This window comes from Camelus bactrianus, chromosome 36 (genome assembly GCF_048773025.1).
Source record: "Camelus bactrianus isolate YW-2024 breed Bactrian camel chromosome 36, ASM4877302v1, whole genome shotgun sequence".
Taxonomy (NCBI): domain Eukaryota; kingdom Metazoa; phylum Chordata; class Mammalia; order Artiodactyla; family Camelidae; genus Camelus; species Camelus bactrianus.
In genome coordinates, this window is record NC_133574.1 from 11,461,553 (window position 1) to 11,533,641 (window position 72,089).

General features: G+C 39.2%; 1 protein-coding gene and 1 long non-coding RNA gene across 7 annotated transcripts; both read left to right on the forward strand.

Moving 5' to 3' along the window:
• The first annotated feature begins 24,542 nt into the window (after positions 1 to 24,542).
• On the forward strand, positions 24,543 to 46,207 carry LOC141576193 (uncharacterized). Of its 6 annotated transcripts, none has more exons than XM_074358656.1 (12): positions 24,543 to 25,701; positions 27,176 to 27,661; positions 27,767 to 27,848; positions 29,149 to 29,214; positions 30,016 to 30,079; positions 31,420 to 31,487; positions 33,451 to 33,582; positions 34,924 to 35,031; positions 36,901 to 37,015; positions 37,396 to 37,458; positions 39,689 to 39,773; positions 40,278 to 46,207. In XM_074358656.1, exons 1-2 carry the CDS (start codon positions 24,694 to 24,696, stop codon positions 27,182 to 27,184), a joined length of 1,017 nt encoding a protein of 338 aa, XP_074214757.1. In that variant the 5' UTR covers positions 24,543 to 24,693; the 3' UTR covers positions 27,185 to 27,661; positions 27,767 to 27,848; positions 29,149 to 29,214; positions 30,016 to 30,079; positions 31,420 to 31,487; positions 33,451 to 33,582; positions 34,924 to 35,031; positions 36,901 to 37,015; positions 37,396 to 37,458; positions 39,689 to 39,773; positions 40,278 to 46,207. The 6 variants fall into 6 exon arrangements, with proteins under 6 accessions (XP_074214757.1, XP_074214759.1, XP_074214756.1 ...); XM_074358658.1 differs by having other exon boundaries at positions 45,927 to 46,207; XM_074358655.1 differs by having other exon boundaries at positions 27,176 to 27,261; positions 27,546 to 27,661; positions 39,689 to 46,207.
• A 4,290-nt stretch (positions 46,208 to 50,497) lies between these two features.
• LOC141576154 (uncharacterized) lies at positions 50,498 to 59,352 on the forward strand. Its single transcript, XR_012504383.1, has 3 exons — positions 50,498 to 50,778; positions 58,200 to 58,352; positions 59,110 to 59,352. It is a non-coding gene; the product is annotated as an uncharacterized LOC141576154 (long non-coding RNA).
• The last annotated feature ends 12,737 nt before the right edge of the window (positions 59,353 to 72,089 follow it).

Below are 72,089 nucleotides of genomic sequence, written 5' to 3' on the forward strand. Positions count from 1 at the left end.
AGCATTTTAACATGCTAAGAATCTCTGGTCCTAAAAGTAATTATTTAAAACACCAAATTATTAATTAGAAAATTATTTCCATAACATGTATTCTACTGAATGTGTGCTGGCCTCACTAAAAAAAGAATAAATGACTTGTTGTTGGTAGATAAAAACAGCAAAGGGATCATTCTTAGAAAGTTACTTTATTCTTTGTTTATGGTTCCGGGCTTTTAGTGTGCCAGTTATTCTGGCAAACAAACAAGCAGCCCTTAAATATTGTTACAACACAGAAAACATGCTTAGGAAAAGATAAAGGCTATATTAGAGAGGATTTAAAATACTTGGAAATATTGCATGTGCAAAACAGATAGAGGAGTTGCAGAAAATGCTACATTTTTACTTGTCTTGATTGGCATAGGTAGGGGAATGTAAATTGCTTGGGGTCCATCAAAACATGGCAGGTGACTCAAAATGCCCCATGTGACATTGTACAAGCTAGACAATTTGTCTCTAGAAACCTCTTTTCATTTTTGGGTTTGTCTTTGTTTGGAATCATATTGTTGAGTTATCACATTTTATAGTGCATTCAGTATGCATTTATGTAAAAAATAAACATTATTCTGCAAAAAATGTTTTCTGAGAAGAGATAAAAAATGTTTAAGAGCTTTGTAGCAGGAAAGCATAAACTGAACAGTCCTATGTCAGGGAGGTCTACAACCTTCTCCTGGTTTTACCTTCTTTTCTTCTTTATCAAAGTCTCTGCCTTTTCTTTTCATTTTTTACCCCCATGCGGAAATGTCTGTCTCTTTATCAAGGTCAAATTTAAATGTCAGCACATTGTGAGGCTGGTCTCACCTCCAGTTCTGTCTTTCTTTTATCAATCTCTTCCTTTTCTGCAATTCTGAATCCTTCACATTTACTTCCTTTATAGTAGTTTAGAAAGATCAGTCCTGCAGTGTTGATAGGATTAGAGTAATGAGATGAGGAGGCAGGAACACTAGTTAAAAATCTGATTGCATAATCCAAGTAAGAATTGATGCTGACCTGATATAAAATAATGTGGTGGAGATGAACGGAAAACAATAAGACAGGTATTAGGAAATATAAAATAAAAATATGAAATTAAACAAAGTAAAGCACAAAACCAAAAAACAAAATAAAAGCAAAAACAGAAAACCAGATGAAATAAACTAATAAAAAAAAAAAAACCCTTGATTCATCAGACTAAAGAAAAACAGTAGAATAATTTGGGTGAATATATAATTTATCATCTGAATCAGGAAAGAGTTTAGGGTGAAAATGAGCACTATTGATAATTAAATCAAACAAGAAACTTCTAACTAAAGCAGGCTGTGAAAACCTGGGCATCTGGTCACCCTGAGGATAATGGAATCATTACTGAATTATACATTGAAATGTATTTAAATCCTAATCTTAATTAATCACTACTTTTCTGGGAAAATTTTTGAAAATTAGGTAAATGATTTGATGGTTAGTTTTATCTTGCCAAAATTGGTCTAGATGTACTGAAAATTGTGGGTGAAAAGGACTGAAATCTAAGCATCTAGCTATTTTTCTAAGATTGTATGAATACAAAGAGGATAAAAGCTCTCCTTCCTCTCCCTTCCTTCCCCACCCATCCTCCAACTCCTGAACACAAATAAGCAAACCAGACCTCCTCTGAAGAAGCCAGGTGCTTACCATGGTCACATTGTCAACCCATAGGAAGATGTTACTCCTTGGTAACCAAACACACTCTTTAATCAAATCATTAATTTCCAAACTTCAACACCATGTTTTTACTGATGCTTTCAAAATGCGTATCTCCAATCTCAATATCTCTAATGAATGGAAGACAATATATTTAATGGGGTACTCACCTCAAATCTTCGAAAACTAGCATGTATTTTACACTTAAAAGATATCCCAATTCAGATACTAGATTTTCATCAATTACTTGATCTGTATTTGGATTTTATAAAATTTGCAATTCAGAAAGTAGAGTCACAAGCTAAGCTGATCCAAATACAAGGAAAATTTTTCAGTGAGTTGAGTAGCAGCTTTAAATTTAAGTTTAACTTCAGTAGATTAAATAAAATGTAAAATTTGGTCTCTGCTAAGTACCAGAGGCTACCATATAAAACAATGTAGGAAAAACAGGTGTCTCAAAGTTACAGATTCACAAATTGCATGTTTACCCTACCCTCAAATCTGCTTCTCTCCTAGGCTTCCCGACTACAGTACCTGGCACTGTCATTTGTCTGTGGACTAAGGTCAAAAATCTTGAAGTCAGACTTAACTCTAGGCTATTTCCACCCCTCATATCCAGTGTCCAGGAAATTCTGATACAAATGTAAAAAAAAAAAAAAAAAAAAAACTGACCACCATTCACCACCTCTGCTGTTAAAGCTCAAATATTTATTGATTCTTCTTCTTTCACTTTTAGTGCCTATATGGTATTTCCCAGGCTAACTAATCCTTTTCATTTGAATGTGCTACTTAGTTGCTCAGAGTTCCTCAAAATATTTTCATTACTCATAAAAAACATACTGCAATCAAAAGTCTGACATGATCTGGTCATTTCTCGCTCTGTTGACTCATCCGCCATCTGCAGATCATCCAAGGTGTTTTCTTGATTATGCCCTGACCACAGGAAGCACATCCCACAGTAAGGCTTTACCTTTGCAGACCCCTTTGAAGTTCCTTCGCATCTAGTTACTTGGCTAACTCCCTTATCTTCTCATTGAGGCTCTCCTATTATTTTTTTATTTTATTTCATTTTTTTAATTGAAGTATAGTCAGTTAGAATGTATCAGTTTCTGGTGTACAGCATCATGTCCCAGTCATGCATATATACATACCTATATTCATTTTCATATTGTTTTCCATTAAAGGTTATTGCAAAATATTGACTATAGTTCCTTGTGCTATATAGAAGAAATTTGTTTTTAATCTATCTTTATATATAATTGTTAACATTTGCAAGTCTCAAACTTCCAAATATATCCCTTCCTAACCGATTTCCCCCAGTAATCATAAGATGGTTTACTATGTCTGAGAATCTGTTTCTGTTTTGTAGATGAGTCCATTAGTGCCCTCTTTTTCTTTTCTTTTCTTTTCTTTTTTTTTTTTTTAGATTCCTCATATGAGTAATATCATATGGTATTTTTCTTTCTCTTTCTGGCTTACTTCACTTAGAATGACAACCTCCAGATCCATCCATGTTGCTGCAAATGGTATTATTTTATTCTTTTTTTTTTAATCACTGAGTAGCATTCCATTGTGTAAATATACCACAACTTCTTTATCTAGTCATCTATCAATGGACATTTAGGTTGCTTCCATGTCTTGGCTGTTGTATATATTGCTGCTATGTACATTGGGGTGCATGTATCTATTTCCTTAACTAAAAATTCTCTCATCTTTCACACATTCATGCAATTTTCTCTTAACAAGTTACACTCTAATTTGTTTTCAGAACTCTTCTTACATGGAGAACTGTCATAGCATAGTGATTAAGAGTACAGATTTTGGAGCCATATTTCCTCGGTTTTACTTCTTAGTAGTTATGTGACCTTGAGCAATTTTACCTACCACTCTATGCTCTGGTTTCCATAACCCTAAAAATGAGGCTAATAATAGTACCTTGATAGTGATAATATTACTTTATCTAAGGGGCTAAAAACAGTGCCTGGCACATGGAAAATACCCAATGTTAGGTTATATATTTATTTGTTATTATTTATTTCTCACATTAGAGTGAAAGATACATGAGAAGGGGCAATTTGTCAGTTTATTTACACAATCTTCCTAGATCCTAGAAAAAATGCCTGGCCTATACATGAATAGAAAGACCAGAGTTAAAAAATATACATACAGATGTAAGAAGATATCAACAAATAATTATAATTAAATAAGATAATGCCCAGAAGAAATATTCAAACAGGGAATTGGGAGAAGAGAGGATTAAAAAGAAAATCTATCTGTACTCTTTTGAATTAAATTAAATTGTTCTTTTAGCTTCACTCTTGTTAGCTCATTTCTGCATCCATCCTTCATTTAATATTTTACATAGGTAAGGCTAACTTGCCTTGGTTTATCAACAGGGCAAATCATGTGACATCCAAGATGCTCCATTTGAAAGCATGCCATGTAATGCAATTAAGAGAGGACCATGTCAGTAAATAGGAACCTGGATTCATTTCTTGACTATACCACAAGAAGGGATTGATACTGCTTTGTGTCTCTCATCTTAGTTTTATCATGAATGGAACTGGATTAAGTAGTTACTATTAACCTTCTAGCTTTCTAATTTGTTGCATTTTTGTGGTATGCTCTGACTTTTTCCTGAATGTATTCTATCTTTGCCTCTCTCTGTCCTCAATTGGATATCATGGTAAACAGAGCATAATTGCAAAGATAAACATAAGGCACAAAATTATATGCTATACATGTGTACTCACTGATAGTTGAATGTTATGCTATTTGGATTAGCATGGGTAATAATTTCTTATCTTGCCCAACCAAATATGGTAATATGAATTGATGTCAATTGATAGGATAAAGCACATGAAAATGAAGCAGTAAAAGTAAGTGAAATAGAGAAAAGAAGGGTACCAGATAAAATTACAAGTGGACAAAATGAGGGCAAGCAGATTCTATAGCCATCATAATTTATATATTTCCTATGGCTTCAAATTCTTTCTGGTTTCACAAATTAACCAAAACTGCTTCCTAGTGGAATAAGAGAATGGAGAAAATCAACAAATATGTGTAATCCTGAATCTGATTTCCAAGTGGGCATCTGATTCAGTGAGGATGTGTTGTCTTCAAGTTGCAGAAAATCTGAACAATTTTGGCTTCTACTGTAGGCACTTGTGTGCTTTCCTTTAATAGAAATTCTAGAAAAAGAGAATATCAAAAACGGTGTTCCAGTGATGGAATGATGGTATCCTTTTCAAGCATTCTGCTGAGTATTCGGGCTACTCCCCCATTCATTAGATGGTGCTGGGGTTTCAGTATCACTTCCTCAGTTAACAACATCTGAAAGCAGCAAGGAAGAAGTGTGTGGAGGAGATCTTTCTTACTACTCTCCCTTTTCATCAGGAAGAAATAATGTTCCCTGAAACACCAAGTATTTTCTCTTATGTTCTCTTTGAAGACAATCCCTGACAAACTAAGCCAATTGGGCTGAATATTGGTCATTTCCTGAGTTTAATGTGTCATCTGAAAACACTGATAACCTTATTAAGTTTATTTGTGGTTTTTAACAGAGAAGTGGGAAGGAAAGACAGGCTTTTGGGATCAAAGGGTGTTTGTTTATCTGTAGTTGTTCTTGCTTTTCACACGTCCTTTAATAGGTAATAGTTCTAAACAAGGTCTATATTATTTTTGGCCTTGTATAAGGTTGTGCTCCATTTCTTTACCTTTTATTTTAATATGATTGGCCCCTCAGGCTGAATATCCCCACCGCCTTCCCAGGAGCAGGAGGTGAAAAGATGGAGTCCTTCTTTGGAGTTTTGCTGTAGGCTTTTGTATAAGTAAAGCTGACAAACACACATGGGAACATTCCTGGACCTACTATGTGGTGGTGCACTTAATGCTTTTTAGATTTGTAAGTATCATAACTGCTGACTTCCATTGATCTTCACAAAATGAAAAATAGAAATAAGTTGTGAACAAATCACTCATAAACTCTTTAGCCACAGTTGAATCAGTCATTTCCTTGTGATGGCATTTTGGGAAGAGAGGGTTACCAATAAAGCAAAGTCCCGACTGGGAGAGTTTCAACCACCAAAACAACAAAACAAGTGTTAGATATGACACTTCCTTCTTAAGAAGGTGCCCTTAACATTGGCCAGTATATGATTTTTGTGTGTTAGTGCCAGTGTATGTGTGTCTGCATGTGTGTGTATGGACTAAATTATTAAATATCAGGGCTGTTGTTAATTCTTAGAATTATTTGTATTACTAGGAATAAAGAAGTATTCCATAAGGGCAAAGCATTTGCCATAATTTTTTGTGTCCTTTATTATAGTATTTTAATAATTTGTCAGAAAACTATATACCTATATATTTTTATTAATTATATAATTTATTGTAACTTCATAAACAGTAACTATATAATTTATTACAATAATATTTATAATAACATTAGAACAGTTTAAGGTGCTCAAATGTTTTATTATTTTGATATATAAGAGAAATATGTGAGAAATTATCATTTAATATATTAAAAAATCAAATAAGGATAAAAATTAAAATAAATTCTTAAATGCTAAGTAGTACACACATTTCATGTTGTCATGGCAACCTAAATATCAGCGATCAACTGGAGCATCAGGCAGAATGGCAGACAGTTTTAATGCATTTGTTTTAGAATCTTTGCCTCCTGTAGTGATAGTTTATGCATTTAACTACAATTTCATTCATGTATTATCATCTAATGAGTAGTATAAATGACTGTCAATGAACCAGATATGTTACTGTAGAAAATATATTTTTAAAAGACATGAAATCAAAGTGAATATTGTACAAGTACCATAAATGCAGACTTCCTTCTCATCACACATTAATTACAATATTATTAAAATTCTCTCAGTACAATGATTTTCAAACAGAATAACATATATTCAGCTCTTAAAATCATCTTTATATGAGTGTCCTGTTTTCCTGTGGAGTTTCAAGTTAAGTGACCATTTCTTCCTCTTTTGCTGTTGTCAATCAGCCGCATATTCAAAACATAGAGCTTACACAGTCATTGTCAAATGAAGGGCCAATCCGAAGGAAAATAAAGAAAAATAATTATCACGGACATCCTTTGAAAGCAGAATCTAAATAACCAAAACTAATGCCAAGTAAATGCAAGGGTTTTTTTTTTTTAATATTTTTCTCTCTCTCATTACTGCTGTGTTTCCTCTGAGAGTAAAATTCTTTTTAAAACTGCTATATAATTTTAGTTTTATTGAAAAGTCTTCAATTGATTCTAAATACATGAGAATTTACATCAACCTATCTGAGACTGGCCTTTGGGGGCAGGAAAATGGATATTTCAGCCTCTTGAGGTCTTCAGGGTTTTTACGAGTGACAAGATGACAAATGCTAATGTCATTGTCCTGGATGAGCATATCAGTGATTTGATATATGACATTCTGTTTTGAACCACTTGTTTGGGATATTGAGATTGAATGCTATTGCATCTATGTGATTGAAATTTTATTAAAATTTATTCTCCACCCCCCATATTCACAATCAAATAACAGGGGAAATATTAAATCCGTGGTTATAGACTATTTCATTATGTTTCATTGATGGATTTCAGACAAACACATAATCCTGATACTTATCACAATTAAGTCTCGATAAATGCTCTATCCTTGGTCACACTTTGGGGAAAAAATATCAAAACATTGTGAGAGAAGTCCTTAGTGTTTATGAATACTAGCTTTACAATTGGTAGCCTCCACTCCAGTGTTTGTGTTTTGGTGCCATTCTAGCAGTTGTACATTCTTAAATAATGTCCTAGGATTTAAATTTCCTAATGTCCAAAATTACTAATTTTTTGGCTTCAATCACCAAATATGTACTGATGCATCTCTCATCTTTATTTCCAGATTAAAGAATCTTTGCATTCATCTTAATTTAATGTTAAAATAAATAGCAAGGTGAGTTTTTAGATTTACCAAATTCTCTGTAACTTACAGGTTATTATTTTAGTGGGTCATTTTAGGATAAAGAATAAGAGACTTTGTTCCATTCTAAAGAATGTGTTACTAACCCTTTAAAATAATAGAAAAATTTCAGTCTTTTCTCTTTAGAGCTTGAACTGAATGTAGGCATTAAGAAATAAAGAAATTGTGGTAACAATAGAAGTTACATATAGAAAAGTAAAGAAAATGATCACTTTTAATTCCTAATTTTAATGACTTTGATAATGATAATAACATAAAACTATAGTATAAAAGTCTAGATGTTCTAATAATTTAATGTATTTTATCCTTTAAAGCCTCCCTGATAATTCCATGAGCTAGGTTTCATTATTAATCCAATTTTACAATCAAGAAAACAGATATTAAGAATTTAAGTTACTTGTCCAAGATCACACTACTTAGAAATGACAAACTTAGTATTAGAGCCAAAGGAGACCCAGCTTTTTACACTAGGTTGATACTTCTTCCTCATAAATTTCAGACATCTTTGGTGTCCAAACATCACAAATTTCTCTCTGCTTCTTCTTAGTCTATACATTGCTTTTATCCTGCTACCTTTTGAATATATATGAACCAGAGTTTAGTTCTAAGATTTTATATTCTCACCTTGTACCTAGTTAACTTGTTAATGTAACTAGAGTAATTTACTTCACAAGGAAGCAATCATTTGGAGATTAAGACATTTTTACTCCATATTATTCAGTGGCTGCTGGAGGCATATTGCCAATGATATTAAATCTTAAATGCGATTGAGCTCTGCAGTCATCACATAAGGTAATACAGGCAGACTTCCAAGTTTTCATGCTGTTGTGTGTAAGCCTCCTGGGAACCATGAGATATCTCTGCCCTGTTTGCCATCAAGTAGAATCTCATACAAATCAAACCCTTCTTGCATTTCATCCAAGAAAATTTGCAAAGACTTGTATACAAAAATTCTTCCCTTTAATGCATCAAGCTTGTAAATATCTTGTGAACTTGTTTGATGGCAAGTTGTTTTCCAAGGCAGGGCAAACTTCTTCAATGAGGAAAATTCATTTTTCAAAAAAAAAAAAAAAGCATAAAGCAATAAAAAAGATCAACTTATATCACCTTTAACAAATGGAACTAGGGGACTTAAAGTTTTTCCTGAATGTTTTTCCTTTGATGAATGTGGTTAAATTGTATGTCACATATCTAAGGACAAAATGATGAGTTTTCATTCTTTGATTTACAAAGGCCTCTCATCTACTTCTGCTCTTCAACACACATGCCACTTTCCCCTTCATAGGACAGTAGGGAAGAGAGTTCTGGATTTAGAAATAAGAGATCATGGAGTAATAGTCCTATTTAAAAAAAAGATCAACAATCGCTTAGGCTGCTACATATGGATATGTGTAATGCAGTCTTTCTTATACGCATAATGTGTTTTAAAAATAAGATACCAAGTGCATAGTTCACACATAAAAAAGGAAGTCCTCTATATAAGTTTACAAATATATATAATGGATATTTTGTATGTTTGCTTGTGGGTGTGTGGATGTGAAACTAAGTAAATGTATTCATATACATATATATATATATACACATACATATATATACACATATACATATATATATTTATATACACACATATACATATATATATTCAGTGCTGTTCCAGAAGGTAGATTTTTACCTACATTTTTCAGACATACTGGAGGTACAAATACACTAATAAACATTTTTCAAAGACATTAATCCATGCATAAAGTCTCTACCAGTTTAGCTATTTGCTTAGTTTCATCATTTATATTATAGTGGGCCTCATGATGTTAGATATGAATGCAATATGGTCTATTATGTCAGGCCCCAGGTTGTTAAACACTCCCAGTGAGCTGGTAACCTTTTCAGAAAATTGCATTGTCATTATACTTGTCAACCACAAGCAAATATTAAGAACTTACTTCTTCATTGTGCATTGCTAATTGCAGGACAATTAATTGAAGGGTTTTGTGACTTACAGAAGCAAAGTCCGTGATCTCTCTGGTATCATAGACACAGTTACATAACAGCCTTAGGAAATAGAGATAGGAAATGTTAATTAAAAATGAATATTTGGATAAGTACTAGAAAAATATAAAACAGACATCCAGGAAGCTTTTCATATAGAAACACCAGAGAAGAATGCCATAGAGGTTTGAAAGATTTGGAAAAAATTTGTAAAGTGAGCTGGAAATTAGACATATGTTTTTAACGGAGGAAGGGATATTGATTTGGAATTGGATCAAACATCTACCTTCTTTATGTGATTTAAAGGACTTTTCAAATATTTCTTCTTCAATGATTTGATGAACTTAACAACCACAAAACAAGTTTTCAGTAATTCCTGTTAATCCACTGAAGAACTTCATTCTAACTCAACTATCCACATATATATGAGTTTTATGTTGTTATTAGCTTGTACTAGCAACCATCACCCATAGCTGAATAAATAATTGTACAACTATTTTGATGTCACAATTTACAATATTCTCACTCTTACATTTGAACCTCAATATAATGTGAGTTAAGGAGGACATGGTATATATTTTTTCAATTTTCCAGATGAGAAAAATGAGCATGGCATCTTGAATCAGATATACTTGATTTCAAATTCTGGCTTTATAACTTACCATCAATTTGCATTCCCATGCATTCTTCAGTATTTTTTAAATAAAATTGTTTTGAACAGTTAAATTAAATAGGGGAGGTAAAGCTGTTAGTACAGTCTAACAGATTAAGAAATGGTAGTTATTTTGTTTTAAATTTAAAGCGAACATTTTCTCACTCTGTCAAGTTGAATGCTAAATCTCAATCATTGAGGTATTTTAGAATTTTTGTATACTAGACAGTGTATTCATAAATATTCATGCAATTTAACTTTTAAACCCTGAGCTGTATGTTTTGGCACATATTCTATTCCCTATGTAATGACAAAGACATGCGAGTCCCAGTCATTAAGTGGGGTTAGGTGAGGCAGAAAGGAGAAATGACACTGATAAATAATTCCAGGCCATTTCTGTGAACCACAGATGTTTACATCAAGCTGATTAATATTTTCATAATTCACAATAGATTAATTTATTGTGGGTTGCCACCTCCAGCTCTTTTATAAATCAAATTATTAAAATTGTATTTAATAAATCATTTTCATTTTCTAAAAATATGTAAAAAATTTAGCTGTCATATTAACATATATTGTGAGTCCACAAAGGAAGATTTTTTGAACTCTAACTCTCATAATACAGAAAGAGATTTAATATATTGAAATACAGACAGCCTTTGAAAACACTTGAACATCATTAATAGATAATAAGTTTAAGGCAGGTGTCATCTTTTCATCTTTATCAATATGATCAAGTTTGTCCAAATATTGGTCAAAAGAAGAATCTGAGTCTATAATCTTATTCCTGTCTCCTGCCCTGACAAAGTTTTAGTTTAGTTTCTTTAGAGACCTCTGTTGGAGGTACATATTTCTTGTTAACAACCTTCTTTCATCTCTCTATATATTTTCTTCTCTCACATTTTATGATTATAGTTTTCATATTATCTTTAAAATTATAAGCAGATTATTCAGAATGATTTTGTAATCAAGTAAGTTAATTATTCATACTTGACCCTAACTAGAAGCAAATCTATAAACTAAAAATGCTATTAAATAATTGATTTCCTGTCTTGTTTTAAGTGCCCTGTTCAAACTGTGATTGTTAATTTTGCTGGAAATTTCAATTTAATCTCTAAGATAGCATGAAGTTATTTTACTAGTTTCTTCTCTCCCCATCATGTTTTTAAAACAATTTTCTAAATGTATTATTGATGAACTTTACCTACCTATCTATCCATCTATCCCTTCCCTTCCTCAGGATTTAACTCATTTCTCATCTCCACCCTTCTGCTTATCTGTTGTGGACTGAATTGTGTCTTTCTAAAATTCATATGATGTCATATGATGTCCTAACCTCCAATGTGATTGTGGCCATACATAGGACACTTATGAGGTAATTAGTTAAATTAAGTCACTAGGGTAGGACCCTAATCCCACAGGACTTCTGTCTTTATCAAAAGAGGAAAAGATACAGGTTCTCTCTCCATGTACATACAAAAAAGGGGACATATGAAGACACAGAGAGCAGATCATCATCTACAAGGCAGAAAGAGAGGTCTCCCAGAGACCAACCTGTTGGCAACTATATATCAGACTGCCAGCCTCCAGAATGGTATGGAAATAAGTGTGCCTGTTGTTTAATCCACCCAGTCTGTGGTATCTTGTTATAGCAGCCTGAGCAGTCTCAAACTAAGCAACCAATTTCTAACACCCTTTCAGATTTCTGTGTAAATATTACCTTTTCCAAAGCCCTTTCTATCACATCCATTTTCATCAACACCACATTACTAGACTTGCTGCATTTTTATATGTTCTAGCTAATACTGTTTTGGATTTCTGTCACCTGTGACTGATTTAGAAGCTTCTTCAGTTTAGAGACTGTTTCCCACCAATTTAACATCCTTAAGACCTATCACAGTGAGTGGTGAATGTTAGGCTACAAGAAATATTTGTTGAAGTGCATTTTTGGAGACATATCAGTACCTGGAAGGCTACCTATCATAAAGTTGTCAAACAATTGCACATGTTCAATTTAACTTGAATTGAAATTCTAAAGACCTTTTTTATGTGATAAAATCATGGGGTTCTTCCCTCCACTGAAGTAAAATAGCTACCAATGAGAGTATTAATTATATTATGCTATATCAACTCAATATACATTTAAGTGGCCTCTAAAAATAGTGATTATGAACTCTGTGTAGCATTGTGGAAACATTATAATAAAATGTATGCGAATTGCATGTAACATAATAGAAACATTATAATAAAATGGAAAAGACAGGAGGTGAAATTGCTCATGAACTATGATTCCAAGTGTTAACAGATTGAAACATGAGAATATTTAGATAATAATAGTTATAACATGGTGTCAATATGAATATTTTCTCCATTTTCCAAATTTCTGTGTTGTTTTCTATTTTCACCATTAAAATATTAAATTTACTTAAAAACGCAAGGAAACGTGTGAGTAGCATAGATAATACGTATTAGAAGAATATGTGTTAAAAAGGTGAATTAGCATGGCAGCTGTACTCGTGGGCATGGGCAAACTGGATGGGGTTAAATCTCATATTTAATGCTTACTAGCTTGATGATCTTGAAGAAGTGATTTGCATGCTCTGAGACTTCATCTCCTTGTCCTTTGAATGAGAAATGATATTAACATAATGCCCACCAAAGAACTAAGACTGCTGGAATATCAGGAGTGCTCTTAAACGCCAGCTAATAATTTCCAATATAGTGTAAACTCTGTGAGGCTAGGGACCTGTGAATTCACTACTATAGATTAGTGCCTGGCATTTGGTAATTTTATAATACAACTTTACTTATAGATAAATGAATAAAAGGGTTTATGTAATGAAGCTAATAGAAAAGACTTCATAGAAAGTCTAGGAATTTTGAAGAAAAGAAGAGCAGGACTTTATATACATATACGTGCATATATATCTATAATTTCATTATATGCCTGATGTCTAAGCAGATAACTAAATAAACAAACACTTTTTGCTTCCTGAAGAGAATTAATCCAATTTTCCTTTAAGTTGTTTCCTGAGTAAGATAGTTTTTTTCATAAAAAGCTTTAACCCATACCTTGTGATAATTTACTGTGTCTCTGTTCAGAATGATTTTCTTGTGATAGGTTAACTCAGGTTCTAGTAGAATCAGCCATGGTAAATATGTAAAATAAAATTACTGTAAGAAAGATGAATAACATTGGTAAGATTATTTAATATTTTTGGAAGAGAAAAAAAGCAGAAACTGCCTAAAACTTAGAATGCCCCTAGGAACAAGCTGCATTCCCTGCTTTCAAAATCCTTCTTGCTACTTCTGCTCAGTGATGGCACTGAAATTCACTGATGCCTCTGCACACAGTTTTCTTTTTTCAACCTCAGGTCATATCACATTTACAGTTTACTGTCTTAAAAACACATCTGGAATGCACCCAGTGTATTGATTATCTCTCATATTTAAACTGAAAAATATAATGGACTTGGAAGGGAATAAACCAAGTGGTGGGCAGCTTTCTCTATCACTTTTTCTGTGTGTAGCACAGCAGATATATCTAAACATTTTCAGGATAAAAGGAGATTCAAGTGAGCCACTCAGTGATGTCATAATAAACTTCCTCCCCACGCACACATAGGAGTGTAACACTGACTTACATGTGTTCCAGGAGATAAACCACTCACCCTTTCTTTAGGAAATAATTATGAAAGGAGTAATTCAAAGTGTGTCTCCCTGTCCCCTCTCCATCCCTTATTAATATATTCATACATCTATTGATTCAAAAGGTTAGTCATTCAAATATATATACTATGTATTCATCACACATTTTCTCTATACTAAAGGGCTGTGGAAATTTTGCATTCCAAGAACTTACATTCTAACTGGGAGAGAGACACTGTAAATGAAAAAAAATAAGTAAAGTAATTTCAGAATGCAAAAAATAAAAATGTAAAGAAGAAATAAGGGGGCAGAGGTATAGAGTGAGGATGTTTTCATGGCTATTTTAGAGCTAGTGTTCTGAATGTCTTCTCTTAGGGAGTTACATTTCAAGCTGGGGTGTGACAAATGGACACTCAGCCACAACAGGATATTGGGAGAAGAGAATGTCAGGCTTAATTTCCAAGGAGGATAGTGGCTTGAGGTTTCCAAAGAACTGAAGAAGAAAGGGAAGGAAGGAAGAGGGAGAGAGAGAGAGAAAGAGAGAAAAAGATGAGAAAATTTTAGTGGGATTGAAGAAAACCATGACAAGTTTTATGGGGTGGATGTGAAGGAATAATATGGGCTCAATTTGGCCATGAAAAAGTCTTAGGTATTCTTCCAATTTCAATTGATCTTCAGTGGAGCATTTTCTCTAAGGCAGTGTTATTATCTATTAGATAATTTCTTAAAAAATTTACACACACACACACACACACACACACACACACACTACTCCAACATCTTTTGTCTTATGAAAAAGTTGTCTAGACACAGAGATAGGACACCATGTACTGAAAGATGTCCAAAGGAATCAATGTGAGAACTGAATTGTGAAAGATTTGAGTTCCAGTCCAGATGAACAAGAGGAAAAAAGCACTTTTTAAGTATTTAAGTATTGGTGAATCAACTTTACACTAACATTTTTTAAACCCTTGATTTTGTCAAAAAACATAAATATCAGCAAGATGCAACTGAAATTTTTTGACATCCCTAAAATTTTAAACAGTCTAGACGTGTTTGCTTAAAGGTTGAGCAAAGGTTGTGAGGTTGACTTCTCAAGTATCTGCATATATTTTATTTTCTACAAATATAAAAATTGTATAACAGAAACAGAATAGAAAGTGTTTCCTCAAAAATATGTTGGTGTATATTTGTAAAATATCTACCATTTATTGGACTATTACACTGTTCTGCACATATTTTAATTTTTCAAGAATTCAGATTTGAGAAGGAGGTTAGAGTTCAGTGGTAGAGTGCATGCCTAGCATGCACGAGGTCCTACGTTCAATCCCGGACCTCCATTATACAAACAAACAAACAGACCAAATTACCTTGGCCCCCACTCACCTCAAAAAAAGATTGTTTTAAAAAAATTTCAAAATTTACATTGACACTAACAGGGAACTATTATCATGTTCAATTTCCTGTTGAAGAAAATGAGTTTCAGGGAGGCTTCCCCAGCTCATTTCAGATGGCAAATGTCAGGGTAGGACTAGATCTGAGCTCAGGTCCACCGAATTATTCTGCTGTCCCACACAGTTTAAACCATGGCTTCTTTCAAAGCATGCTTGAGTATTCAGCAGTAGAATGTGGGTTTCTTTTACTGTGTGGCTTACTCTGAAAACAGTAAAAGCACATAAAATTATGAAAAAGAGGAAAGAAAACATATACATTGCTTTTTTGTAATTTTTTTAAACTACTCTATATCATTCTCCTCCTCATCCTCTTTTCTATTGTCCTTTCTTACTTAATGGCTTCAAACTTTCTTATGTCCCTTCTTCATGTCCTTTTTTGTACTGTGCTTTCTTTGTGGCATAAGCCTTTATTCTTAAATCTACAGTCTTATAGTACATTTGTGAATATATCTTATCTTTTTAAGAGAAAAATATGTAATATATATATGATCATAGAATAGCAAACTTTATACGACTCCTAAATCTATAATTTTATACAAATATTTTTGTCATTTTTAAGCTTATAAGCAAAATCTCCATGTGAATAGTATGTTTGCAAATACACAGACACCAAATATAAAATGATATAATTTGGAATTTTTATATATTAAAAGCTATGGAAATAAGCCAGAAGCAAAGTGCTTATAATTGTTGTCATGGCAGAGAGAAAGTTATGTAGTTTACATAGCCTCAGAGCATCTGTTATCTGAATATGAACCAAAAACACTCTTTAAAAGATCCTGGGCACATTAATGGAATCATGATTTCCCCTAAAAGTAAATAAACCTATAGATTAATATTACAGGAAACTGTGTAAGAGGATATAGTAAAATATTTATTCAATGTTATTTAAAAAAATACTACTTCTGTTCTACCACGTGAAGACATCCAAGTATCAAGAATTTGAGTGGAAAGAACAAAGGAAGAAAAAGAAATAAGTAGAAAAAAGGCTTGCAGTCAATTTTCCTAGAAGCAGTACATTTTTCCTGGGCTTGGCACTTTATAAAATACAATTGTCTATGCCTGCTCTTCAAATAGAATCAGTTATAAACATTGTGCAAATCTATATTATAAATTTCATAGCTCCTGCCAAAATTAAGGATATTTTCTTACTTTGAAAAACACCTCATTTAATTGTTTTAACTGCAAAATTAATGAAATTCAGAACATCTAAGAAAAATTACAAAACAAATGACTAACATATTTTATAGCACCTCCTATTCAAGAGATGGAATCTGCATCTCAGTTCTGTGAATCTGGGCTTGTCTATGACTTGCTTTGACCCAGAGAACCTGACAGAAGTAATTGTTATCTTTTTAAGTTGCTAAGTTTCCAGGTGTTTCTTTCATTCAACACAAAATAACTGATACAAAACTGACCAACATGAATTGGACAAAATTATTTCAATAAATTTTCCCTGACAAATTAAATATCAAGTGATCTCTAGATATTAAGTTCACTATTCATGCCCCCTGCCAGAATGTGGCTTTCTTCACCTGTCTAGAAATTCTAGAGACCCTGAGCTGTGGTTGCTTCTTTCTTAGAAAGGATGGATGAGAGTGGACTAGCCTGCTTATTGGCCTTGTCCTCTGTCAGCCACATCTGAAGGTAGCTGCTCATCTAAAGGTGGGATTCTGCACTGTTCCTATTTATTATTTTCTCCAGAGCAGAAACTGTGGACCTATGGTTACATGTGATCACAATCCATGGAAGGACACATCACCATGGTCTTTTAAATAGATATAAAATGTCAACAGTCCTGGCTTATTAACACATACAGGTCCTTAATAAAGGCTTAGGTAAAGATTGATCTTTGAGCTTCAAAAATGAAACAAAGAGCTATTGGATGTCATCAATGAGAGGATATGACTTCAGCTGACTCATGAGCTGGACCCACCAATCAGAGCTCCTCAACCCCTCCCCTGCCCTTTCCATGTACCTTCTGACCACCTTTCCCACAGCTGGAGCTGTTTTCAAGGACACAGCCTTGAGAGAGCAATGTATGATGCAGACCATCTGGAAAGTACATGTGACTGAATCCAGTAAAGGCCTCCAAATAAACTTTTAAGATTCTGGTGGGCAGGTTCAGAAGTCTATTTGTCCCACAGCCACCCAAGACAAACCTCATATGTAACTTCCCATGCTTATTAAACCTGTCACCTACCAGTCTGGAGTGGTTTACCTCTTTCTTCAGGCTCTCTTTGCCCTCCATGCATGGGGTCAGTTTTTAAACCAACAAAAGCAGCTTCATTTCTCTAATGTGGCTATTGGCAGAAACCATAGATTGAATAAAGTACATCTGGTTACTACCTCCATCTACCTTAGAGGGTGGAGGAAGAGGGTAAAGGATAAAGGGCTCCTGACTTGAGTCCATGATGTTTGTAGAGAGGAGATTGCTCACTGCTTGGTAGTGAGTTCTTGAGTGCAGTATCTCAGCTTTACTACTTCAGACAAAGGCAGTGATTTTCGTAGGGAATGGGTGACAGCTGCGGCAATGATTCCACCAGGTATCCAAGGAAGAGAGGCTGAAGGATTATGCTTTTAAGTGGCCAGGTGGGTTACTCAGAGTTTTTTATTTATTTATTTATTTTTTTAAGCAGTAGGTCTCCACCTGGAGTAATTCTTCCCTGGGACATTTGGTAAGATCTGCAAAGATTTTTGATTGTCATACTAGGAGTGCAATGCTATTGCGATCTCATCTAAGATGCTGCTAAATGTCATAAAATGTACAAGTCAGCATCCCTCCTCACTCCCCCCTACCACAGACACACACACAAGCACAATCCCGTCCAAAATGGCAATAATGCCAAAGTCCAGAAACCCTGGTCTAGAGGAGCCAGGCCTTCCTTCCCAGATCAGGAGCACACAGGTAGTTTTTGCTCTCAGTCTTTCAAATTGTGTAATTAAATCCCAATGACACTTCTATAATTGAAACAGAATGGTTGTGCTTAAATTTAAACTACTCTATTATAACGAAATAATGTTATCCTATTTAAAATTTACAGGGAACAGATTTCAAATGATTTAGGGAAGAATCTGTTATTCAAAGGGAAACAATAGGCCCAGGTCCCCAGTGTGGGATTCCATGAAACAATTTACATAATACATTTACCATTTACTAAATGGTATTATTTATTATTATTATACAATTTTAGTTTTATAAAGAAGCTTTCATGTACCTTGTTATTAACAATAGCCCCAAATCACTGCTTAAAAAACTCATCTGTTACTGAAGTTGTAAATGAATCATTTCCTTGTGATGTCAGGGATCTTGGGGCCCATAAAAGGAATTTTTTTAGTGTCTATCAGAGTACACTACAAACAGATATCATTAAGCATATGAAAAGCAATATAATGCCCTTGCTTTTTGAGAAGACTTAGAAGAAAACACTTATTTAATCAGATCCTCACACTGAACATTATACAAAGAAATGTGCAGCTTAATTAGGATTAAATTTAAGCCTTGTTTAAGTTGTAATTTAAATTATGCTTTTATGTTAACTTTTTTAAAAATGTATTTATGTGTATTTCTGAAATTTATTTGGATGGATATTTAGTTAAATCATATTTACTCATCTCATTCTTTCTAAAATAGAATCTAAAATAGATTGAGGGTTGTTTATCATCTGAAAGTTAACACTCAAACTATAGATGATTTTTAGCTCCTTACGCCGTTCATTTTTCCCTCCATTGTGAACTGGCCAAATGCTGTAGTTATTTAGAAGTCTTTTCCATTGTCTCCTGGAGAGAGTGACAAGAAACAGAAATGGGATAGGAGAAATTAGCCTAATGCATTGACTTTAGAAGAAATAAATGTGAAAGCTGTTATTGTACAGTTTTGCAGTTGGATAACTATTGTATAAAGTGACAGAAAACCAATTTTTATAGAAGTTTTATACCATTAAATGTATATTTAACTTTTTTTGAAATTCTTGTTTTTCCCTTTGTTACTTACAGATCAAAATTTATAATGAGTGCTTTTTGTTATTTTTTCTTCTCTATGAAAGTCATTTTGATAATTAGTCAGTTTATTACTGTGTTCCTTGATTTTAAGTTATTTCTGCTTCTTCATTACCTTGATTACATTATCTTATACAGTGACCCAAAAAACTGCTGTTACCCCTTTTATTTACTGATTGATAAGGCAGTGAATATAGTTAGCAGAAATTTTGTAAAAACTGAAGTGTGTCATGCATGTGGAAGAATTTAATTTTATTTTTCTTGAATCTATATCCTGACATTGATGTTGTCATTCAAAACTGCTTTAAGCATTGCTTTCTAAATTCTTACATTTATTCAACAAATATTGAATACATATAACACATCAGAATGTCCTTAGACAAAGGGATATAATGATTAAAACAAAATATGCCTGCCTCCACGAAACTTGCATTATAGCATCCTCTATCCTTCTGATTATGGTGTTTCTCTTTCTCAATCTATGCATTCATCTTTTTAACAAATATTTATGGTGTTCTTATGTGCTTGGCTTTGTTCTACATGTTTGGTACATAATGGTGAGATGATTACTATCTTCGTGGTTTTTAAATTAGAATGGGAAAATGAATATTATATAATAAAGGCAGACATGAATACAAAATAATGACATTTTACGTACTAAGAAAGAGACAAGTGCTTTGTAAGAAAACAATCTGGGTAGCAGATTCTTGTATAGAATATGCAGCCCAATATTGTCCTTAAAGAAGTAAATCAACCTGAGAGCTGAGTGAAGAGAAGGAAATAGCCATGCCCAAGAATTCAAATTCATGTTTTTCTGATAGACTATCATCAGATTTAAGTACTGAGATGGGTAAAAGTCACAGTCTTCAGTACACCAGGGTCCAGTGCAACTGAAATTCAGTGAATAAAAGGAGAGAAAGATATTAGAAGATGCTGGGTGGTGGCCCTGATGCTGAAGATCAAGAAGGTGTTTTTTGGAAATATAATTATCAGGAATTGGTGATTTTTTGTATGTGAGGACTAAGGAATACAGAAGTATCAAGGATGGCCCCTAAAATCTGAGCTTAAGCAGCAAAATAGGGGACATAGTTTATGGAAGGAGTGAGATGAGTTTGCAAAATGTGTTAGAGACACCCTTTCTGGCACTAAAGCAGAGATGTCAGGTGGAAAGCTGAGTATAGGTCAAACTTCAGAGGAGGTGATCAGATTGAAGTTAGAGGTATAATGAGAGATATCTTGGGCTGCAATTATAAGTCATAAAAACAGGTTCCCCAAAGAGTGTCTAGAGAAGATACTTCCAGTATAGATTCAATAGTAAGGTTTGAGTAGAGGAATAAAATCTGGGAGCATGCACTAGGAAATGGAGATACAGAAAAAATAGAACAAAGCTTTGACTTCTAGGCGATTAAGGTCAAGCTGAAGAGATATACAAGTATCTGAATAGTTATATGATAAAGGTATGTACTAGCTACTAATGGAGCACAATGGAGGAAACATTTAATTCTACTGAGGGTAATTCAGAGGAGTTACAGAAGGATAATATGGAGCAATTCTGAAAAATCTTCAAAATAAATAACAAGCTAATAGGACACAGGGAAGAACATTCTGAGCAAAGGATTTGAGATTAAAAAATTCAAAGCATTTGAACAATTGTAAATAGTTCAGCTTAATTACACGGTTATAGCTTGTTTCACAATTCAAGATTTAGGTTAACCTTCACTGATGTACCTTTCCACCTGCATTTTACATTCCTGTAGTAATTAACAAATCATATTGCTTTTGCCATCTCATTGTCTCCATTAATATTTTCTCTCCTGGCTTGTCTTTAATCTGCACACTAAAAAGAGGAGCGTAATTCCTTTTTATAAGCAAATGCTCATGCAGTTCTATGCAAAGAGCAGATGGCCTACAAATGTATCATTTTCTAAACAACTGTATTCTTGTGCCTTTGTCCTTGGTGGAGATGGAGGTAAAACTTTTAATTAGTGTGAAAACCAAAATAACTGTATCCAGAATATTACAACATATCATTCTATCCTATCTGTGATGCCCTGATGTAAATAAAACAATTCAGTGATCTGAAATTAACCTGTAATTAAAGTGTTGAGAATCAATCAGTACAATTTAAGTTTCATTAAATTCAAACACACTCAAAATTGAATCAATTTATTAAGCTTACTTATTTCCCAGCCCCCAACAGACACAATAATACCAACATGTAACAAGTTCACATATAAACAGCTTCAATATTCCACTTACAGAAGTGAGACTACAACTTCCCAACTAGAATAAGGTACACTCTAAATGCAAATTAAAAGCAAGACAAGACACTCTAAATTGGAGATCTGCTTGCTGTTGGTGAGAATGCCTTGAAGTATTGTTTTTGATCTATATGCAAAAGTATAGGGACACACAGTTGTCAAAAGAGAATACAAAGTTCAATGTAACTGATCCATATTGTGCAGATTTTCCCTTCATTCAGTGCAAATTTAAAATGTATAAATTATTTTGATCAGAATTCAGCAATAAAATCTTAACTCAAAAACAGAAACAACAGAAGTGTCTTGTTCACACAATGCCTGTGTGTCTTTGAAAAAAGAAAACTACCTGGAAGCAATCGTCTCTGTACCTCTCTGCCAATTTTGATTAACAGATTCCCTCTTCTTGACTTGGAGCAACTCTCTTAGAATCATAAATTGTGAAAATGAATTGCACATTAAAGGTTCTGGCACCCGAGGACCTTGAGTTTTCCAAATTATGTTTTTCAAGACATTTAACTAAATGCAACTATTGTGTAAGGAGACGGTAGTTGTCAATATGAACACTTCAATAGAGTAGAAGTAGTCATGTTGAATTTTTTGCATTCAATTATTCATTCTATTTTATGTGATAACACATAATCTATGAATTATTTGTTAACTATCACAATTAAATTTGTCAGTTTTTTTTTTGGTAAAACCACTACCAAAAACAGCAATGACTAAACATGCTTTTATAAGGATCAATCAACCAATGCAGTTTAACACATGATCCATTAGAACCTCTCTTTTCAAAGCCTGGAGTTCTTTGACAGGTGGAAAAAATGTACATACTGTATACATTACAGAAGAGATCTTACAAAATTCTATCAATAAATATCCACAAAACTATTGCATGTCACTGCTAAAATTCAGTTTCACTATTCTGTTGAAAAAATTCCATTGGTTACATATCTCATTTAAGTGTTGGAAAGAATACTCCATGACTTGTAAGAAATGATGGACAATCTGAATTAAATAGCTAACTAACTTAAAATCAAAACTATAAGTTACATATTTGATAAAAGTAATATATATGTATGCTTATCACACTAATATAATGTAGAATAAGATGGCTATAATTGTGGAAGACTAGATCTACAGAGGTAGTAAAATGGTCCTGCTAGCTAGTAAATCAGATTATTAAAATCAGGAAGGAATAAGAAGAAAGTAGGGAAGAGAGGGAGAGAGGAAGATGAGAGGGAGTGAAAGAGAAAAAGGAGGGAAGGAAGGAAGGAAGGATTTGTCGTCAAACTGTTACATATCAGGGCCTAAAATAAATTCTTTCCTCAATTCCATGAATTCACTTATTATACAATATTAACAAATTACTTAAAGAATGAATCAAAACCATATAAGATATTATTTCTCATGTAATGGAAAAAATAATACGATGAAGCAAATTAAATCTAATAGTGTTAAAATATTCAAAGCCTTTCTAATGATAAAAACTTTAAATATAAAGTATTCTACTTCAAAAATGCTTTCAGAGATGTTATCAATGGTGAGAGGATGTATATATCATATATAGTTTTCTGTTTATGAATTTGATTATATTATAGCAATGGAACAGTGTAATATTAAATTTAAAAAATGCATATCAATTGAAGATATAAATTAACCTCAAATTTGGGTTGTAAATAATTTTATATTTAGCTTTCAGTTTTCTTTATGTTTTTATATAATTTTAGGAAAATAATTATCATACATAAATGTACAGATCTGAGTCTTTATCTAATATGTCTCAATCTCAAGAGTTCTAAAACCCCTCAATTTCCTTCTTTCCTTTCTTCTTTTCTCCCTTCTTTCCTATTCCTTTATTGGTAATTTGGGGTATAAAAGTTAATTCTTGGCAATATTTTATCAGAACTTATAATGTGAATGAAGGATGAAAAATATATACATATATACACACACACATATAGTGATGATCCAACTTGGAATAAATATTTCCATATTTCTATGAAAAATTGTGAATGAATTTAACGATAGTATGTTATTCCTTAACATTTTTCATAATATACAGTATATGTACTTACAACTTTATACTGTGAACTGAATTGTTTAATATCTACCTTCATGCATGGAAGAGTTTTTATGATATTATAAAGCATACTTTAATAATGTGATAAAGGAGAATGACATGGTGTTAAGAAATTATGTTAATGTAATGGGCTTTATGAATTCACAAATTAGCTGAGCACTGAGAGTGATTGGAATTAGATAGGCAAATCTCTTGAGGGGAGTAGGGCATTGATGTGTAAAAGATTATTTCTGAGAGTGAGAATAGCATGTGTATGGCCCTGTAGCATGAGGGAACATAGTAAGTACGAGGATTCTAAGACGTATATCTATGGTAATGATCATGAAGGTGAACAAGGAGTGATTTGAGGCAACTAACAAGGGTAAGGCCAAATATATAACAGTCAGCATATTACAGCAGGCTGTCCGGCGAGCCGGCCCTCCGCCCGCGCCGCGGGGTGGGCTAGCGCCCCGCGGGGGTCTCGGGCTCCCAGCCCACTGCCCCGCCTCAACGCCACCCGCTAGGCGTCGTCCGGGGACGCCCCTCGCCGAGAGAGACCCTCAATCACAAGTCACCCCGCCCTCCCCACCCTCCTCGCCGTGCCACGCAACCCCGCCCCCGAACCGCCCTCCCGATCTCCCTGCAGTAGCCCTCGCCCCTCGCCGGGAAGAAGTGACTCCAGCAGCCGTGGCGGCTCTTTGGGCCCAAGGGGCGGGCGCGGCAGCCATTGGCGGAGGCCGCTGCCTCCGGCTGTCAATCCCGCGGCCCGGCCCCGCCCCACCGGCGGAGCGTGGCAGGACGCAGGGCCGCGGGGGCTGTCGGGACGGCTCCAAGATGGCCGCGCGCTTGGGGTCCGCACCTGCTGGCGGCCTCGAGCCCCGTTAACTGCCACCGCTGCTGACCGGAGCCGCCAGTCGTCCTGGCGACTCCGTGGGCTGTCCCCGAGGGGCGGGAGGCCGCCATGGCGACCCTGGAAAAGCTGGCGAAGGCCTTCGAGACCCTCAAGTCCTTCCAGGGGCCGCCGCCTCAGCCCCCTCAGCCGGCACCGCAGCCGCCGCCGCCTCACCCGGTACCGCCGCCGCCTCAGCCCCTTCAGCCGGTACCGCCGCCGCCTCAGCCCCGTCAGCCAGCACCGCAGCCGTCGTCGCCTCAGCCGGCACCGCCGCCACCGCCGCCGCCGCTTCAGCCCCCTCAGCCGGTACCGCCGCCGCCTCAGCCCCCTCAGCCGGTACCGCAGCCGCCGTCGCCTCATCCGGCACCGCAGCCGCCGCCGCTTCAGCCCCCTCAGCCGGGACCGCAGCCGCCGCCGCCGCCGCCGCCTCAGCCAGCACCGCAGCCGCCGCCGCCTCAGCCCCCTCAGCCAGCACCGCAGTCGCCGCCTCAGCCGGTACCGCCGCCGCTTCAGCCCCCTCAGCCGGCACCGCAGCCGCCGCCGCCGCCGCCTCAGCCGGCACCGCAGCCTCAACCACCGCCGCCGCCGCCGCCTCAGCCCCCTCAGCCGGCACCGCAGCCGACGTCGCCTCAGCCGGTACCGCCGCCGCCTCAGCCCCCTCAGCTGGCGCCGCCTCAGCCGGCACCGCAGCCTCAACCGCCGCCGCCGCCGCCGCCGCCTCAGCCCCCTCAGCCGGGACCGCAGCCGCCGCCGCCGCCGCCGCCTCAGCCAGCACCGCAGCCGCCGTCGCCTCAGCCGGCACCGCAGCCGCCGCCGCTTCAGCCTCCTCAGCCGGTACCGCCGCCGCTTCAGCCCCCTCAGCCAGCACCGCAGCCGCCGCCGCCGCCGCCTCAGCCGGCACCGCAGCCTCAACCAACGCCGCCGCCGCCGCTTCAGCCCCCTCAGCCTGTACCGTCGCCGCCTCAGCCCCCTCAGCCGGTACCGCCGCCGCCGCCGCCTCAGCCCCCTCAGCCGGCACCGCAGCCTCAACCGCCACCGCCGCCCGTCCACCGTGGGTCAGGAGCCGCTGCACAGACGGTGAGTCCCTGCGGGTCCCTCCCCAGCCCTGCGCGGGTCTCCGTCCCTCCCTCGGCCTCCCCCGAAGGCCCCGAGGCGGTCCGGGCCCCAGGCCTCTGCTTTCCCGGCTGCGAAACTCGGGAAGGAACGGGGCTGTGTTGTGATCCGAGGCCGCGCGTCCCGTTCGGCTTCCTCTGGGCCACTCCCCACCCCTCTCCTTCTCCGGGCCAGGTGTAACATTTTGTCTTCCCTTTTCAAATGAGGGTTTAAAACAGTGTTTCAGATAACTGTCAAAATGCTATGCATGCAAAACCCTAGGTTAACTTAAGGGAAGGAGTAGGAGAGAAGAGGGGAAGGAGCGAAGTTCACTGGTCACTTCTGTGGGGGTGGGTTAGATGGTCACAGTGGTGAACGCTTAACTGCTACATGGCCCCGTGCGCTTACCAGCATAGTCGTTACTGTTACTAACCCCGGACAGCACTGGTGTTAAGGAGGCATGACCACGGACCGTGTGCTCATTGAGCTTAATTTTACACAAACTAAGATTTCCACAGAATCAAGACAGGCAGTAAACGCCAGCTGCAGAGGACAGCTTGTGCAGGGTTGGGGAACAGCATGGCATGATCAGAACTTTAGTTTGACTGGCTTGAAATGTAGAGGGAAAGGGAAACTTCACACTGATGAATCAGAGAGGAGATAGCTGTTTTTATTAAACTAAAATGGTTAAATGAGCCTTGTTGGTTAATGATTTGCCTTAGCAATGTGAATTTGGATTCTGCAAGTATTTTATAAGTTCTGTAAGAAGCTTGTTTTAAAATTTCAAAACTCTTAAGATATTAGAATTTCAGTTTTATTTTATAAGAATTTTTTAAAAAGTGTTTATTTAACTCAATTAGAACTGAGTTCCTTTAACATAGACTTTATTATCTCATGTATTAATACCCTCTAGAGGTACACAATGAAAAATGTGATTTATAAACAGGCACATACAGACACAAGGAAAACAGAGTATTTAGCTTCAGTAACAGTTTAAGAGAAAAGTCAGAAACAAATTTTCCCTGGTCAAAATATCAAAAAAAGCACCTGGGGCTTATATCCTTTAATTGATTTGAGCTCTAAATGGACAAATACACAATTTTTTTGTTAAATTGCTAAGAACAAGATTCTTTTTCACGTTGAATAATGATTTTGAAGTTTAAATAAATACCAACAATAGAGTTATGAGGGAGGAAAAATATAAAATACTGATTTTTTTTTTTAATCTCACCGTAAGGTGCATTCTTAAACACATAGGAGAGAACTGTCATGATTTGCGCAACTCGCTTGCAAATAGTTCAACAGTATTAACGATTGAATTTAGATGGTGGGCATATGGGAATTTATCATCCTATTAAACAGTTTTTTGTACTTCTGAGACTTAGAATAAAACATTGGAAGGAACCTGTTAGACATAATGCTCTATGTGAAGTAATTTGTTCCCTTTGTGAAATTCTAGGAAGGTTAAAATGCATGTTCATAACATCAAGAAAATCACAAGCATTTACGATGTAATCAGAACTACCTGAGGATCTGTGAAACTTGGTGAGTTGGTGGATTTTTTAAAATGTCTTAAAACATTTTGTTTTTACAAAGATTACAGGAGTAAGAGAAGATAAATTTTAATCAACTCTTAATATTTTTTTCCTGGTTGATGTGATATAATTAAATGTGGGGAAAAAAGGTAAATTCTAAAAGGAGACACTACCTTGATGGTTTTCTATGGAGGAAACTCAAGCAGGAGGAAGTTTAATTTAAAAACATGAATTACTGCTCTTTATAATACATTCTAAGTTGTCATTCTTTTGAATGCCTTCCTTTCCAAACAGGTGTGTTATTCTGGGAGATCATCAGGACTTCTGGGTATTTGGAGGTACTGACCTAACCAGTGGAACTGCTGATTTATAAGAAGTTGTCCAGAATTTTGGAAAACTGAGTAGTAGAGGTAAATAATGTTTCCTTGGCAAGTGATGACAGAAAGTGACTTGAGTGAATTTTCCTTTGTTTTTAGGCAGATGTACCTAACCATGTATGTTAACAATGATTACAGGCTGGAGACCGAGAAGAACTACCATTTTTGCCAGCTGGGATGCAGAAAAAATTGGACTTCTGGGTTCCACAAATGGGCTGAGGTAACTAAGACAGAAAACGTATCTTCTTGGTCAACATGTATCTCAGGGTAATCACAGATGTGTTCCATTACCTGATATTGTTTTAATTTGGATAAATACTCAAGAAAATTTAAGAAATAGAGTTTGCTTTTGCTTTTACATCAGTTTGGTAAAACAGAACAACCTCTTAATTACTAAGTACAAACCAAGTTTTTCATTATTTTTAAAATACTTTAGTTTCTATTTGTATTTGTTTTGTGATAAGTAAGTAAAATCTGTAAGCTCAGAAAATAGTCAAACCTAGGAAGCTGCTTCTGACAAGTGAGTTAGCTTATTGAAAATCTGATATAGATCCTTGGCATTAATTTTCAAGTTTTTACAGTTTCCTTGGATTTCTTCTATCTAGGAAAACAACATGCTCTTTTAAGATGACTATACTCTGATTATAGTCTCTCCTTTATGGATTCCGTACTAAATTGTAACCATAGGTATATTTTACCATTTACAAAAGTGCCTGATTGGGAAGTATAATACAATGATTTTGTAAATTGAATTACTCTAAAATTTCAAGGATTTATTTTTAATTCAATTATGATTAATTTTCATTTGTCACTGGCTCTTAATGCTTTATTTTAAAGTGTCTTTCATAGGCCCCCTTCTTTCATCTTCTTCCCTTAGGCTCTCTGTCCAGTAACTCTAAGTTCTTACATGTTCATGGTAGGCTTGTGTGTTTTTTTTAAAGGCAGGTGCACCAAAAAGCACTTTCCTGTGACTATCCTCTGTTTTGTTCATCATTTATGAGTCCAAATTTTATAGAATTGATTTGAAGAATGTCATATCTTTCTTATCATTGTGTCTGGTTTTTAAAATGCTTTCCTTCTGACTCATTTCTGCATACTTTAAAATAATAATATGAATCAAATAAGTATGGGAATAAAATCACAGTTACTTGTATCACATTTGATTCCATGTATATTGCAAAGTCTTATTATTATGTTGGTGTTATGAACATGCATTTCATAATACACTTATTTAGATGAATCAGATCTTATTCATTAAGGTCATTTACTTTTAGAAATATGTAATTTCTTGTGAATACATGTATATAGAAATACATGTGTCTTTTTATAATTTAAGCAGCTTAGAATACAGATAAAATAAATCCAAGATACAAGATAATATGCCTTACATTAATTTAAATTCATGTGAGTTAAAAGACAATTTGAATATTGTTTCCCATTTTCTACTAGCTTCTTGATCATATTCAGCAGCACATTTACCTTGACATATATTTAAGGAATCTTTTTTATTTCTACTGTAGCTCTGTCATAATGGAAACTCTGCAGCAGAATCAGCTGTCATCTATCCCGTGTGGCCAAGTGCAGAGGTGAGAATTCTCATTTGTGGGATGACCACTCACAGCTTTAAATGTTTTTACTGTAACTGCTCTTATAAGGTAGCAAGCTAGAGAGAGAGAGAGAGAGAAACAGAGAGAAGAAAAGAGTTCTCTCTGCATATTCCCATGTGTGTGATGGCATTAGTCTTCTGCTGTATTTTTCTAGAATGTGTGTGCGTGTGTGCATGTATGTGTGAGAGAGAAATGTCTTGTCTTTGTCCTAATAGCCACTCTTCTCTCCCTCTAGTTTTTTCTCTATCCTCCCCTCCTTTCTTTTCCTTTTTCATCAATATCTTCTCTTTCAGAAAATTCTTGATAAATCAAATTTCCAACTTCCTCACTTTTAATATGGTAAAGTTACTTGGATCCCCAACGTCAAGGGATCTCATACTTTAATGTCTGTAAGGATTGCCAGGGACACCTTTTAAAAGTACAGATTTCCAGGCCTTACTTTGAGCAGTTCTCTTCCAGTAGATCCAGGGTGAGGCTGAGCATCTCTGAGCCTTCCCCTTCATATTATGGTGCAGGGGATCAGGGGCAGCTTTCCTCTGGGTCTCCGTGCTGTTGCTATGAAAAGTGGCTACAGCATCACTAATATTTTTCTTTCTTGTTTTAATTGCATTAATATTATCAAGCAGTTAATAGCATTTTCTTAAAATTATGGTCAAAGGCATAGGCATTTGATTTATAATGGTATCTGCAAACCACTCTTTTACTGAATTAATTTGTTTTGCTTGTATTTCCACAATTGTAAATGCCGTGAGTTAAGTGACTGCTTTGCTTCAACTACAGGAGAATGTGAAAACACTCCAGGAGAGAGAGGTTGCATATATCAATGCAGACTCATACACAGAAGGTAAATTTTATTTCAGATTGTCATTAAATAGTATACCAGTATTTAAGTCTGTCAACTCCAACTCATAAACTAGGATTATCCTCTTTCTATGAGATGCCTCAATAATACCTCCATTTCTCCATTTTACCAGAGAGAACATTATTATGATTCAAATGAATCAATATGATTCATAACTAAGCTATTGATCCTAATTTCTTTAGTATATTTACCATTGGCCTATCTTGGATTACTACTTAAAACTTTAGTACTTTTGACATTCTTCCTGTGGAGCTATTTTTAAAAGTTGGGCTAAAGTATTTCATACAGAAATAGTTCCTGTATGTATTGGAACAACTCTGAAATAAGCACCCACTACAGACTTCCTTTTGACCCTGACATATGGCATGTGCATCTGTAGGCTTTCATCGTGTTATGGTTATTTCTAGGTAAGTGTCACAGGACACATGTTAGTTACTGACACGCTCTAGTCTAACGTCTTGATATTGAATTGAATGAATGAATAAAAACGTGAACATTATGGCCTTACCACTTCCTTTGCCAAAGACCCCTAGGTACTGCTGCCATAATGAGCAATGGCCCTTACTGTTACTGCAGGAGCTGCGGCCTTAGCAGCAGAGTCTGCCTCTGCAGTCTCCTATCCTGAGTGTGTGCTGCAGCCTCTCTGGCTCCTGAAGAGTTATTTCCACCTTGTGTTTTAGTTTTAGCCAGACTGTCTGTCTGTCTATTTATCTACCTACCTATCTATCTATTCTAAAATTTTATTTATTTGTTTTTACTGAAGTACATTTGATTTGTAATATTAGTTTCAGGTGTACAGCGAAGTTACACAGTTATATACATATACATATACATATACATATACATATACATTGTTTTTAGATTCTTTTCCATTATAGGTTATTATAAGATACTGAATATAATTCCTTGTGCTATACAGTAGGTCCTTGTTGTTTATCTGTTTCATATATAATAGTGTATATCTGTTAGTCCTGAACTCCTAACATCTCTCTTCCCTTCCCCCTTTCCCCTTGAGTAACCATAGTTTCTTTTCTATGTCGTGAATGTATTTCTGGTTTGTAAATAAGTTCATTTGTATCATTTTTTTGTTTGTTTACATTCCACATATAAGTGATATAATTTGATATTTGCCTTTCTCTGTCTGACATACTTCACTGAATATGATAATCTGTAGGGTCCACCCTATTTTTAATTCTCCAGGAATGATGACTTCAATTTGAAATCTGTTATATCTTGTTTATAATTAGAAAATAAAGTTAGAATTAAATACAGGTTTGAAGTCCATTTGGAGGTATTAAAATACTCTCTATTTTATTTTGCAGGCAATTATACTCTCAGAGTTGACTGTACACCCCTTCTTTTCCAGTTGGTATATAAACTGACAAAAGAGGTATGTAAGTAGATCTGTCATAATGTTTTTTGATGAGTGGATAAATCAATAACTTTTGTTTTCTAAATTACTAATATTTAAACTGGTGACAGACATAGCTGATTTGTATAAATAACAAATCAGAATGAGCTTTAATACACTACTTATGTGACATAACTATGAGAACAGTAGTGCTAGTCTCTGTTCTAATAATAGTTCCTAATAATTGTATACATTTGTTAAAATGTGCAGGGTCTATTGTTTCATGGGGCAGAGTCTCTTTGATATAACAGAAAGAATACTGAGCTGGGATGGGGAAGCCTTGGCTGTGAAGATTGCCTTGGCTATTCATTCATTCATTCATTCATTCATTCAGCAAGTATTTATTGTGTGGTTACTATGTATCAGGTCCTATGAAATGAATTCTAGCAGCTACAGTGATAAAAGCACAAGGTTTCTGAATCCAAATACTTTATAATCTAGAGAGGTCACAGACCTGTAAATGAGGACTCATACTTCACTTGAATATTGGATACTATATACAGTGGAGGACAGTTGTGGAAGAGAGAAGTTAAAACCCTGGGGTAGCTGGTGAGGTTGGAAAGCACTAGAAGGTGTTCACAGAAGGATTAGTGGTTAGGCTGTAAAATGGAAGGATGTGAAAGTGGGGAGAAGGTTTCTCCTCAGAGGACACAGGACCTAATAAAGACATGGATGTGTGAAAGAACATTTCCCGACCTCTGGGTAATGCAATATAACCTAAATGTAAGGTGTTGGTGAAAAAGCTGGCAAGAAACGGGGCCTGACACATAGGCCTAAGTGTTCATAAATCTGGTGATGGAGAAATTAAAGAATCTTTAACAAGGTTGTATATTATCATTTTTATTCATTAGAAAAATTACTCTGTATCAGTGCATTGAATAGGTTAAGCTGTAGTAAGTCTAAAAGCAAAATGGAAATAATTCCACATAATCATTTAGCGCACAGGAATTTATAAATACTAGTTATTGATGTAAAAAGTACTCTGAAAATGCTAATGCACTCTGAATCTCTAAAAATTATGTGATCTACTCATTGAGTATATGTGTGCTTCATTTAAATAACCCCCCATTATAGAATTTAACTGTAAAAATATTTCTTTCAAGTAGGTATCACTTAGATGACAGTGGGAAGTAGATGTCACATCTCTGTGGTCCTGTTTCCCAATCGCCCTTCATCTTGCCCTGTCCTTTTCACTGTTAGTGTCTTTAACATCTCATCCTCCCAAGTGAGCATCCTCCCATGCCCATCACAACTCCCACCATACTAGGAAGCTTAGGTCCTTGATCCTTTTATTGAAATGTCCCATTAAAACATCTTATCTAAAAGCACGCTGTAAAGACAGCCCTTGTTGGGGAATCCTTCTCAGGAGATACATTTACACTCTGTCCTACAGAGGAGGCTCCTGCCTTTATAGGAGGGGTAGTAAGAATTTTAGGGCCAAGAAGGAGAAGCTTAGGTCTATCCCCTTTGTACATTTATTTAATAAGTATTAAATGTGTAAATGGTTACCATAGTGACAGGATAACTCAAACATAGATTCTGCTATTAGTGTGTTACCTGTGTAGCCAGGAGAGACTATGATCAGGAATTTTCAAATCCAAGATAGAGATTAAAATCACCAAAGTGAATACAGATAAAAGTGTGGGAAGCAAAAAATAAATATCTTAGTTTATTATTTTACATGTTGGAATTAAACAGCCTGCTTAAAGGGAAATTGCAAGTTTTTTTCCCATTTTAAAGCCTCTTTTATGTTAATTTGAATTTAATTTTCATGCCACTTTATATACAATATATTTGTCTTTCAGAGTTTTTGTTTTAGGTAGTTTTTTAACAGTGTAACTGGAAAATTAAAATGTATCTTTAGAAGTTACATTATCAGGATGAACTAATTAATTGTCCAGAAGAGAAGAGTGAGATTTTATAATCTTGTTTGATTTGTTAGTGGAAGAATCAGACATCATTCATCTGGAGAAATGCTATTGGTTGCTGAGGGCTCAATCCTGAACTGGATGACTTGATTTAGAGACATTTGGCCCATTGGCTTCACCACCAATTTGTCCATCTCTGAGTGAAGGTGGGAATCCTATTTTCTACAAATGTTCTTTGCTAAACACGTGAGCCTTGTTCCACCTTTGGAGCCTTGTGTAAGTCGGTTTACCTTTCTGCACCTGAATATTCTCATATATAAAATCGGTTTGACCAAGAAAATCATGAAACTGTGCTCCAGTGCGGTGCCTGAGCATCTGGTGCAGGGTCAGGGTGGTGGACACTGAATAGGCAAAGCTCTAGCTTCCACACATGACCCCCACCTCTTCCTCAGCTGAGTAATGTCTATTGTATTTCTTTTATATAGAAGAAGGTTCCACTGCTGTATCCTTCCCCCACCCTTAAAAAATTAAGGAACCACTGGACTAGACCATCTCTAAGGTTCCCACTTAGCTCTAAACTTTTCACTACTATATATATATATAATTAAATGAGGTTTACAAGGAGTAGTTGTGGGTGATAATCACAAAAACTGTATTTGAAATCTGAAAGCTTGGGTTCTGCTTCTGATTCAGACCTTTTTAAAAAAAATTTCTTACTTTCAGCAAGTCATTTAACTACTTCTTAGCTTCAATTTTCTGCTCTTTGAGGGCACAGAATTAGATTCTTGAAATAGTCTGTATTCTTCAGGTTTCTAGTGTGTTTTAGAAATACTTGTTAGGGGAGCTAGAACAGACAGGGCTTCCACTTCAGCAGTGCAGTTATGTTTTTACCTTTTTAGAATTAGAGATTGAGAAATCATTTCATTTGAAAACAAAATGATTCCATTTATTTTTTATGAAAAGTTTAAAATCCACAGGATTAGATTATAAATTGCCCTTTATTTCTGAAATTTAATATATTTATGTATACAGATTAAGTGGTACAATGAAGACTGCAGTACAGAATTTCTTTCTCTTATAATATAGTGTGTTAGTTTTCTTTGCTTCATGAAGGAGCTGTATGAAGCTTGTTAATAACAACATAGTATATCTTTTATAGAGTTCAACTTTTCTTCTTCTTTTTTCCTTTTTCTTCTTAGTCTTTCCAAATTAGGATAATTGTGGTCTCTGACTTTTTTCCAGTTACATTTTTAAAATATACTTTTATTTTTTACATTCTACAATCACTTTAGACTTTTGGAATTAATATAAGATAGAGACAGGTAGGCAGACAAAACCAAACACTAAATGATAGTATTTTCTTCTAGGAAGTTAAATTTTGGTTATAATTATGCCAGGGGGGGAAAAAAACTTCCTAAGACAGTGGAAACTACTGATAACTTTTAAAAACTAAGTCAGTTTGTGCGAGTCATGCCTCCTTTCATAAGCATGTCATTATTAACAGGAAGTTTGTTGGCTGTGATTTATTCTGTGTTCCTATTTTACAGGTTTATTTAACGCTTTTGGTGAAAATCATGACAGCCACATAGATTTTAAGGAGATATCCTGTGGGTTATCAGCTTGTTGCAGAGGACCTCTGGCTGAAAGACAGAAATGTAAGTGTGTTAAACATCACAAAATTTGGAAGCTATACAGAGAAAAAAATTAGCATCCATTCATGTAAAAAATCATCTGATTAAAGCTTGAATTTTCATCACTTTGGCAAATAGCAATCTCTTGCTGAGGTTTTACTGAGGTCAGTGTAAAGGTTCAATCATCTGTTCTTTTTTACTGTGGAGTAATTTAAGATCTTTGTTATTAATAATGGTTGATTTTCCAGATGAATGTACAATTCATGGTAAATGAACTACATCATTCATGATGTGTTTGAAAATGTTAAGCATATAGAAAATATTTTCTGGTAGTCTATATAGAAAATTTGTCTTGCTTAACTTGAATTCCAACTTATTTTCTAGCACTGTGTATATTGATATTTTATTAGCAAAATTAAATTTATGATAAAACAATTTTATTAAATACTAAATTTATCTTTTAAACCTAGCTAAAATATTATAGCGTAATTTATAAGCATATTACATTAATAAATCTTAACCATATTTGGTTAGGAAAATGCAGCAGTTTACATTTAATTGGAACCTAATTCTTATATATTCACTAGGGTCATTATCTCTGCATATTTCTAAAATACAGCTTCACAAATACTGCGTATTTTGGGTATGATACTTATTAGTTCAATATTCTTTAGTAATGTTGTACTGTGATGTACTCAGTTAATTTCATAGCATAATTAATACATAATTATTACACACACGGGTGTGTGAAGTAGATAATTATTTAATCTAAAAATTTAGATTTCTTTTATCTTCCCTGATAGTATACCATTACTCTAACCTGGCTTTGTGATAGATTATTTGTTCACATTAAAGTTCTGGTATTAAAGAGGCTGAAGTCTTTGTTTCTCAATTGAGGTTAATTATTGTCTTAAATTTTTTTAGTTTATTTTTTGCCAGTGGACTAGTGGAAGTTAACCAACTAGACTAACTAGCAATTTTGCTGATATTGATGTTAATTAGCAAAGTGCTGGTATTTCGGATTTTTAGCTTGTTGTATATAAACTTCATTGAAGATTTGAGATTGTTCTTAGGCAAAAATATTGGGTGCACATTAATTACACTGGAGAGGCAAAATCTTTATACAGTCATCTCTCATTATCTGCTGAGGATTGGTTCTGAGACCCTCTCAGATACCAAATCCATGGATGCTCAAGTCCTTATGTAAAATGGCATAGTATTTGCATATAACCTATGCACATCCTCCTGTATACTTTCAATCATTTCTAGGTTACTTGTAATACCTAATACAATGTAATTATTTGTAAATACAATGTAAATGATATGTAAATAGTTGTCAGTGAATAGCAAATTCAAGTTTTGCTTTTGAGAACTTTCTGGGAAAATTTATATATATATATATATAATTTTTGATCTATTGTTTATACCTGTGAATGCAGAACCAATGGATACAGGGGGCTGACTGTACCAGCTTTTTGTTGATTCTTAATGTAGATGGAATATTTTGAACATTGTAAGAATCAACTCTGAAGTGATCAGTTTTAAATATTAGAAATTAATTTAAAAGCTTGAATTACCTTCTCAAAATCTGTGAGATATTGTATAGTAACTTGGCCCTTCTTTTTCAGTTTACAAGAAATTTAACTTTAGATTTAGGTGAAGGATAGAGTTCTCTAAGCTGGCTAATGATATAAGGAGAGAGACTTGTGAAGTGTACAGGAATTCCTACAAGTTCAAAGGACTTTAATGACACAATCTCCTCCAAATAAGAACTTAATCCAGAATGTAATTGTTTGAGGAACTAAGTAATTTTACTAGGGCAGCTTGTAATAAAATGTATTATACTTCAGAATATGAAAGTAATTTCCCTCCATAAGAGTTTCTTTCCTTTAGTTTGCTTCAAGGTATTTGATGTTGATGGTGATGGAGTTCTCTCTAGGGTTGAACTGAGAGACACGTGGTTGCACATTTAGAGGCCTGGAAGGACAACTGCACCGATCATACCCTGGTAAAGTCTGATTGTATACATCTTCTTGAATGTAAACTTCCAACAGGAACATAGAGTGAAGAATTTTTTAAAACAGGTTGAGAAAAAGATTTCTTACTACTTCTAGGTTCTATATTATGCTACTCAAAATATTCATAGCCAAAGATGCAAAATTGAGAAGAGAATTTGCCTTAGAAAATTTAATAAGCTGAATGTATTATATTAAAAAAATGAAACCACTGGAAAATTGTCATAAATTTTTAAGGCAAACAAACAATCTATTTCTGTAATTAAAAAAAGAAAAAAAAAGTTGACCGAAAATACTTTATACTTCAGCTACTGGCTAATAAAAATGATACCTTCTCTATCCTAACTACTGATTTGGGTTTCTGGTTTTAAAGGAATTACATGTGGATGTATCCAACATTGTAGAAGACACATAGAATGCACATGACACCACAAAGGTGAGTCTAGCAGAGACTAATTTATTCTTTTCTAAAAATACATTATATTCTGAATTGGTATACATACCTTACGTATACATACTTGAATCTCTTCTACATCATCCCTGCTAAATGCTTATTTGGACCTGTCGTTACAATACCTCCGAGTTGTCCCTAAGGAAAGCCCATTCCACCTTTAAACAACTCCATTAAGTGTTATTTACATAAAAACATTATATTTTATAAGCTAGGCATTTTATAAAAATTAAGTAGAGACAGCCCTTGACATCTGTAGTTTATAATCTTTACTTCTCCCATTTTAATACATTATGGTAAGACAAAGCTTATATTGAGCAAAAGAAGCCACAGAATAAAAGAACACATTGTACAATTCAATTTATATGAAGTTCTAGAACAGAGACAACTCATGTTAATAATTGTTACAATAGTGATTTTGGAGATGGGTCATTTAACTGGGAAGGACCATAGGATATCTGGGATGATGGAAATTATTTTTTATCTCAATCTGGGTGGTGTATATAGTTTTAAAAAATTTTTTTTCAATAATATTGGTGAGGGTCTGTTCTAAGTTTTTTAATAGCAGCCAGAATAAGTGTATAATAGCAGAAACAAGCATGTACTTTACAAAGAATAAAGCCTTGAATTTTTTTTAGTTTCACAACATTTATTAAAGATATTATAATAGGTTTGCCTTAATGTCTATGTATCCCTGTGAAACTGAAGATAATCCATATATGTGAGACACATATGAGTTAATTTGACCCTTTCTATTCAAATGTTGACATGTACCAAGTAGCAGATGGTAGGATGTAGACCATAGTGGTCTTCTACAGGCTTAGAAAAATAAGTAACTTTTTTTTTCAATCACAAATCCAGAAGAAATCATCATAGTCTTATTAACTGACACTCAATAGAAATAAATAATAGAAATGAATTTTTCAGGGCTTGATCTTTGTTTGGCAACTCAGATAACCGTCTTCATTTACTTTTCTGCCCAAAACTAAGGTAGCCATTTCTATTTGGTATATATGAAAACAGAAACATAGGAAAGTTTCTGTTAGGAAATACCTTATGTAGAGATACAATTTCCATTGCCTTTTTTCTGGGTGTTTGATAAGTATGGAGGTTATCATCGCTGTCTATTTTTATGTAAGACCGTGTTTCTTCTTATGGCTGTACTTTTGAACATTAAAAAAAAAGATCATTTTGCTGCTCCATCTCCGTGTAACCATAATAATGAAATGGTAAAAATTTAGAATAGAATTTGGACCTTTCAACCAAACCTATTACCCATATTCACTGGTGACTAGACTGTGACAATATTACCCATTATTTTGTACCATTACATTGGTATTAATATACTTTTATGGAAGTTGCATAATGAAAGCCAATAATTACCATCATAGTGCTTTAAAATCTTTTCTTATAATACATGGTATTATATATTGAATGAATACATGAATATCATTAATAATAAATATTAAATATCATTAAATAAGAAATCATTAGATAATAAAAATATAATTAAGTAATAAAAGCTAAGAACATTATTATTCATCTAGGATTGTTAAGGTGATTGTTCAAAACATGAAGTAAGAAGCATTTGGTTATATTTTTGCCTGCCAAGAAATATTGTCTACTGTATATACATGTAATTTTTGGTACACTTTGACACCAAAAAAAAAAAATACTGCTTTATTCAACTTGTGAAAGTAATGTTAAATTTTATTTTGAGGAAATGTTAATATAGATACTCATTTATTATATATATTTAGTTTTTTTAAATCTCTTAAGAAGTCTAATAATATTGCCAGATGTTTTAAAGAAGATCTTAGAAAATTGTTAGGGTCAAGGGGCATAATCCAGAGAGTTTGGAAAGATGCTTTCAAAGTTAGTAAATAGTCCTTTTTCTCTAACCAGAACCTTTTGTGGGTTCTGTTAGTAAACTTCACCTTGAACCAGAAGATACTGTGAGTTATTTCCCAGGTCTTACTGGAGGAAGAAGATTTTTGGTGATAAATTGCCCACGTTGTGACTGACTACTTCAGAGTTTGGTTACTTTTGAACTTATTCTTGCTGGCCTACTTTCAGATGAACACATAGCATCTACGTTAAATCATTAGTTTTCTTTCAGACAAATGACCATTGCAAGTTTAATAAAACAGATTTTATTCAAATAATATAAGAAGATGAAGATTTAAGATATTCTTAAATATTGTTTCTCTTTCAGAATGGCCATCTTAACTCTAGAGAAATATCATATCTGGAGTGTGAAAAATGTTCTTGCCAATGAGTTTTTGAATCTACTTTTCCAGGTATGTTTAAGGTAAATGACAGAGACCGAGGGCAGTGGTACCAGTAGTTCTACATCTTTTCCATTATGTAGTAGTTAGACAACTAGACTACAAAACCATATATTGTCGAAAGAACTGCATTAACCTGTACACCACCTGCAGATGGTAAGTTAGAGCGTGAGTGCTTCTCAGAGTCACAATGTGCATGATAGGAAAGTAGAGTATAGCTGATAATGTTTATCTTAATAACTCATGATAGAGCAGATTGTAGACACATAGAAAAGAATTTAAAAAGTAAAAGCCATTATAATTTGCTATTTTTCTTTACCTTTTTTTTTTTTAAGACCCTTCTTAACAAGTAAGGCAGTGTGTACAGAGACATAGATCATAAGTCGGCAGCTGTAAATTTTTCACAAAGTATACAATCTTTCCAGTTAGGAGGTTATTTTAGATGCAAATCTGTTTCTTAATTTTCTTTTATTCTTTCTTTCTTTCTTTTTTTTTTTTTTTAATTTAATTCTTTAGAAGGTCCAAAAAAGATTGAAGGAGAAAGGAGGAAAAAAAGCTGCCAGGGGTGAACATGAAATCATAAAACTTGCCAGATTTTAACTATTTTCCAGTTAAAGTAGTTCTCTTTGCTCCAATTTAAAGAAACAACTTATAGTTTCCCATTTTTCATAGTTCTTCATAAATATATATTGATTTAATAGTATTTTACAGGGTGTGAGTATGGACAGACTGGAAGTTCAAGATTTGTAAATACTGACAGGTATCTATAGAATAGATAAACAAGTTTATACTGTATAGCACAGGGAAATATATTCAAAATTTTGTAGTAGCTCATGGGGAAAAAATATGAAAACAAATATACGTATATTCGTAAAGTACTGAAAAATTGTGCTGTACACCAGAAATTGACACAACATTTTAAACGGACTATAACTCAGTAAAAAAATAAAAATAAGATAAAACTGTTAGAACACTATAAAAAAAGTAGTATTTTAGATTTTTCTTATTTTATTCTCCTTTTCTTATAAAAGCACCCCTATGAAGATCAGTAAGACTTGATATCTTTATATCTATCATGATTCTCCATTGTAAATACAGAGTAACCTGCCTGTGACACAGCTATGTTAGAATAAATGAAAATTGAACTCTTCCTGACAGCTAATAATTAATGTATATTTAAAGCATATGAAATCTGATAAGTCTATGATACCCATTTAAATCAATCAGTTGCTCCACTGTCGGTTATCAGCCAGGATCTAAGTTGATGTCTTTATAAAATATAAATACATATAAAAATAATATAAACCTACTATAAACAGAAATGACTTGCTTAGTAATATGAAAATTGAGCAGCTATTTTTATCTCATTTAAAATGATGTCCTCAGTTACTTTAAGTTATCATTAATTATATAAACATTTTGACCACTTAAGTTTGTGTCTGAGTCACCTTGCAGCTCTTACATAGCAAAGCATTTTGAACTTTTATATTGCCTTTCCTATTTTCTCATGTTTATCAGGGACTTGCATAGGCACTATTTTTTCTAGGACTCTAGAAACAGATGTATGCCTGAGATATTCTTTTGTGTCTGTGTTTCTAGCATTATATTACTGACAGATTTTTTTGTTGGTTATCAATCTAATTTTTTTTCTTGGTATATATAGTCCTTTCAGCCCTTTCAAATATATATATATGTAGTCAGTTTACAATGTGTCAATTTCTGGTGTACAGCACAATGCTTCAGTCATACATGAACATACATATATTACTTTTCATACTCTTTTTCACCATAAGTTACTACAAAACAGTATTGGATATAGTTCCTTGTGCTATACAGTATGAACTTGTTTATAAATTGGGAGTTTGAGATTTGCAGGTACTAAATATTAACATTACATTTTATGATGCTTACTTTATCCCATATTCAGACATGCTTTTAAAACTTAATTTTCACTTAATATATAAGTAATCAGACTTACTCTAAATTGTTTTATTTTCTGTCTGTTTCTAAAATAGAATTAGCTAGTAAATTCAGTGATAAAAGCTTGAATTATACTTTTATTTTATTTGCCAAGATCCCACTCCTGGCTGACCATTTTGGGTATTTAAGTATAAAGTAAGTAAATGTCAGTAGAATTAGGAAACCATTCCTGTGGTAATATTATTTTCAGTCCTTTCAAATAAACTCAGTGCCCAATATTTTGCAGAGGAAGCATTCTAAACATGATCAGGATCTTCTATCTTGTATGTTTGTCAGAAAGCGTCAAATGTTAAACAGTTTGATAAACAGAATAGTGCACCACACTGACCCCTACCTATATCCATGCTCTAATCCTGAAATCTGTGAATATGTTATTTTACATGGCAAAGGGGATTTTGCAGATGTATCAGGTTAAGGACTCTGAGACAGGGAGATTAGCCTGGATTATCTACATGGGCCTAGTCTAACAATAGGAGTCCTTAAAAATTGAAAATCTTTCCCAGCTGTGGTCAGAAAGATATGACTTTGGAAGAAGGATTAGAAAGTTGTAAAGCTGTTAGCTTTGAAGATAGATGAAGGGCCATGGGTAAAGAAATGTGGGTGAACTCTAGAAGCTGGAAAAGACAAGGAAATATATTCTTCCTTTGACCTACAGAAGGGCATACAGCCCTGCTGACATCTTGATTTTTAGCCAAATGATACCTGTTCCTGACTTGACCTACAGAACCATAAAATAATAAGTTTGTGTTGCTTTAAGCTGCAAAATTTGTGATAATTTGTTACAGCAGTGATAAAAATAAATATAGGGGAGGTAATCCAACTTTATGGATTGGAGGGCTCAGCATTTTAAAGATGTCAGTTCCCCTTCAACTGATTCAAAGATTTATATGTGCACATCAAAATCCCCAACAGTTAATTGTTGTTACTGTTTTTTTGTAGAACTTGACAAGCTGATTCTAAATACATAGAGAAGCGTGAAGGGCCAACAATAGCCAAGATGATATTAAAGAACAATGTTAAAGGACTTATAAAACAATATTAAGTCTATGTGATAACTACCTAAAGTTAGACATATAGACCAATGCAACAGCATTGAATTAAACCCTGTACCATACATGAACAGTAACTTTAGATAGATTATAAATCTAATATATTTGAAACATAAAGCAAAGCATCTGGGGGAGGGTAAAGCTTAGGTGGAATGTGTGCTTAGCATGCATAAGGTCTTGGGTTCAACTCCCAGTACCTCCATTAAAATAAATAACCTAATCCCCCACCAAAATAAAGCATCTAGAAAATAGTGTAGGAGATATTTTAATGACTTTGAAGTGGCAAAGAGTTCTTAAACCAGACAAAGCATGAAACATAAGAGTTTTAAGTTGGACTTCAGTAAAATTAAGAATTATTTTTATCAAGAGATACCATTAAGAAAGTGAAAAGCTAAGCCACACGGTGGGAAAATATATTTGCTATACCTATATCCAACAAAAGACTTGTATCTAGGGCATATAAAGAACAAAAACCAGTGGAGAAAAAGGCAGAACCTCAATATTAAATTATGCAAAATAACTGAACAGGTACTTCACACACACACAAAAAAATCCACATAAGCTATGAAAAGGGGCTGACCTCTTTAGTAATAATGGAAATACGTACTAAAACCACACTTGGAACACCATTAGACATCCACTAGGATAGTTAGTTGTTAAGTGATATGAAGCATTGGTGAGGGCAACAAGCAATGGGGACTCTTACACATGGCCAGTGGGAATATAAATTCTTACAAATACTTTGGAAATAGGCTTTTTGAATGAAAGTTATATATGTGTGTGTGTGTGTGTATATATGTACACACACACACATACACATACACACACACCCACACCCTATTACCAAGGGTAAGCCATGTGTGTACCCTTCTACATCTGAGCACCAAAGGACATCCTGAAAATTCTCATAATCACTATTTGTTATACCCCCAAATAGAAAATGACCCAAACACTTGTCAACAATAAATACATAACCATAAGTGGTGGCACATGCATACAAGTTGTATACTTTAAAGCAATAAAAAATATACTAGTTTACAGAAAACACTAGTGGATGAATCTTACATAATGTTGAGTGGAAACTACGGGACCAAAAATTTCAAAAGCAAAAAAACCAATCCATGTTGGCTGAATTTAGGATGGTGAGTCCATCAAAGGGGTTCCGTAGTAACTGGGAAGAAACCCAAAGTGGAACAGCAATGTCCTGTTTCTTGACTGGATGAAGGTTACATAGATGTGTTTACTTTGTGAAAAATCACTGAGCTGTATACTTAAGATGTGTTCACATTTAAGCATGTATACTATATTTGCATTTTTTAAAAAAAAGTTTGCTTGCAAAAAAAGATATCCAAAGCCCAAGTATTTATCAGTAGGAGAATGGATAAAACAAATGATAGTATATTCAAACAATGGAATACTACTCAACAATAAAAAAGAACCAACTACTGATACAAGGATGAACCTCAAAAGACTAATTTATACATTTCATTGTCAGGTAAATTTTAACTCAGAAGGTAAACAAAACTGTAAACAGGCATGTGCCCTGGGGGGAGGGGTGCTGTAGCCTTTGTCTCCTCAGACCTGTGCCATTACTGGCACATCTCACAAGAAGAGAGGCAGGGCTCAGCCACAGCTACCATCTCCTCCTGTGCATAGTGCCTGGGTGGGGGCGGGGCTGAGGCCTGAATCTGCACGTGGGGGCTCCACAACCTCCTAGGCAGGACTGAGACTTGTTTATAGCCCAAGGCAGAGAGGATCTTTCTACCCTGACACCTCAGAGAACTTGTGCTGCCAAGAGAAACAAGGAGCTCAGATTTGGCACAGAGCATAGGTGGGGCTGTTCCGCAGTCTTCCCCGAGCCCACCTACAGACCGCCTACCCGAGGCAGAGCAGGCAGCTGCACAGAGCAGCAGAGTGACCAGCACGAGGAGAGAGCAGGTGGGCAGCCACCCACCTTCTTAGCAGGAACACAGCACCTGACCACGGTGCTGGGACGGGGTGTGATCTGCCCACCTGCCTCCCCCTGATCACAGCATCTGACTGTGGCATCAGGAGGGGGAGTGACCTGCCCGCCCACCGGGTAAGAGCTCAGCTCCTGACCTAGTGTTAGGAGGGGACACAATCTGCTAGCTAACAGCCACTGAGAGCAGCACAGATGAGGGCGCCAACAGAAGGCCTATGAAACAGCAAGCTGAGTTCGCGAAGCAGGGTGAAGATACAAAGACCTCTTGATCAAATCATTAAGGGCACACCATCTCCAGGTTAAGTAGGTAACTGATACTCCTTAAGCCACGGTGCCAGAGAGATAGGAGCAATGTGAAGAAGCAGAGAAACCACTCCCAATTAAAAGATCAAGAGAAATCCCCTGAAAGCATGATCAAGGAAAAAGACATTGATGGCCTACTAGATCAAGGTTTCAAAAAACGAGTGATTAAAGTACTGAAGGAACTAAAAAAAATAGTGTTTAGGGATATAAAATATGTCAAAAATGAAATAGAAACTATAAAGAAGAACCAAGTAGAATTAGTAAACTCATTGTCTGAGATGAGAGCTGACCTAAAGGCTGTGCAAAGCAGACTAGAAAATACAGAAGAACAAATATGTGATCTAGAAGACAGGACAACAGGAAGCACCCAATCAGAACAGCTGAGAGAAAAACAAATAAAAAACAATGAAAACAATATACGGGACCTATGGGGTAATATAAAATGTGCCAATCTATGCATAATAGGAGTTCCAGAAGGGGAAAAAGAACAAAGGGGATTGAAAAGGTATGGGAAGGACTCATGACTGAAAACTTCCCAGACCTAAAGAAGGAATCATATCCAAGCACAGGGGGCTCAGAGGGTCCCAAACAGGAAGAACCCAAACATACCCACACCAAGGCATATCCTAATCAAGATAGCCAGAGTCAAGGATAAAGAAATGATCCTAAAGGAAGCGAAAGAACAACAAAGAGTGAATTACAAGGGAACCCCCATAAGGTTTTCAGCTGATTTCTCTACACTATTTACAACAGCTAAGACATGGAAACAGCCTAAAATGTCCATCAACAGATGACTGGATAAAGATGTGGGGTATTTATATGATGGGATAGTATTAGCCACAAAAACTGACAACATAACGCCATTTGCAGAGACATGGATGCTCCTGGAGAATATTATTCTAGGTGGAGCAGAACATAAGAAAGAGGAATACCATATGAGATCACTCATGTGTGGAATCTTAAATATATGCAAGATCTTGTGGTAACTCACAGCAAAAAAAAAAGTGACAATGAATGTATGTACGTTCATGTATAACTGAAAAATTGTGCTCTACACTGGAATTTGTCATAACATTGTAAAATGACTATTACTCAATAAAAAATGTTTAAAAATAAGTAAAATAAAATATAACCTTTAAAATACTGTATAATGAGAGGTGTGATGTTCTAGTATCTGTTCTAAGAAGTACGTTAGACACACATAAGAATAACCAATGGTCAGAAAGATCACATGTTACCAGCTACCACCCCATGCAAATTAATGGCATTTAGGAGATATTCATATATGTGTGTACATATGTAAAATATGTATTAGTATATATGTAAATCAAATAAAATATTATAATCTAATGTAAAATCATATCAGCAAAAGCACTGTGCTGACATAAGTATCTTGGTGTAAATAGATTACAATTTTTTATTGAGTTGTCATAATGGGAATATTGTGAACCAAGTGGAAGTTGTAAAAAAAAGTCATCCAAAAAAAAAAAAAATCCTGACTACATGAAAAGATGCACAGTTACTATAAGGGCTCTCCCCTTATTTACTATCAGTGTCAGAAAGTCTCTTGGAATAAGTTAGCAGAATTAAAAACTCTAAAAAGACACAAGAATGCACTCTCTGTTAAAGAAACCAAAAGAAAAAAACAAATGAATGGACAATTAAGATCCTACAGATAAAAATACCAATTTTTATGGGAAATATAGCCTTAAAATAAAAAATGAGATTATATTCTAATTTCACCTTTTGAATAAAGATATACAAAATTTAGCTGAATACCTTCGTATTTTGCACTTACGAAGAAAAAATGTATTTGCAATGAAAAAACAGCCATTATCCTGCCTTTTGAGTATTCTAAAGTTTTAGGTTTGAATATATTTCATCTTAAATGGTCTTAAGCACTATGCAGTGGTTGGTGTTTTAAAAATACCACTGTGTGTGGAAATTCTAAAAGTGATTCAAAAAATTTATATTTTTGTAATAATTTAGTAATGGCCTGGATATTATTTTTAACAAGACTACTCACCATGGAATGGTGCAAGATTTTTTCGATGAGTTTATATTCACACATGTTGAAGATTGTCACTATATTATGAGAAAATGTCAACCATGGCAGTATTTTGACTTGAAAACGAGATAAGCTGAGAAGCATATTTTAAGTATAAAATAAATGATTGCATGCCTTTAAAGACAAGAAAGTAAAAGCACGATAAACTCTGACTTTGACACACTTAAAATATAAAAATTAACATAATGTGATTTACACACTTCTCTTTAACTCTTTCAGTACTTTCTCAGCCCCTTTCCCATTACACCTGCGTCCCCGCTCCTGACCCGCGGTGTACACACCCCCGATCACACGGGGGAGCGGGGACCCGGGCAGTGAGGACCAGGGACGCGGACACTCACCCGCTCCCTGCGGGCGAGGAGAATAGTCGAAGCGGGCCCGCCAGCGCACCCGTCCCCTCCTGCCCAGCCGGCCGGGGCCCCAGCTCGGTCAGGTCCACACACACCCCGGCAGGAAACGGGCGCAGGCAGTGGGAAACCGGCGTAACTTCAGACAGCGGGCGGGGAGCGTCCTCCTCCCGCGGACACGCAGGCAGCGCTGTCCTGGAGCCTCCATGGCGCCGCCCGCTCAGTCCTGAGGAAAACAAGCTCCGCCCCCAGGGAAGATGCCGGCTGCTGACGCGGACTGCGCATGCGCACCGCCACCTAAGACACGCTGGCTTCGCGCGCCCCCTGCAGGTCCTCGAGGGCGGTGCAGTATGCTCAGAACTCACTGTAGAACACATGACCCCTCCCAGCCAGGATGCTAAATCATTGGACATCTCAGTGCCCTGGCCTCTTTGTTGATGTCACTGGCGATGCGCTCATCCAGCCATGCCTGCTCTCTTGCCTGGCACATGCCTCAGTCTTTGGAATCCCGCCTGAATCAGATTCTGTTCTGGAGGAAGGACAGGTGCAGAAGAATCTCAAAATTCTAGACTTAGAAGATGATCAGGAACCCAAACTCCACTCTGTCAATTCCCTGGGGTCCCCTGAGGAGTGTGGTTTCCTCAGAACCATCTGCCCTGTGTCAGGAGCAGACCAAGCCTCAGGTAGCTTAGAGAGGCTATCATGCAGCACATGCTTTGGACGGTTCTCAGTTCTGACCTGCATGATCTTGAGACCCTTTTGTAACTCCTAACACTGTTTTCTCATACCTACAGTGACGGTTATTGACGACTGAGTTAATCCTCTTACAATGCTGAGGTGCTATTGTTCCTTGGAAAACAATATTTTGAAGGGATCAACTGTTTATCACTTCCCCCTAATTAAGTATGTTTTTAAAATTAGAAATGTTTCAGGGGGCACTCAGGTCCTCCTCTTGCACCAGTTCCTGGTGTTGGCAGTTTCTGCTCTGAGCTCCAGATCCTGATCCAGCCGGTGGTCTATGGTGATGCCAGTGTGTGCATGCTCTTCCTTGTGCACCGGTGTGGAAAGGAGACAGCCCTTCCCCTACATGAGGCTGCAACATTCTGACACTCAAAACAGGCACAATGAAGAATCAGCTAGAGCCCCCGGTACCAGCTGCCCCAAGTAGAAACATCACCTGCACCACAGTGTTCCTGTGCTCCTATCAGGCCTTCACTACTCCCAGCAGGCCATGCATGAGCAGTGTGACAGGTGACTGCCTGTCCCAGCACAGCATGGTGGTGATGATCCCACCTTATCTGTTTGTCTTTGGAGTGTCCCCACACCTCTCTGAGCTTCACTTTGCTCTTCTCACAGGCAGGGTTGTACAGGCATGAACCTCACAGTGTTATGATAGGTAGTCATGGTAGCTGCTCACCCAGTGGCAAGCTCTGCCGAGAAGGCTCCTGGGAGTGCTGTGTGTCTTCACACTTGTCCTTCACTCTCCCCAATGAAAACACTCTTGGCCTTATCCTTCCCTGGCCTGTGGCCTTTCTGTGTTTGCAAAAGAACATGGAAACAATCTGTTTGCAAAGAGGTTTTGAGGTTCTGTCCATCTGGTCCAGGAAATGCTGACTCTGCTAGATGTGCTGTTCGGTGGGCTCTCATGGGAGAGGCTTGGGCAGGACTTCCCTTGGCAATAAGCTGCCCCACCCAGGCCTTTCCATGATCCAGACTCCTGGGACCAGGGTGCAAATCCCCAGCTCCTCACTTGTCAACAATGTGACCTGGGCAACTTTCTCAAACCGAAGCTTTGTCCACCCAAGGTCAGCAGAAATGGGGGATAACAGGATGTCCTGCACAGAATGTCTGTGCAGATTAAGTGAGGTAGAACAGACAAAACAGTGGTGGGGCCTGGCCCATTGGTTGGCAGAAGGGAGCTCACCATGTGCAGCAATTTCCGCGGGTCACCCAGCAATCTGCCCAGAGGCTTAGCCACTCCATCACTATCATGTGTCTGAAGTCCACTTAACCACATGGGAGAGAAACAAACACATATTCTGAGTGTAGCTGCCACAGGGAAAAGTGTATCTGAGCGGGGAGTAATACCAGAGGGTGATCAGGATGGTGGAAGATGCCCCCTGAGGTTGAGCAGAGTGGAGCTGCCCTCCAGAGCCTGGGGTTAGTGAGGATGGGCTTGTAGAAATGCCTCTCTCCTTTAACCATCAATGCTAGGTCCTGCGGGTACTGAGTCCCACAATCGGTGTGCTGCTAGTGCCCTCAGCACAGAGAAAAACCCAGGGTTTCCCACAAGGCTTCTGCCATGTCCTCTGCTTCCTGAACTCCCATTCTGGTGACCCCACCTGGGATGCAGAGATGAGGTGAGGCAGGGGCTTGCGCTGTCAACACCACTGCTCTACCCTGGGAATCTGACACACAGTAGGTGCTCGGTAAGTCATTGTTGAATGAACAGTAATACTGGGCCAAGTTTCTGTGGGTGTCTGTGCCCCCAGATCAGGGACCCCTCAGGGCCCACCTCACAAGTGACATCAAAATAATAATGCCACCAGGAGCAATAACAGTTCCTCAGAATAAGTGGGCTTTTCCAAGCACTCTCCACCTGTTGCAAAGGCCTCCCAGCAGGGAAGGGGGCTGTCAGGGGCAACACTGCACTCTCCACTGTAACAAGGAGAAAGCCAAGGGCCACAGAGAGGAGTGCCTTTCCAGTGTCACTGCTCACTTTCCCACCTTTTGGGATACTGGGAGGCTTTTCTACTACATTCTGGCTCTGAAGCCCCAATACTGTTTGGACATGCCTCCCTCCCTGGAGCAGGGAACCACTAAGTGACCTGTCACTTGTCACCAAGCAGACAGGCTCATTTCAGCTCATTGTGCCACCTGCAGGTTGTACTAGTAGCAGGATCCTCTGGGAGACATCACACTCTCCCAACCTGAAAACAGGTGAACAGCTTACAGGTTTCCTGGAGAGGATGGTCACATGGCCTTGATCTGGCCAATCAGCATTTTCCATCCTCCCTGGCCACTGTGATTGGCTCAGGGCTGGGCACCAGCCTAATCAGGCTCCACGGAGGTCAGGCCTAGTTACTGGAATCCTGGGAGAAGAGAAGTTCTATTTCAGTTGGGAGTTGAGGGGTGATGATGTCAGCCTGTGGCAGTTGGTGACTATCTTGCTCTCATAAAGGCAGAGCCATGTGAAGATGACACCAGTGGCAGAGCCCAGAGGTGGGGAAGGATGACTTCTGCTGATGTCACTGAGCACCAGGTACAGCCCTGCCTGAAGCTATCTCCCTGTGGATGTCTCAGTTAGGTAAGTCATTCTCTCCTGCCCTGTTTGCTTCTTTAAGCCACTTTGGTTTTCTGTCACTGGTTTTAAGAAAAAGTTTGACTATTCCTTCAAGCTGGCTAAATGGAGACCCTGGAACTGCAACAGTGTGGTGACAGGCAACAATGTGGCTAATAGACTCCAGAGGCCTCTGTTCAAACAGGGGATTGTAAATGACAAGGGAGAGTACACATGGCCTCAGTGAACAGATTTGCTAGTGGTAGCTCGCAGTTCCTGGATATTAGAGTGCATGCACTCAGCCAAGTCTCAGCTCTGCTCTCACACCTGCTAACTCATACATCTCCTCTCCCACCTGCCCGGCCTAGGGGGGCTGGACACCCCCGGGCACCTGAAACAGCCCAGGGCTTTGTGTTGTAATTTACACAGGCTGCCCCCACTTCTGAGGGTGAGGGTGACTGGGTTCCAGTTTACAGAGAAAACAGACTAGACGGTCTCACTGGTGAGCTGTGGGGGTGGGACCCCAATCTACCATCTGACCTAGAACTTCAGAGTGGACAGCCTCCCCACCCTCAGCCAGGATGCTTGCTAAGCCTAGGGGCTCAGGAGTCCTGCTCCCTCCAGCACCCCTCCTGGAGGTGAGAGTGGGGGGTGGCTCTTCCCTATACAACATTTACCACTGCAGGGGCACACGTGTGACCTCACAGTCTGTCATCCCTTCCTTATGACCTGGACCTCCTTGGCAGGGCATGAGAGGTGCCTTGATGTGTGAGAACTGCAGTTCATGGGTACATACGTGGGCAGGTGCACCATGACTGAGAGGACAGCACCCCAATTTAAGCCCCCTCCATGCTCAGATGGTTACATCCTGGAATTGAGGGGTTCCCAGGGGTCAGGTGGCCAATTCTGGCCTTAGGGGCAAATTCTTATCACCCAGGGGGCTAATTGTTAAATTAAATTACACATTTACAATTCAATAGTCAAGCCCCTTTCTCAGCAGCCTTGTAGCCTCTCAGCTTTTACCCCTCGCTGTGACCATGTTCTTAGCTTCAAATTGAGTGCCATTATGGACATGAACATGTCCCTGTCATGTGTCACCTTCAGAGTAAGGGGCCACCCAAAACTCCCCTCCCTTCCCCTTGTCGATACCTCCACACAGGGAGTAGGGCCCTTTCGATGCAGTTGTGCAAATGTGTGAGCTAAGGGTTTAGGATGACCAGGCTAAGAGGGGTCTGCCCCACATAGCAGGGCAGGTGGGCTGGCAGGGGGTGATGGTTCACTTGTAAAACTCAGCTGGTGTCAGGCAGCGACAACAGACTGGCAGCCAAGGGCTCAGCTGGTGCAGAGTAAGCGGATTAAATGTGTTCACCCAGACGCCTCGGGGATGGCAGCCCTAGAGTAAGACTACAAGTGGGGAAGGTGGAGGGTCCCCAGTGCCTGGACCTCCACCTTCTAAAAATCAGGACTGAGATGTGGCTTTGAAATCAGAACACTGGAGTTCAAAGCTTCCCCCACCACTTGGTCAATAATTCAAAGCAAATGAGCCTCAGTTTTCTCATGTGTAAAATCGGAACATTGAAGCCTCTCCCTCTGAGGATGTGGAGGGAAGTAAATGCGGTGACAGCAGAGCACAGGAGCTGTCTGGGCTGAGCCTGCACACAGGAAGGCCGTTGTTGCTGCCATGACCACCGTCTTCCAGGGCAGGGTCTGCACACTCTCCCTGTGAAGGTCCAGACAGTAAACATTCTAGGCTTTGAGGGACCTACAGTCCCTGTCACAACTACCACCCTCTGCTGTTGGAGGGCAAAGGCAGCTCCTGAAGTAGGTAATCCAGGCTCGCACCCCCGCTTCCTGGGATAAGTATTCCTGAGATACAATTGTCACATAACTTTGTTGGCTTTAGGTGTGCAGCATAATGACTTGTTACATGTGCATATTGTGAAATGATCACTGCATTAAGTTTACTTGACGTCTGTCATCACCCATAGTCACACACTATTTTCCTTGTGATCAGAAATTTTAAGAGGTACTCTCTTAACAACTATCAAATGGACAGCGCAGTGTTGTTAACTACAGTCACCTTGCAGTACATTATGTCCCCAGGACTTGTTTATCTTCTAACTGGAAGTTTGTACATTTTGATTATCTTCCCGAATTTCAATCACCCCCTGACTCACCTCTGGCAACCACCAACCTGATCTCTGTTTCTATGGGTTTCGGTTTATTTTGTAGATTCCAAATATAAATGAGATCATAGGTATTTGTCTTTCTCTGTCTTATTTATTTCACTTAGCATAATACCCTGAAGGTCCATCCAAGTTGTCACAAATGGCAGGATTTCATTTTTTTAATGTCTGAATAAGATTCCATTATATATACATATATATGCGTCACGTTTTCTGTATCCATTCATCTGTTGATGGACACAGGTTGTTTACATATCTTGGTTATTGTAAATAATGATACAGTGTACGTGAGGGTGCAGTTGTCTCATTGACATAGTGATTTCATTTCCTTTGGATATATTCCCAGCAGTGGACTTGCTGGATCATACGGAAGTTCTAATTTTAAATTTTGGGGGAGTCTTCTTACTCTTTTCCAGAGTGATGGCACCAATTTACATTCCCACCAACATTGCAGAAGTTTCCCTTTTCTTCACACCACCACCATCACTTGTTATCTCTTGTATTTTGATGACACCCACCCTGACAGGTGTGAGGGGATATCTCATTGTGGTTTTGATTTGCATTTCCCTGATGGTGAGTGATGTTGAGCACCTTTTCATGTACCTGTTAGACATCTGTGTGTCTTCTTTGGAAAAATGTCTATTCAGTTCCTCTGCCCACTTTTTAAATCAGATTGCTTGTTTTTTTGCTGTTGAATTGTAAGAGTTATTTATATGTTTTGGGTGTTAACCCCTTATCAGATACATAGTATGAAAGTACTTTCTCCCCTTCTGTCTGTTACCCTAACCTCTGCTTTCTGGATGACAGGGGTCCAGGCACTTGGGAATCTCTGCTTCTCACATGTTTCCAATGGTGGGTGGGTGAGGGCTGTGTTGTGATAAAACTGTGCACAACCGTGGGTCACTACCCCTTCTTTTAGAAGGTGGGCTCTGAAGAGTGCAGTGTGGGCAGGGATGTTTCCCTGAAGTCATCATTTGGATGGTCATGTGCCCTGGAACTCACATCTTCTAGCCCGGATGTGATGGGGGAATTTGCAAAGGGAGGACCTTGCAGCTAAGAGACTGACCAGGTGTTTTTGTGTCTTGTTGGAAGCACCTGGAAAAAAAGTTGTGTGGAACAGGGACTCCTCCAGGTCACAAGGCTCAGTTCAGGCTTCTGGGATGCAGAGGCCTGCTCTGAGCCACTCACTGAGGAGGGAAGGGCCTCAGGCAGGAGGGAGGGGTTGCTAGATTTCACTTGCCCTGTTTGTCAAGTATCAGCTCTGGTGATGTGTGGCACATGGGCTTAGGTTTGGGCATGTAAGAGGAGAGGTTCCTGGGGAAGGGCTGGCTTTTTCCTCTGATTGAGGTCCTACTGTGTGCCAAGCACAGCAGTCCTCTGAGTCAGAGCTGGAAAGCCAGGCACAGAGAGGTCAGGGAGTTTCCAGGTCACACAACATTAGCGGCATCATTAGGTTCTGATGCAGACCTGACCCCCAGCCTACATTCTCTCTCCTTTCCCAGGACCATCATGATCCCACATGTCAGCATCACCCAGAGAGGCCCAGGTATGGGCACTGGGACATTTCCTGCCTAACATGCCAGGAGCCTTAAGAGGGAGGACAAGACACTTCCTGAGTCCATGATGCCCAGAGGCTGCTCTCAGCGAGAGGCCCAGCACACACTCTTGGATGAATCCTAGCTCTGTCCTGAGTCACTCTGTCCTCCCTGCCTCAGTCCTTCTGCCCACATGGGGCTGGAAACAGCAGCCACTTCACAAAGGTCTAAGGAAACTCCAGGATCCTGGAAGCAGCACCTTCACACAGGGAGCACGGTGGGGTCAGCCTCCATTGTCTCCTTAACTTTTCCTCACCTCTTTGCTGGATGAGGAGTCCTAGCGGGACCCTGGCTTGTCCCAATTCTCACCCCAGATCAGGGTCCAGCAGGGGGTGGTGTCCAGGCTGGACTCTGTCCTCTGCCCCTTCTGGGCACCCTCATTCCCTACACCTTGGCTGCCTGGACACTGTCTTCCAGAGGCCACTCTGTGCCTCCCACACCTACCTAGCATCCACCCACCCTGGGTTACTCCATCGCCCTCTGGCCCGTGGACACACACCTACTCCGTGTTGAGTGGAAATGAGGTGACAGACATGCTGGGCCTCCTGGACAGTCTGGGGGAGCCCGATATCCCCATCCTGCCCACTGCCCCAAGAGCCCAAGTTGGGGAGAGGGTGTGCCTCCATTCATACTCTGATTTGCTAAGATTCTCAGCACCTACTTTGCTGGGTGGATATGGGGGCAGAGGGATGATGTAAAAGCAGGAGACCTGGACAGCAGAGCATGAGAAGGGGGCTAGCCCAGGCTGGTCTCATAACCCCCTTAGCCTTGGCTTTCTCATCTTTAAAGTGGGACAGACTATTGTGAGGTGAGCAGGATCCTGACCCATAGACAGGCACTGTCCTACACGCATAAGAGATCACTGACTCCTCATGAAAATCTGTGGGGCAGGGACAGGCGTTATCAACCATTTCTGCAGAAGAAGTAACTGAGGCACAGAGAGAACAGGGGAGGTGACCACCACAGATTAAAGAGCCCAGGCCATCTGGTTCCAGTGTCCAGGCTCATGGTCAGTGCCCACTCTGGGTTTCCTTCCTCCCTTCACCCTCCACTAGGACCCATGGCTGCAGCCTCATCTCAGTGTGATTGTTCATGGGGAGCAGGATGGGGGCACTGAGGGCCCGTTTCTCTGAGCACTGCTTTCCCAGAAGGCTCAAGGGGTTGACTGTATTCACTATTGGACACCCAGGCCTGGGCCCAGGCCAGCCACACTGCAAGGCCTGAATCAATGATTGTTGAGTGAATACCTGGACCTCTGCATATACCTGCATGTTGCTCCCATTTCCTCATCTCCACAGCTGGCTACCCGGCCAACACCTTATGTCATCAGGCCTCTGCCAGGGACAGTCAAGGGGACCAGAGCTGCTCATCTGGGGACAGGGAGCCTCAGGGGCCCTGTGGCTGTCCCAAGCACCTCCTGGGCCAATTCACAGGGAAGCCCAGCCAGCTTCCAGGAACAGCAATCAGGTCCCAATCCCAGGGGTGTAGAGTAGGTTTTGAGGGGTGTTTCCTGAGACTGACTTTGTGTATGAAGGGGTCCTGGGGGTCAGGCTGCTTTCAACCTCAATTCCAGGCCCATACCCCTGCTGGCAGAATGGAGCTAGTCATAAAGGACACAGGCTGTGGGGTCAAGACTATAGCAGGGCTCTGCTCCCTCTCTGTGGCTCAGTGTCCTCATTTGTAACAGAGAACTAGTAACAGGGCAATGGGAGGGCTCACTGAGACCCTCCTCTGTGGCTTTGGTTGGACACTGCCCTCTCTCTGCTCAGTGCCCTTCTCTGTAATAGAGAACTAGTAACATTTTTCTTAGCCCCTTTTGGCCCCATTTTTCTGAGTCTCTTTCCACATTGAGCCCAGGGCTTTCACAGAGATCACAGACTTGGGAGGTAATCAGAGTGTGGTCTCAGCCCTAGTGGTCCCAACTGAGGCCAGAGGAACTTCAGGAGGGGTGGGAATCCAGAAGTGCTTCATGGAAGAGGTGAGATCTGAGCTGTGTCCCCAAGGATGAGCTGTCATCCAGCTGAGGCCTGGCACTGAGCAGGACCCATGTACATGGTGAATGAGGGTGTGAATGAATGAATGGGCACCCCTCTAACAGAGAGTGAAGGGGGAAGTCCCCCAGGCCAAAGCAGGAAACACAGGGCACCCTGGGGGAACAGAGGGCGGGGCTGCAGTGTGATGCCTGCCTCACCCTTTATGGGTGTCTTGCCCCCACTTTAGCCTGTGTTCTGGTGGATTGGGAGCCCTTTCCTCTCCTCTGCCCCAGGATCCTGCTCTTCATTCCCAGCAACACCCACCTGTGTCACCTCAGTGTCCCCAAGTGGACCTGGACCTGTCTTGTGGGAGATTGTGAAGAGGGATTTGGTGTGCAGCCCGACTGAAGTGGGAGGGAGAGGATAATAGGGACCTCCAGAGGGGATCATGGGCTGGGGGAAATCAGAGGGGTGGGGAAGGCTGAGACTCAGGGCTGAAGGATCCTGCTAGTGGTGGCTCCTTCTCAAGGGTCTTCACAGGGAGGAAGCATTCATGGGGTAAAGGCAGAGCTCAGTTTGGTGCTCGCTGACATGGAACATCTCATCACAGAGACGTCCAGAGGAGCTGGATATGGGGAACAAAGGTGCCACTGATGTCAGTGTCAGAGACTGAGACCCAGATGAGGTGGGGCGGTGGTGCAGGGTAAGGGGCTTGAGGATGTCAAGATGTTAATTCATTGGGGTCCTCAGTGTGGGGACCTTCATGTTCATTTCACATGGTGCCTGACAGAGCTAGACTTAGGGAGCTCACTGAGTAGACACGTGCTGACAACCTAGAGTCTCCTGTTTCCACATAAAGTCCCTGGTGTGAAACCAGCTGGCACTCTTTAGAGTCATACACCCTCACACCTGGGCTCTCTGTGTGCCTAGAGCCCAGTGACACCTTACCTCCCACTCCCCACTGCAGGACCCTTTGCACACATGCATTTCCACAAGCTATAAAACATCTTCTCTTGCTGTGTGTTTACCCTATGAAAACTCATTGCCCTAGGAAGAGAGGCCTCACATCCTGCCCTTATTAAAGTGGTAAAGACTGTTGTTCAGAGAAGCTCCTGTCAGATCTCACAACCAACCAGGTACCTGTGCAAGAATTGATCATGCATCCCCCTCCTCCTTGTGTGCACAGCACCCCCCCAATAACAGACCCCACAAACTCAACCTTGGCCCTCGTGTAGGCACCTCTTGCCTGTGTGGCCTGATGTTGCCTATAGCAGTGTCCCTATTAAACTTTCCTAAACCCTTCTCAGATGCTGGTAATTCTTTACCAACCCAAGTAACTAGCCCGCCATTGTGCCCACAACACCTGAAACAGAATTGGCTAAATTATGCAGATTGATGATGCAGGTTAATTTGCTATAAAGGTGAAATCAATTGTTTACAAATAAAAGCAACATACATACTCACGGCAGGACTAAGAACTCACACGGATAACTAAGACCCTCCACGCGCATCCCACTGTGGCCTCAGGGCCTTTGCGCTGGCTGCTCTTTCAGCCAGGATCTCTCTCTGCCTGCTTCTTAAACACCTCCAGGAATCTGCTCAATTTTCCTCCCTGACCTTATTTTTCTCCATGGAACATATCACTTCCGGACACTGTGCATATTTTACTTAATTTTTTCTGTGTCCCCCACCAGGCTGTCTGCTGCATGAGAATGGAGACCTGCCTGCTTCACTACCTGCTGTGCCCGGTGTCTGGAACCCGCCCAACACACAGTAGGACGTCAGCGAATGTGTGACGGGTGTGTGATCACTGTAGGCCACAGACAAAAGTCTTCCCAGCAGTGATGGTAAGAGTCATTCATTCTCTACTTACTGAGCCCTACTGTGCACTGGATACTGACCTGGGTGGGAGGCATGCAGTGGATGAGACACAGTGAGCACACACAGCATGTTAGGAGGGACACGTGCTCTGCAGAGCACACAAGGCTGGGGGAAGTCAGGAGTGCAGGAGTGGAGGAGAAGAGGGCGAGGTGGAGACAGTGGTGGCAGAAGAGACAGAGAGGTGGGGCCCAGGTCTTGCAGGGCTTGATGGCTCCTGTGAGGGCTTTTCCTCAGGGCAGCAAAACCATGGCTGGGCGTGGAGCAGGGGCCCGGGTCCTGAATGCTATGCAGGAAATGGAGAAGGTGTCTGCTGGGGAGATGTGCGTGGAGGAGGCTGTCCCTGTAGACTGTGCAGGCAGGGAAGGCTCCTCTGAGGGGCTGACATTTGAGCTGAGCCCTTGTATGGACCGTGTTTCCACCTTCTGTAGACTGGATGCTTTCGTCTGCCCTGCAGGCCTATGCAGGACACACCCTGTTCTCAGTCACCTGGACTTGGCCTCCTGCCTCCCTTGTGGGCCCTCCCACCCCAGAAGGAGTCCTTCTAGATCTAACGCACTACCTCCTCCACTGGACTTGGACTCACACTGAGCCACTGTCCACCTGCCCAACTCACCCAGAGGCAAGTCCAGACACTTGGGGGAGCCCCTCCACCCTAGAGCCCATGAACTTACTCAAATGGCCAGTCCTCAGCCTGCTCACATGCCTCACCCTCCCCTCCTGCAGAAACCCTGTGACAGATCCTGTCCACAGCACCCTGCTCCTCCAATCCTGACCCCAGGCTTTCCCATGGTGTGTGACCCCGCATGGGGTGCAGTCCCCTCCTCCAGTCTGGTGAGTAGAAACTACCTTTTCTTTTTTCTTTTGTTAATATATTTCTTTTTTAATTTTTATTTTATTGAGATATAGTCAGTTTGCATTGTTGTGTCAATTTCCATCATAGAGCATAATTTTGTCAATTGTGTTTACTCTTTCAAGAAACCATCTCTTGGCTTGATTTTTTCAAATGTTTCTAATATCTCTATTTTATTTATTTCCTCCCTGATCTTTATTATTTCCTTCCTTCTGCTTACTTTTGTTATTTTTTGCTCTTCTTTTTCTAATTCTTTTAGGTGGTAAGTTTGATTGTTTATTGCAGTTTTTCCTCTTTTTTGAGGTAGACCTCATTCTCTCGCTATAAACTTCCCTCTAAGCACTGCCTTTTCTGGATCCCATATGTTCTGTGTGGTTGTGTTTTCATCATCATTTGTCTCACTGTGTTTTTTTATTTCTTCTTTGATTTCATCATCCACCCATTTTTTTTAAAGCAGTATGTTGTTTAATCTCCATGCTGTCATTTATTTCTCCTTTATTTTTCTGTAGTTAATTTCTACTTTTATGGTATTGTGTTCAGAAAAAGTTGCTTCAAATATTTTCTATCTTCTTCAAATTGTTAATGCTTCTTTTGTGCCAAAGTATATGATCTATCCTAGAAAATGTGGTACGTGCGCTTGGGAAGAATATATATTCTATTTTAGGGAAATATAATGTTCTGAAAATATTAATTAAGACAAATTGTTCTATTTTATCATTTAATTTCTATGTTGTCTTATTAAATTTATGTATGGAAGATCTGTCCAGTGATGTTAATGGATAGTTAAAGTCTTCTACCATGAGTGTATTCCGATCAAATTTTCCCTTTTTATCTGTTATGTATTTAGGTGCTCCTATGTTGGGTTCATATATGTTAATGAGTGTAATATCTTCATCTATGTCTCCTTTAATCATTATAAAATGTCCTTCTTAATCTTTCTTTATAATCTTTGTTTTAAAGTCTATTTTATTTGAAATCACTGTTCATATTCCTGCTTTCTTGTCATTTCCATTTTTGTGGAATATCTTTTTCAATCCTCTCACTTTCAATCTATGTGTGTCCTTCTCCCTATCGTGGGTCTCTTGTATACAGTGTATTGTATATACTTGCTTTATTATCCACTCTGCACTCTATATCCTTTGATTAAAGCATTTAGTCCATTGACATTTATAATAATTATTGATAGATATGTGTTTATTATATTTTGAACTTTGTTTTGCAGTTGATTTTGTATTTCCTCTTTGTTCCTTTCATTTTCTTTTTGTGGTTTGATAATTTTCCTTTTTATTATCTTGGTGTCTTCTTAGTTTTGTGACTCTATTGTAACTTTTTGGCTTGTGGTTACCCTACTTTGTACATATATTAACCCATTACTATATCTGTTTGTTTTAAACAGATAGTAATATAAGCTCAAACTCATCCTACCAAGAACAGAGAGAGAGAGAGAGAGAGAGAGAGAGAGAGAGAGAGAGAGAGAGAGAGAGAGAGGGAGAAACCTGTACATTTTCTTGTTCGCCTCCCCCACCCTTAATGATTTAGATGTCCTCTTTTATGATTTCATGTTTATTCTATTGTAATTCATTTTAGCAATCACCTTTCCAATCATGGTTTTCTCCTTTTTGTAGCATCCTGCTTCTTTTCTGTTTAGAGTAGGTCTTTCAATATTTCCTTTAGCATAGGTTTAGTGTTGCTAAATTCTTTTAGTTTTTGCTTGTCTGTGAAGTTCTTTATCTCTCCTTCTATTCTAAATGATAGCCTTGCTGGATAAAGTATCGTAGGCTGCATCATTTTTTCATTCAGGACTTTGAATATTCCTTGCCCCTCCCTTCTGGCCTGTACTGTTTGTGTAGAGAAATCAGCTGAAAATCTTATGGGGGTTCCCTTGTATCTCATTCTTTGTTTTTCTCTTGCTGCCTTTAGAATCATTTCCTATTCTCAACCCTGGTCATCCTAATTGTAATATGTCTTGGTGTGGGTCTGTTTGGGACCTCCTTGTTTGGGACGCTCTGTGCTTCCTGTACTTGGATATCTGATTCCTTCTTTAGGTTTGGGAAGTTTTCAGTCATGATTTCTTCAAATACCTTTTCAATCCCCTTTGTTCTTTCTTCTCCTTCTGGGACCCCCATTATGAGTAGGTTGGCATGCTTTATGTTTTTCCATAGATCCCTTATATTGCTTTCATAGGTTTTTATTTGTTTTCTCTCAGCTGTTCTGTTGTCCTGTCTTCTAAGTCACATATTCATTCCTCTCAATTATCTAGCCTACATTTTACAGCCTTTAGCTCAACTCTCATCTCAGCAAATAAGTTTTCCAATTTTCACTGGCTCCTGTTTAGAGTTTCAATTTCGTTTTTTGACATATTCTCTGTCTCTATAGACAATCTCTTTTAGTTTCTTCAGTACTTTGATCACTCCTTTCTTGAAATCATCTAGTAGACTATCAATGTCTATTTCATTGATTGTTCTTTCAGGGGATTTATCTTGTTCTTTTAATTGAGAGAGGTGGCTCTGCTTCATCTTGCTTATATCTCTCTGGCACTTTGGCTTATGGAGTATCAGTTATCTACTGTCATCTTTAGGAGTTTATTTATTTATATAAAGTGGATGCAGAAATAAAACTAAGCACAAAGAAATTAGTTTTAAAAGCAGTATAATCAATAACAGAAGAACATATTGAAACAAGTTAACAATTGAGTTGCGATGAATTTTTAAAACATTAAAGGAAGAAAAATATTTGAGAACAGAGTATAATCATAACAGAAGAACAAAACAAAGATAAAAATGAAATTGGACAAATTGAAAGATAATAATATTAGTATTTTAAAAGAAACTTTTAAAAGGGATTAAAAATAGAAATATAAAAATTATTTAAGAAGTAACATTTAAAAAGTAAAAGAAAATGGAACAGAAAAAGAAGAGAGGATGTTCCCGTGGAGATTGTGTGCCCTTAATAATTTTATCAAGATGTCTTTCTTAAATAAGTGTGGTTGCCAAGTCTTACTTCTGTGCCTTTTGTCTGTTATCCCTTTGGTTACGGATGTGGCTGTTAACCTGTTTACCAGAGCCTACCCTGGCTATTGAATGGGGACTCCTATTTGTTTTGTGGTTGTCACTGCTCCTGCCCCTGCCTTGTTTCATGAACTCAGCTCATTGGTTCCAGAGACCCTCTGGTCACACCCTTGGTCTGTGCTGCTCCCAGTGCCTGTAGGTAGATATGTCACATCTCCTCCCAATGCTGCATCTTGGTGCTGCTCTCCTGCATGGTAGGTGGGCAGGGTGTGCCCCTTCCCAATGCCGTGTCCAGGTGCAGCAGTCCTGCACATTAGTTGGGTTGGTTGCTCCCATGTTCAGTGCTACTCCCCACTCCACATCTGCTCCAAACTCTGTAGGTGGGCTTGAGGCAAATGGCCACACCAGCCCTAGTCCCTGCTCTTTGCCAGAACTCTGCTCCTTGTTCATTTGTCTTAGAGGTGCGAGTTCATAGACGCACCAGGACAGAACCTTCCTATATGTCTGGGGATGTAAACAAGTCTCAGTCCCACCTATGAGGCTGCAGAACTGCCAGGTACATATTCAGGTTTCAACCCTGCCTCTGCCTGGGTGGGTATGATGGCTGTGGCTGAGCCTCATCTCTCTTCTTCTGAGAAATCACCAGTTATGTTGCTGTGGGTCAGCAGAGACAAAGGACAAAATTCCCCTTCCCTCAGGCAAGCCAGCAGTGTTGCTTTGCTTTATTTTTTTTCTTATTTTATGGGGGGCCCAGGCTGTTCTGCTCTGTATACAATCCAAGCAGTTGTCCACAGCACACTGTAGTCCCCCAGGGTTACCTCTGTACAGTCAACCAGAGTCTGCCTGGATCCAGCAGCCTGTCCCTTCCCATCCCTGATTCACTTCTAGGTTTGGGGGTTGTTGACAAACTTTGTGCCCATATAACTTGATTCTGTCAGTCAAGGGCGTTTCTGTACACATCTGAACCTCAGAGGTTCTCTGTCCATCCTGCTGACCTCTCCGTTGGAAAGGGGGAGACCCAGTCAACCAGCACTATCCCTCCTTTGCTGCTCCCTCTTCAAAGGACCAACCCCAAGCCATTTTGCATTTTCTTCCTTCTTTTTTCCGTTTCTCCTACCAGATTGGTGGCACATTTTGTCTTTTGAAGATGGCAATGTTTTATAAAAGTTCAGCAGATGTTCTGAGTGGATGGGTGTGTCTGTGAATGTCAGTCTTGGTGTATTTATTGGAGAGGATAAGATACAAGTATCCTTCTACTCCACTCTCTTGGACTTTCTCCAACAATATGCACTCTTAATAATTTTGTCATAAGGTTGTTTTTAATTATGGGTGGTTGCCAAGTCTTCCTTCCATGCCTTTTGCCTGTTATCCCCTTTGTTGGTGGTGTGGCTGGTGTTCTGGTGGCCTGAGTCTGCCCTGGATATTGAGCAGGAGCTCCTTTTTTTCCTGTGGTTGTCACACTCCTGCCCATATCCTGCTGTGAAAACTCCACTTGCTGGTTCCAGGGGCCCTCCAGTCATGCTCCTGGTCTGTGTTCCAGCATCAGTTTGTGGGTGGTCTGCACCCCCACCAGATGCCTGGTCCCAGCACCACACTTGTGCAAGATAGTTGGCAGGTAGCTCCCCTTCCGCATTAGGTCCATGCTTCATAGGTGGACTCAGAGAAAACAGCTGCACTAGCCCTCACCCCTGCTCTGTTCCAGAACACTGCTTCTTGTCCATTTGTCTTAGAAAAGCCAATTCAGAGAGGCATCGGTGTGTAATGGTCCCCTCTGCTTGGGACTGTAAACAAATCTCAGTCCTACCTATGAGGTTGCGGAGCCCCTAGTTAGGGATTCGGCTTTTGACCCCTCCTTCACCTGGGAACCATGAACCAGAAAATATGGTGGCTATGGCTGAGCCTTGACACTTTTCTCCCAAGAAGTCTCCAATAATGGCACTGTGGGTCTGTGGACACAAAGGCTACGGATCCCCTTCCCCCCAGGGCACACCAGCAGTGTTGCTTTGCCTTTTTTTTTTTTTTTTGGATTTTATGGGGGACCCAGGCTGTTCTAATCTGTATACTCTCCCAGCCATGGCACACAGAACATTGCAGTCCCCCAAGGTTTCCTCTGTACAGTCAGCCCGAGTCCTCTGCTCGACTCAGACAGCCTGTCCCATCCCACCTCTGCTGGTTCACGTCTAGGGCTGGGGATCATTGGGACTCTTTGTGCCCAATTAACTTAGTTCTGTCAGTCAAAGGCTATTCTGTACAGATCCGAGCCGCAGATGTTCCCTCTCCATCTTGCTGAACTCGCCATTGGAGTTGGGTAGACCCAGTGTATTAATGCTATTACTCCTTTGCAGCTCCCTCCTCATTGGAATGGTCCTGAACTATTTTCCTTTTTCTTCTTTTCTCTTACCAGATTTGTGGAAAATTTTATCTTTTGAAGAAGGCAATATTCTGTCAAAGTTCAGCAGGTGTTCTGGGTGGTGGGTGTGTCTGTGGATGTCACTCTTGGTGAATTTGTGGGAGAGGGTGAGCTCTGAGCATCTTTTTTACTCCACCATCTTTCCTCCTCCTTCACTTTTTCTTTTGATTGGAACACTTAGTCCATTGACATTTATAGTAGTGTTATTTTATAGATGTGGTTTTATTGCCATTTTGAAATTTGTTTTCCAGTTGATTTGGTATTTCTTATTTGTTACTTTCTTTTAATTTTTTTTTTCATTTTTGTCATATGATAAATATCTTTTCTATAAGTTTGGTTTCTTTTTGGGTTTTATGACTCTTTATATACTTCTGATTTGTGGTTATCTTGTCTTTCAAGTATGGTAACCCCTTACTTCATCTGTTTGGTTTTAGTTGATAGTCATGTAGGCTCAAGTGCATCCTAAAAAGAAAGAAGACAATAAGAAAGAAGAAAAAAAAAAAGAAAGGGAACAAAATCTATATTCTCTTGCTCTCCTCTTTCACCTTTTATGACTTTGCTATTCTTTCTTTCTTTCTTGCTTTCTTTATTGACTTACTGACTTATTTATATCTTCATGTTTTCCCTTGCAATTCACTGTATTTATTGCATTTCCAATTATGGTTTCCTAATTTCTATAGCTTCCTGTTTATGTTTTATTTAGATTAGAACTTTCAATTTTTTTTTAGCATAGATTTAGTACTGCTGAATTCTTTTAGTTTTGCTTGTCTGTGAAATTCTTTCTCTCTCTTTATGTTCTAAAGGAGAGTCTTTCTAGATAGAATATCCTAGTTTGCAGCCTTTTCTCATTCAGGACTTTGAATATATCTTGCCACTCCCTTCTGGCCAGAAGTTTTTATGTAGAGAAATCTGCTGAATGCTTATGGGGCTCCCTTGTAACTAACATTTTGTTTTTCTCTCACTGCCTTTAGAATATTTTCTTTATCTTTAACTTTAACCATTTTAATTATAATATGTCTTGGTGTAGGTCTGTTTGGTTTCTTCTTGTTTGGGACCCTCTGTGCCTCTTGTACTTGGATAATTCTTTCCTTCTTAAGGTTTGGAAAGTTTTCAGTCATGATTTCTTTAACTATCTTTTCAATCCCCTTTTCTCTTTCTTCTCCTTCTGGGACCCACTATTATACATAGGCTGGCGCACTTTATATTATCTTGCTTTAATTGGTTTTTATTGGCTTTTATGTCTGCTGTATTGGGTTATTTCTTTTATCTTGTCTCCTATGTCATTTATTCATTCCTCTGCATTATCTAGTCTGTTTTTGATTGCCTGTAGTTGAATTTTCTATTTTTAACTAGCTCTTCTTTATAGTTTAAATTTTCTTTTCAAAGTTTTCTGTCTCTATTGATAGTCTCTTTTAGTTCTTTCAGTGTGTTGATCATTCCCTTTTTGAAGTCTAGTAGACTATCAGTCTATTTTACTTTTTGTTCTTTCAGGGGATTTCTCTTGTTCTTTTAATTGAAAGTGGTTCCTCAGCTTCTTTATTTACTTATATTTCTCTGGCTCTATGTATTTTTTCTAGACCCATTTCTGAGCTGTGGTGTGTAGTAGGCAGGGTGGGAGCACTTCAGTTGTGAAGAAAAATAGGCAGGAGATTTCCACTGGGGAGTTCCCTCTGTGGTGTTGTCTGTCACTTGTTTTGCAGACTTACAAATTACAATTTGTTGATGTTGGCTTTATCCCTGCTTTAGCTATGGGAATGTCAGCCACCTACTCTGGTGCCCCTCAGGTTCTGAGCCCCAGGAAACATCAGTGCAGATCCAGCAGTGTCAGTCCCTTGGACCTGCCTTAGCAAGTGTGTATTCACACACATGAATTTGTGGTCCACTACAGGTTCAGCTCAAACCCCAATCCCGCATCCACATATGGAACCATACACCACCCTGTTGTAAATACCCTCACTGGCCACCCTTCTTGAGTCAGAACTCCACTCACTGCCTGTAAGTCCCAGAGGTGTGGATCCATAAAGTGACCAGAGAGAGCAAATCCACCCTCTCTGCCTGGGGCTGTAAACAAATCTCAGTCCCGCCTGTGAAGTTGCAATGGCACAGGATATGGATTCAACATTCAGCTCTGCCTTTGTGCAGCAGTGTTGGCTATGACCAAGCCCCATTTCTCTTCTCATGAGAACACACCAACAATGTAGCCAAGTGGAGAAAGTGACTTTGGCACAGCCATGCATCATTCCTCCCCCATTATACCAACATTGGTGCTTTTTTATGAGAGTTTCAGTCTGTTCTGTTCCACACATACACACACACACACAGCCAGAGCTCACACTGCCCTCTAGTTTCCTGATGCTGCCTCTCTGCAGTGTGACCCAGCCCTCTGCCTGGGCTCTTCACTGACTCCAGTAGCCAGTCCTGGCTCATCCCTGCTAGTTCATGTCTAGGGCTGGTCATCACAGGGACCCTCTGTGTCAGTATTCCCCAGTTCTGCCTGCCATGCAGTTGCCACTGTCTCCTCCAAACCTTGGAAGCTCTGCTTCTTTCCTAGCTGATCTCCCAGCTAGAGAGGTTGTGTCCCAGTGTGAGGGTGCCTTTCTTCCTATGCTACTTTTTCCCTGCAGGATCAGTCCTGCACTGAATTTGTCTTTTTTCTTTTTATTCTTTACCATATTTTGTGAGAATCTTCCTGTATTTCAAAATGAGAGACACTCTGCCAGAGTTCAGGAGGTTTCTGTGCAATTCAATGTGTTTGTGTATTTGTGGGAGAGGTCAAGCTGTGAGTCTGTCTACTCTGTCACTTTGGCTCCTTCAAATTTTAAAATAGGGCTAGGTCTTTCTTAATTACTCTCAACAAGCTGTTGTAGTTTCCAGCGTACATGTCTTGTAATTTTTCCTTGCCTCTATTGGATGCTGATTCAGAACATACACAACCTTCTAGAGAAGCCTGTCCCACCCTGCCATTTGCTGCCAACTAGCTGGCCTGTGTCTGAGTCACCAAAAGGTTTTGTTCTTTATCTGATTCTTAATTCTTTAGAATTTATCATTTTACTCTCATAAATGCTGATTGTACTTGTAACAAATACTTTAAAATAAAAATAATAAACTTTATGCTGTGGATGCAATATGAATGAATCTCAAGTAACATATGCTTTAAATACCTTAGAATTAGTAAAGCAATATAGATACATTATGAACACTTGAAATGTTGCCTAAAGGAAAAGTGCAGAGATTTGCAAATCCCACCCCCAGAAGTGACCGTCATGAATGGCTTGGTGAACATCTCTCAGTCTCTATCTCTCTTATTCTCTCTGCCTCTGTCTCTCACACACCACAAGATTCATTTACATCTATGATGATTTGACACATATGTGGTCATAGATGGCATCTGGGATGTAGATGATGGATTAACAAGCATCCAAACTGAGGGCTTCCTTGACATCAGGTAAAGACCTAGCACTCATTTTTCCAGCTGCACAACAATCATTCCTCCATGTGAACCAGAACTGATGAATCCCACCCCGTCTCCATGAACATTAGTGTTGCTTCCAATCTCCTACTAGTTAAACCAGAACTGTGATGAACATCCTTGAAAAGACGTCTTTGAAAAATTGTGCAAGAATTTTAGTATGATCAACACTAAGCATCAGCACTACTCGGAAAGGGGTGAACTTGTGGAACTGTAATTCATCCTGCATAATGTTCTCCCAGAGAGGAGTGTCTGCTCACTCTTCCCTCCAGGGGATCTACTGTGGCCTCTGCCTCCTCATGTTGTCACTAGAGCTGGTTGTCACCAGGCTAAAGTCCTGCCAGTGTGATGGTGACCAATGCTGTCTCCAAAGTGTCTACATCTGTGTGCATCCTCACTTGAGAGGTCAAGCACCTCTAATATACACTGGCCACCTGCATTGCCTCTTGTTGGAATTGCATGTGTTTCTTCTGTTTCTGTTTAGAACACAATGTTTCAAGAAGTTTTTGGACCACAGGGATGTGAAACCTTTCTCTGACTTTAGGTTATGAAAAATGATTTTTCCAGGTTGTGGTTTGTCTTTCATGGCTTTTGAATATTATTATTTTTTATTTTGTAGGTTATGTTTTGCCACAGGGAGAGCTAAGCATCTCCCTTCTGGCTCTGGTTTCACACATAGAATAGCAGTGCCTATCTCGAGATTATGCACATAGTTACTAAAAATTTTCATTTTGTACATCTCATGTTTAATCCACCTGGGTTTCCCTTTCAAATAACCAAAATGCTACTTCAAGTAAAAAAAAAAAAACCAGTCCCTTGTTAAAATATGAGAGCAGACACAAACAGCCACCTTTTGCATGATTTCATTGATAGGGAACATCCAGTTTAGGGAAAGACACACAGAAAGAAATAGGATAAGGGCTTGTCAGGGGCTGGGGGAGGGTGAAAAGAGAATGTGTGGTTTGGATACAGGGTTTTATTATGAGGAAAGAAAAAGTCTGAAACTAGACAGTGATGATGGTTACACAGCATTGTGAATGCACTTAATGCTCCTGAATTGCACAATTTAAAATGGAAAAACATCTAAATTTTATTATTGTAAACTTAAAACATAAAAATAGATGATACTCTAAATGACATGAAAGAAAACAGGAAATTACAGAAAAAACAAACAAAAATGATGCCAGGAGAAGGGAAGTTAAGTTTGGGTCTGGGAGTGGGTTGATTCTGAGAATTAGATGACAGTGTTGGTGTTTGCAGAGGCATCTCAGCCCGTAGGGGTGGTGATGCCTGAATCGGCTCTGGGTCTCATAGAAGTGTGTGTGTAGGTGCAGGAGGAGCTACAAGATCAGGCTCAGGGTCTCCCTGCAGGACTGGTAAAGTAACCTGTCTCTAGGTCTCCTGTAGGGCTAGTCTTACAGTCTCCCTGCAGAGCTGGTGGGATGTGACACGGTTCTGTGTTTTTTGCAGGTGCAGGTTCGGGTTCCCCTGCAGGGTTGGTAGAATGGGACCCAGTCCTGTGTCTCATGCAGGATCCAGCTCAGGATCTCATGCAAGACCAGGCTCAGGGTCTCCTTGTAAGGCTTGTGGAATGAGACCCCATCCTTTTTCTCCTGCAGCAGCAGATTCATGGTGTCCCTGCAAGGTTTTGCAATTTCACCCTACTCTGTATCACCTGCAGAAGCAGGCTCAGACTGTCCCTGCTGGGTTGATGGCATATGACCCATCTCTGATTCTCTTGCAGAAGCAGGCTCAGGGTCCCTCTACAGGGCTAGTCAATTTTGTTCCAGTCCTAGGTCCCTTGCAGGTGCAGGATTGGAGTCTTTTTCAGGGCTGGTGAAATGTGACTCAGCTGTTGGTCTCCTGCAGAAACAGGCAGAGTTTCTCCCTGCAAGCCTTGTGGAATGAGACCCAGTGCTGGGTCTCCTACAGGAGCATGATCGGGGTCTCTATGCAGGGCTAGTGGAATTGGACCTGGCTAATGGTCTCCCTGCAATGCTGTTGGAATTGGTCCAATTCTTCGGTGTCTTGAAGGTGCAGGCTCTAAATCTCCTTGCATTGCTGGTGAAATGTGAGCCAGTTGTGGTTCTCCTGAAGGAACAGTCTCAGGGTTTCCCTGCAAGGCTGGTGGATGGGACATAGTCCTGGGTCTCCTGGAGGAGCAGACTCTGTGTCATTTTAGAGCTGTTGCAATATGACCAATCTCAGGTTCTCCTGCAGGAGTAGGCTCGGGGCCTTCCTGCAGGGCTAGTGGAATTGGACACGGCTCATGGTCTCCCTGCAGTGCCATTGGAATTGGTCCAATTCTTGTGTCTTTTGAAGGTGTAGGTTCTAAGTCTCCCTGCATTGCTCATGGAATGTGACCTGGCTCTGGGTCTTCTGCAGGAGCAGGCTGATAAATTACCTGTAGGGCTGGTGGAATGTGACATGGCTCTTAGTCTACTGCCAGAGCTGATTCAGGGTCTTTCCACAGGGCTGGTAGAATTGGCCCCAGGCCTGGGTCTCCTGCATGTGCAGGCTCAGGTATCCCTGCAGGGCTTGTGGAATGTGACTGGGTTTCTGTTTCCTTCAGGAGCAGGCTCAGACTCTCCTTGCAGTGTTGCTGGAATGGCACATGGCTCTGAGTTTCCTGTAACAGCAGTCTTATGTTCTTCCTACAGGGCTAGTGGAATATGACTCAGACCTTGGTCACTTGCAGGAGCAGGCTAGTTTTCTCCCTGCTGGGATGGTGGAATCAGACCCTGTCCTGGGTCTTCTGCAGAAGCAGGCTCCAGGTCTTCCTGCAGGGCTGTTGGAACATGACCCCATCACTTGTTCTGCTTCAGGAATAGGCACAGGGTCTCCTTGCAAGGATAGTGTAATTGGACCCAACTCAGGGGTCACTACAGGGCTGATGGAATGTGACCTGGCTCTGTGGTTCCTGCAAGTGTAGGTTCTGTGTCTCCCTTCAGGGTTGGTTTAATGGGACCCATTCCTGGGTCTCCTGTAGAAGTAGGCTCAGAGTCTCCCTGCAGGGCTGATGGAATGGGACCCATCTCTGGGTCACCTGCCAGAACAGATTTGGACTCTACCTTCAGGCTAGAGGAATTGGGCCTGTTCTTGCATTTCCTGCAGGAACAGGCCTTGGGTCTTCCTGGAAGAATACTGTAATATGACCCATCTCTTGTTCTCTTGCAGGAGAGGCTCATGGTCTCCCTAGAAGGTTAGCAGAATTTGTCCCATTCCTTGGTCCAAGGCTCAAGGTATCCCTGCAAGGTTGGTGGAATGGGACCTAGTCCTGTGTCTCCTGCAGCAGCAGGTTCTGTTCTCTTTGCAGGGCTGGTGGAATGTGACTCCACTCTGTAGTATTTTTTGCAGATGCAGGCTTAGGGACCCCACCAGAACTGATGGCTCTTAGTCTCCTATGGGAGAAGGTGAGGGATTCCCTGCAGAGCTGGTGGAATTCGTCCCAGTCCTCGGTCTCTTGCAATTGCAGACTCAGTGTCTCCCTGCAGGATTTGTGGAATATGACTTGGCTGTGGGTATCCTGCAGGAGCAAGCTCAGTGTTTCCGTGCAGGGTTGGTGGAATGAGATCTAGTTCTGGCTCTTCTACAGGAGGAAGCTGGGGTTCTCCCTGGAAAGGCTGATGGAATTGGACTGGGATGTCTGTCTCCTGCAGGAGCAAGCCTAGGGATTACCTGCAGAGCTGGTAGAATGTCACACAACTCTTGTTCTTCTGCAGGAGCTGGCTCATGTTCTCTGTGAAGGGCTTGGTCTCCCCCAGGAGCAGGTTTGTAGTCTCACTACAGGGCTGGTGTTATGTGACCCGCTCTGTGTTTTCTGCAGATGCAGTCTCAGTGTTTGACTGCAGGTTTGGTGGAATGGGACGAAGTCCTGGGTTTCCTGGAGTAGCAGGCTCACAGTCTCCCTTCTGGGGTATTGGAATGTGACCCAGTCATGTGTTTCCTGCTGAAGTGGCCTCAGGA

Excerpts from the sequence above, each read along its gene's own strand:
- LOC141576193 (XM_074358654.1), top strand. The coding sequence starts at position 24,694 with ATGGCGACCCTGGAAAAGCTGGCGAAGGCCTTCGAGACCCTCAAGTCC.